We start from the raw sequence: 72,089 nt of genomic DNA, 5'->3' as shown, positions 1-72,089 counted from the left end.
TGAGAAGATCCTGCTTCCAAGTTGGGCATTTGTTATTGCAATATCACAGATTAATTTAGGACAAATAATATAGAAGTGTTAAACAGAACAACTGTTTTGTGTGACATTACTGAATTAACATGCCCTGAATTAAAAACAATGAAAACTGTTTGCTTTATAGAATTGTGCAACTGTATCAAACAACAGCTTTTTTTTTTTTTATAAAGCAAGCCATAATGTGACTGATTAACTTCACATTTGTTATCTATAAGTGATTGTTTTCTTCTCATCCTCAAAAGCACTCAAACTAACAAACTAGTGTCTTTAAAGCATGACTTTGTTTCCAGGCAGACTGGTTGAAAACACCTGTGTGCCCTTTACTGTTGGAAGTATTGTTATTAATATATATATATATATATATATATATATATATATATATATATATATATATATATATATATATATATATATATATATCATTATTATTATTATTTTGTCCACTTTTTTTTTCTTCACTTTTTTGTGTGATGTGTTTGGAACCTATCTATATTCAGAGCCTTGTAAAATTCAAAGAATCATTGGTTTACATAGACAATATTATAATACTAACACTAACATGCCTGAACATAAATAGCAATAATAGAATCAGTTCATGGAGTCAAGCAAGAAATAATTTGTTTTATAAGCTGTATGTGTTATTTGTATGTGTTACTTTTTGCCATTAAACTGAGGTTAACTTGTATTTGTTTCGTTCTGTCCTAGACCTGGTAGCGTTGAAAGAGGAGAGTGCAGTACTCAATGAAATGAAAGAGGAAGACCATGATTTCATAACTGAAGAAAAATCTTTTAGTTGCTCACAGTCTGAAAATACTTCCTCACAAAATATAACTCAAATGACAAGAACCCTTAATTCCCACACAAGAGAAGCTTCTGGAGAGAAGCCTTTCAAATGCCAGCAGTGCGAAAGGAGTTTCCAATTAAATAAATACCTTAAGAATCACATGAGAACTCACGCCGAGGACAAGCCTTTCACATGCTATCATTGTGGAAAGAGTTTTTGTCATAAAGGTAGTCTCAAAACTCACATGAGAATTCACACTGGAGAGAAGCCTTACTCATGCCCACTGTGCAGAATGAATTTCACATATAAACCAACCTTTAATGCTCATATGAAAAGTCACACTGGAGAGAACCCTTTCACCTGCAAACTGTGTGGGAAGAGCTTCTCACAAAAGGGAAATCTAAAGTATCACATGAGAGTTCACACTGGAGAAAAGCCTTTCAGGTGCCCTAATTGTGGAAAGAGTTTCAGTTATAAAGTAAGCCTCAAGTCTCACATGAGAATACACACTGGAGAGAAGCCTTACTCATGCCCACTGTGCAGAATGAATTTTACGTACAAGGAGTCCTTTGATATCCACTTGAGAGTTCACACTGGAGAAAACCTTTACACCTGCAAACTGTGTGGGAAAAGCTTCTCACAAAAAGGAAATCTTAAGTATCACATGAGAATCCACACTGGTGAGAAGCCGTTCACATGTGATCAGTGTGGTAAGAGTTTCAGATACAAAGTATCCTTAAATAAGCACACCAGGATTCACTCAAGAGAGAACTGTCCTACATGTCATCAGTGTGGAAAGAGTTTCACTGACCAGAAAGACCTTAAGAATCATGTATTAACTCACATCGGGGAGAAGCCTTTCCTGTGCCACCACTGTGGAAAGAGTTTCACACGTAAAGGAAATCTCAAGACTCACATGATAATTCACACTGGAGAAAGGCCTTTCATATGCCATCACTGTGGAAAATGTTTCAGATTTAAAATAAATCTTCAGACTCACTTGAGGCTTCACACCGGAGAGAGGCCTTACACATGTCTTCAGCGTTAGAACCGTTTCACAAATCAAAAAGACCTGAAATGTCATTTGCAAACTCATTCTGGAAAGAAACAGCAGTGTTTAGAGTGTGGCAAGATGTTTGGGAAATGGAGCAGTTTCAAAAGTCATCTGCGCATTCACTCTGGCAAAAGGAGATTTAATTGTGATAAGTGTAATAAAACATTTATTTTCCCATCACACTTACAGATACATATGAAAAGTCATGCAGATGTGAGACTCTATTTGTGTTATTTGTGTGGAAAGCATTTTAAGTGGTTTAGCAAGTTTAAATTGCACCAGAAAGCAAGTATCTGTGTGAAATCAAGGCTACGTTTACGCCAGAGCTGAATGTAGCCTAATGCCAGATATGATTTTGTTCGCATGACCTTTTTAACTGTGGCCCATATCAGAAACCAACTTAACAGATGACACTGCACCATGTGTTTTATTGTGTATCCTTTACTTGTTTAAATTTTGACTGGAGGTTTTTGTTGTGTCGTACATATGAACGCTTGTGGCCCCACCTGATCATTTCCTTTGCTGTAGTTTCAAACATTTAACGGTTGTGTAGACAGCCTCTAATTTTGGTTTTATGAAGTAGTTTCTTTAATATTTGATTCAGAAAAATATTAGAAAAACTGTGTAGAGCTGTGTAGTGCCACAGTTGCTATGTTTACATGCAACCCAGATAATATGTTTATAATCAGATCGATGGCTCAGTCAGACTCTACTGGAAAGCCTTCATTCAGTTCAATTGAGTTTGACTCTGATTATTTATTTATAAAAAAAAAAAAAAAAAAGCAAATTTTGCATGCATGCAGTATAAACAAGCTTTTTTTATTTATTTGAAATCAGATTAGATTAATTTGGACTGATGAAAATTTGTTCAATAAATGTAAATTTATAAATAAATTGACAAACAAAATGAAATAAAAGACATTGCCCTGTGTTATTTGAGTTTAATGAGGAAATGCACAGATTTAATCAATCTACACTGAGATGGTATGCACATGACGTCACAATGAGTAGATGTCACAGCAGCTACAGCCACTAACCTGCAAAAAAGACAGTGGCAGAGTTAAGGTTGTTGCACACTGAGACCGATTTTTTTTTTTACGAAAGTTTTTTTTCGTATTTGTCATTCTAAACATTTTTCACGCAGAAACCTTGCATACTGAGTCCGATGCATATTAATTAATCCATTGTGAAAGAATTCGCAAAACAATACAAAATGGAGTCTTCAAGCGTTGAGGATAATTTTGATGTCCTCTCGCTTCTTAAAAAGAGAAAAAGAAAGGAAATTGGGTCCATACATTCCTGAGATACAGAGATGAAGGAGAGTTCCCCCTCCTTATTAAGGAGCAGTGGGATTATCCCAGGTGATTCAAAGTTTACTTCAGGATGTCAGTGGATCAGTTTGATGCTTTGCTAGCGATACTAGAGCCACATAATAAAAAGAAGACCACCAATTTATGTGAACTCAGTGTGCAAGGATCATCACAGTGCTTTGTGCTGCGAGACGAAGTGGAGCAACTTGACAATCGCTATTCTGGATTTTGGTGTTTGTTTCAACGGTGGCTCTGAATTGCCAAAACACCTCTTAAAATGCTTGCTACAGATGCGAAAAATGCAGAAAACCGAACCTGATCCAAAAATGTTTTGACGGACGAAAGTTTCGGAGACAGTGCTTAAATGTGATTGACACAACATGAGATCATATTTATTTTTCAACATGCGAAAAGTCTGGACAGAAATAAGTGTGCAATGGCCTTTAGTGTTCAGCATGAATGCAGCAAAAACAAATAGGATGTTTCAGATGTTGTTCAACTGACTGTACTAATAGGATCAACAGTATGAGGGTGCTTTCACACCTGCCTCATTTAGTTTGGATGAATCGCACTAGAGTTCGTTGTCCCTCTTGGCGCGGTTCGTTCGCAGATGTGAAAGCAGCAATCCCACTCGGGTGCACACCAAAACGGACCAAACAAGTGTACCAAGACCTCCTTGAAGAGGTGGTCTAAGCCTTATTGCAAACTGACTCTGGAGTGGTTCCCTTATGGCAAGAAAGCAATCCAACCCAACGGACCAAAGAACCAATTGGTATTATAATTCATAACGGGAAATATGGTATATAAAAACCAGCAGTCAGTGTCTGATTCAGTGAGTGAGAATACTTATTGCAGTTGAAAACCAAAAAGCATATATCATAGAGCATCATATTTAAACGTTGTTTAATTAATTGCTCTTCTCTGCGCATTACAAGAATGCTGTCTGGACGAAGCCTTGATTCCCGCCGGCTGCAACTGCAGTACATACATTTATTTTGTCACTAAAAAGATTCAGATCATCAAATGTTCATATTACACAAATATAATGCAAGTAATATAAAATGCAGTTTTTAAATGATGATTTCATGTATTAAGGGAAAAAAGCTGTCAAAACCTATGTGAAAAATGAATTGCCCCCTCCTGTTAAATCATGCAAGAACTGATTAACCACATTATTTTAGAAAGCTGAGTTAAATTTCACTAGCCAAACCCAGGCCTGATTACTGCCAGACCTGTTGAATCAAGAAATCACTTAAATAGAACCTGTCTGACAGAGTGAAGCATGCTTAAAGAGCAACACATCGTGCTGAGCTAAAGCAATTTAAGAACAGATGAAAAACAAAGTTGTTGACATGTATCCGTCTGGAAAGGGTTATAAAGCCATTTCTAAGGCTTTGGGACTCCACCAAACCACAGTCCGAGCCATTAAGCACAAATGGAGAAAACATGGAACAGGGTGAACCTTCTCAGGAGTGCCTGGCCTACCAAAATTACTCTAAGAGTGCAAGGACGACTCATCCAGGAGGTCATAAAAGAACCCAGAACAACATCTAAAGAACTGCAGGCCTCACTTGCATCAATTAAGGTCAGTGTTCATGATTTAACAATAAGAAAGAGACTGGGCACTTTCCATAGGAAAGTTCCAAGGTAAAAGCCACTGCTGACCAAAAAGAACACAAAGGCTAGTCTCACATTTGTCAAAAAATATCTTGATTATCCCCAAGACTTTTGGGCAAATATTCTGTGGACTGATGCAACAAAAGCTGAACTTTTTGGAAGGTGTGTATCCTGTTACATCTGGCATAAAACGATAAAAAGAACATCATACCAACAGTCAAACATGGTGGTGATAGTGTGATGGTCTGAGGTCAGGACCTGGATGACTTAACATAATTGATGGAACCATGAATTCTGCACTCTTATCAGAAAATCCTGAAGGAGAATGTCCGGCAATCAGTTTGTGACCTCAAGTGCACTTGGGTTATGCAACAGTACAATGATCCCAAACTTTCCAACAAGTTCACCTAGGAATGGCTCAAGAAAAACTGAATTAAGGTTTTGGAGTGGTCAAGTCAAAGTCCGGACTTAAATCTGATTGAGATGCTGTGGCATGACTTTAAACAGTCCATTCATGCTTGTAAACCCTCCAGTGTGGCTGAATGAAAACAATTCTGCAATGAAGAGTGGGCTAAATTTCCTCCACAGTGATGTGAAATAGTCATTGCCAGTTATTGAAAATGCTTGATTGCAGTTGTTGCTGCAAAGGATGGCACAACCAGTTATTAGATTTAGGGGGCAATTATTTATATTTATATTGACATTTAATTTTCACCAGATGTCGGTAACAACCCGAGTAATTCATACAAATAAAACAAAACAAAAAAGTTAAGAAATTAAGTTATGGAATAACGCATGGAAAAAGTATTGAACTACTGAAATTGCACAAAAGCCTTTGTTGGTAATGACAGCTTCAAGATGCCTTCTGTATGGAGAAACTTGTAAAAATATAAAATCTTAAAATATAATTAAATTTAATTCTACATAGATAGACATATTAGAGCGGGAGTGTCAGTCTGATGCATGTAAAAATGCATGCGCTCTTATTTCAGTGTTGTTGTTAATGTAAAGGTTAGTCAGAGGTTACTGAGAGCAGGACAGCTATAAAGCCACAATAAGCCCACGGAGCGAACTTGTCAATCCATCTTGATGAATGACACATAGGAACGTAAACAGGTGAACTCTGACCAATAAGAGGACAGCTTTACTCACATGTGACCTGCATAAACACAGTTTGGTACGCTTTGCAATGTTGCCTTGTGAACACGAACCAAACCAAGAAGAAAATTCAACATTGTAACAAATTAAGTCCCTGATTCGGAACAAAGCAAACGATCTACAGTTCTGAAAACACCCTGAGCCAGCTTTTACAGATTCTAAATGTACAGAAAGTAAAAGCATATGGATTGTCGCAATTTGCAGAAACAACTGGAACCCAGGCACCCAAATGTGGCTTTGTAGTTGCCGTTTTGTCATGCATGTTAAATTTAATCATATCATATTCTAGGTTATATACTTTATTTGCTACTCATCAGTTAAATATTTGCCATCTTATATTCTAAGTAGATGTAAAATCTTTGTCAGAATTTATTTAAAAAAAAAAAATAAATAAATAATCCATTATGAGTGTAAAGGGAGTGGCTAATGTTAGTTTACAGAGACAATAGAAGAGCGGGGTTAAGTTAGTTTTGTTTTCGATATTCCTGACACATTCAGCGATAAACGGCAATAACTCCAAAACGATTTGCCCTAAAAAATCTAAACCGTTTCACCGCCTTCTTTTTCATTATTTTCACTCAATATAATAAACACTGCCCCTCACAAGACATTGCAATTTGCATTAAGCTTGTAGAGCTCGCTCTCAGTGGAGTGGTAAGTAAGGGACCATGGGGACCACCTTAGTTTTTTGCTATAGCTTGGTGGGCTAAGATTTTGTGATAGCTGTTTTGTAAAAGGGCTTATAAACATGAAACCTGTGTCAAACAGTAGAGGGTGACAGTGGGCTTCTTTCACAACTTACTACTACTGGTGGATGTCCAAAATGTACTTTCTTTTTGTAATAGCTTTTCCAATCAGGGACACAGAAACATGAATTTAGCGTTAATCAATAGAGGTGGGCAGTGGACATTTTCCACAACCTCTCTTTTTACTGGTGAAAAACGGAATTGCACATCCAAAATTAACCTTCTTTTTGTAATAACTTTCTTCAGCATGAAGATAAAGATGTGAAACCAGTGTAAATCAATAGAGGAGGATAGTGGACATTTTTCACAACCTCTCTTTTTACTTCTGGTAGAAAAGGGAATTGCATGTCCAAAATTAACCTTCTTTTTTGTAACAAGTTTCTTCAGCATGAAGATAAAGATGTGAAACCAGTGTTAATCAATAGAAAGAAACAGTGGACATTTTACCATTCTTTTTTTTAATAGCTTTTTCAGGGAGACGACAACATAAAAACAGTTATGTAGGGGAGGATAGTGCACAACTTTCACAACCTTTCATTTCACCCCTACTGGTGGAAAAGCCAGCAGCCATATCACCCTTCAGCTCTAGACTGGTTGCCCCCTGAAGCTAAGCATGGTTGAGCCTGATCAGTACCTGGATGGGAAACCTCCTGGGAAAACTAGTGGCGCTTTTCCACTGCATGGTATGGCATGATACGGCTTGGTACAGTACACTTTTGGGGGGGGGGGGGGGCTTTCCACCAGGTACAGTACTTGGTGTATAATACATTTTTAAGTACCACCTCGGTTGAGGTTCCAGGTGAACCGTACAATTACCAAAACCTGACGTGTAAACTCTGCTGATCACTGATTGGCCGGAGAGAATTGTCACTACCTGCGTCACTGAACTTGCGACACAAACACAGCAGAACTGCTAGATTTAAATCAGCACAGCCAGTGAAGGATCGGACACAACTGTTATGAATAAGCGCATATTTTTTAACAACCAAAAAGTGGCTGTTTCACTGCCTGTTGAGGAAGTACAGACATTCCTCTCATTGATAGCAGAGGAGAGGATCCAGTGAGAGCTTGAACAAATTAATTAACAGCAATTTGTGCATATAATTATTTATATATTTAATTATTTAAATGTCAGCATTTATGCAATGATTTTATTTTGATTGATTTTTGAGTATTTCCTCCATAATATTTATATTAATAAGACAAGTAAGATTAAAATTTAGGTAAAACTAAAAACAACAGCAACAAAATATTAAGATTAAAATGTTGAAGATCTGAAGAGATAACTGTAAAAATTTAGCAGTATTTTACTATAGTGAGTAGAAAAGTTTTGATAATAATGTAACTTGTGACACTCATTCTGGATTTAAATTAATTTTGTTCAGTTTATTAATTGGGTGTTTATAAAAGACAGATGCCATTTAAATTTCAGGATGCAGGTATCTCACAAGGGTGATCATATTTGGGGGTCTGTGACTGTATGATAATAATAATAACTAAAAAAAGAATATACAACACCTGAATGTTTTGTCAGCAAGTTCAGAATCTTTCTCTTCTTCGTTCCCTTGGGAATCCACCACAAACACTTTCTGCAAATTCCTGTTGAGATACTACAAAAAGCATATTTCTTTGGTCACTTATCCATTTTCATTATTAATAAACTACAATGTCAACAACTTGACAATGGTTTTACACACCAGATATCTCCAGTGGTTTCCGTGTACATTAATGAATCAAATGAGAGCATCGCAGTATAGAAAGCTGACCTGCAAAATAGCTAAAATGTTACAACTCAACTTGCCTTGTCCTTCTGATATTTATTTTTTTATCTAATAACAATTATAAAGTCTCACCTTTCGTAAACTGTGATTTGACAATGCAGACCTTTCCCCAAATACAACAACATCGGCAGAGTAGTGGTTGAATAGGAATTTTTGCATCCATAGCCTTTTGAATTCAAGAGTGCTTGAAAGTAGCATTCAATTGTCTATATTGTCTAAATCACTCGATTTGCATACAAGTTTGTAAGGAATTACCATATTAAAAGCAGAACTAAAATCAATAAAAAGCATTCTCATATAAAACTGTTCGGCTGCTTTAGATGTGTCAGAGCCATATGAAGTGCTATCGAGACAGCATCATCTGTAGATCTGTACTTACTCTTTGTATCAATTCTTTAGCAATCTTGGCTCTCTTCTGGTAGCTTGCTGGGTGGGACCTTAACTCCCCTTTTAAGTGGGTAATTTTACCAATTCTAGTCATCTGTATTGGAATTCGTTTGTCACCTCTTTTTGGTTTGTGTTTTATCTGGAAAATGAAATGTGCATTGCATGTTTTGTAAGAGCATGATGCATTAATTTTCATGTATGGACACTGATACTTTAGACTGTGACTCACCTTTGAGTGCTGGTATGTGAACACCAATGTGCAGCAGGGATTTTGTTGACGAAATTGTTCATATATTATGTGTGTCCATGATTCCTGTAATTTTCTGCTGCCTGGCAAAGGCCTTATCTTTTTCCATTTTTGTGTGGATATGTAAATTTTAAAACACTACGGTCCTGGCCTTGTGCTCCTGTATGGATAATTTTTATATTGTTGTTGGTCCGCGCACTCTCCGCATGCTCTCCATCTCTCTCCATCAGGCATGCGGGGGAATGACGGTCTGCAGACGCTGATGCAAGGCCGTACTCTCCATTGCTCTCCATCAGGTAATAATAATAATAATAATAATAATAATAATAATGATAATTCCTTACATGTGTATATAGTGCTTTTCTGGGCACTCAAAGTGCTTTACATAGAAAGGGGGTAATCTCCTCAACCACCACCAGTGTGCAGTATCCACCTGGATGATGCGACACTAGCCATATTATGCCAGAACGCCCACCACACACTAGCTACAGATGGAGAGGAGACAGAGTGATGAAGCCAATCAGTAGATATGGGGATGGTTAGGATGCAATGATGGTCAGAGCCCAGTGGGCGAATTTGACCAGGAAGCCGGGGTTACACTCCTACTTTTTTTCGAAGGACATCCTTGGATTTTTAATGACCACAGAGAGTCAGGACCTCGGTTTAACGTCTCATCCAAAAGACGGTGCTTTTTGTCAGTATAGTGTCCCCATCACTACACTGGGGTGTTAGGACCCACACAGACCACAGGGTGAGCACCCCCTGCTGGCCTCACTTACACCTCTTCCAGCAGCAATGGGTGATTGAGGGTCTGCAGACACTGATGCCAGGTCGTGCTCTCCATCGCTCTCCGTCAGGTACACGGTTGAGTGATGGTCTGCAGATGGAGGTGCAGGACATGCTCTTCATCGCTCTCCGTCAGGCATGCGGGGGAGTGACAGTCTGCAGAAGCTGATGCCAGGCCGCTCTCTCCATTGCTTTCTGTCAGGCACATGCGTGAGTGATGGTCTGCAGACAAAGGTGCCAGGGCGTGATCTTCATCGTGGTCCATCAGGCACACGGGTGAGTGACAATTTGCAGATGGAGGTGCCAGGGCTTGATCTCCATCACTCTCCGTCAGGTACACGGGTTAGTGACGGTCTGCAGACCGAGGTGCCAGGACGCACTCTCCATCATTCTCCGTCAGGAAGCGCCGGGCCCAGGAGGTTGATGAGTGCAGAGACAAAAGCCAAAGACCCAAAAAGCCCGGCAGGTTTACTGATGTGAGGCCTTATAAGACCAACTGCAAGAATGAGTGGTTAAAGACACAGATTATTTTAAGCAAAATGGCCAAAAATATCACACATATAATCACTATTAATATGAATTAATTGCTTATTTTTTTTTATCAATAGGAGATGCTGTTAACAAATTATAATGGTGTGGTCAGTATAAGCTGACAGTGATACATAAAAATTTACCAAAGTGTTGCACAGTTGCAGCCTCAGAATCAGCTTGGCAGTTTCATTGATGCGTTATTCAAGAACTGTTTGGTCTATCAAAAAGCTTTTAATAATTTTTATTTTGAATATTTATTGATTGATTGATTACCAGAAAGGACTGAAGATGGTCTGATCCGATTTTTACCATCGGCCTAGGAGGAGCATGATAAAGTAGGTTATCAAATTAATTTAAAATGGCAGAATATAAGTTCGACCAAATTTAGCATAATTGGCAACAATGTTTTCGGGATGGTCTAGGGAATCTACCAGGACTGGTTTCATGAAAATAGATAGAATTAATCAAACTCTATTAGCATTTTTTAAATTTTATTATGAATTTTGACCAGAAGGTGGCACCTTTAGAAAACATTGGGTACCTTCAGAGTATGGTCCCGATGACTTATACTTGGTTTTGTAATTATATGCTAATGTATCTGTATAACAAAACATTTTAAAACAAAATTCAAAATGGCCAATGAGAAAACTTGGCATCATTTAACATTTTAAAACTGACTGCTTTGTGAATTACTGTAAACCATTATTTGAGTGTTGACAAAATCTGCACACATATGCATACATGTAGTGTTCTTTGTAATATGACAAGTGCTTAAAATTAAGCAAGCAAATCCAATTACCATGCTGAAACATACTGTTGCAATCATTGTGGTTGGATTGTATCCACTTCTTCTAACTTAAGGTCAAACATATTTGGCCCTATCAAAGTACTTACCATCTTGAGTATCAAAACAAACAACATGCTGTAAAAAAAGAGCATGGGTATGGTGTGATGCAGTTAGCCAATCACAGAAGGGGCTGTTTATTTCCATGTCTGCAAGAGGTGACACCCCTTGAAGTTGAGTGTTTTCACAGAGAGTAAAAATGAGAATGAAAAAAAAAAAAAAAAAAAAAAAATATATATATATATATATATATATATATATATATATATATATATATATATATATATATATATATATATATATATATATATATATATTATTTTTTTTTTTTTTTTTTTTTTTTTTTTTATTCTCATTTTTACTCTCTGTGAAAACACTCAACTTCAAGGGGTGTCACAAATATTGGACCTTTATTCACGAGTTCACATTTACTTATAATTAAATAAAGGTTATGCATATTTGGCGTGCTGTCCGGGGAGAGAGCTCCGAGCCCAGCAAGACTCCCGAGCCCGGGGCACCCCACTTGAAAGAGAGAGATGACAACTCCTGCTTAAGATGCGATTATTGCGGCAGTAGGGAAGATAGAAAAGGCTCCTGCGGGATATATGGATGGAGGCTCCTGCAGGAGCGGCTCCTGCTGTGGCTAGTGGGGAAAAACAGAAAAAGGCTCCTGCGGGAGCAGAGAAATACAGAAAAGACACTGCTGCGGCAGTGGATAAATACAGAAAAGGCTTCTGCAGAAGCGGGCACTGCTGCGGCATCTGAAAAGAAAACTCCTGCGGGAATGGGAACTGTTACGGCATCTGAAAAGAGAAATTGGCTTCTGCGGAAGCGGGCGCTGCTGCGGCATCTGAAAAGAGAAAATAGCTTCTGCATAAGGGAGCACTGCTGCAGCAGATTAAAATACAGACAAATGCTCCTACTGGAGTGGGAACTGCTGTGGCATCTGAAAAGAAAACTCCTGTGGGAACTGCTATGGCATCTGAAAAGTGAAATTGGCTTCTGCAATGGGGAAAGGGAGAAAAAGGCTTCTGCGGGAGAGGGAACTGCTGTGGCAGTGTACGAATTAGGTAAGGCTCCTGCGGGAGCGGGCACTGCTGCGGCAGTGGTGAAATACAGAAAGGCTCCTATGAGAGCTGACACTGCTGCGGCAGTGGGGAAATATGGAAGAGCTCCTGCGGGAGCAGGAACTGCTGCAATGGGGAAATGGAGAAAACGGCTCCTGCGGGAGCGGGAACTGCTGTGGCAGTGTAGGAATTAGGTAAGGCTCCTTTGGGAGCGGGAACTGTGTGGGAATTAGGAAAGGCTCCTGCCCGAACTGCAGTGGCAGTGGGGAAAATGGAAAAGCTCCTGTGGAAGCAAGGACTAGGGAAAATACGGAAGACCACCTGCTACTGTGGCAGTGTAGGAATTAGGTAAGGCTCCTGCGGGAGCTGGAACTGCTGCGGCAGTGGGAAAAATAGGGAAAAGGTTCCTGCAGGAGCAGAGACTGCTGCTGCAGTGGGGAAATATGGAAAAGTTCCTGCAGGAGCGGGGACTGCTGTGGCAGTGGGGAAAATGGAAAGGCTCCTGTGGGAGAGGGCATTGCTGCGACAGTGTGGGAATTGGGTGGGGCCCCTGCGAATGCGGGGTGCTGCTGGGACAGCTGGAGTGGGGATGGGCCGTTATAGATGGATTAGGTGATGTTGAAGGGGGTTAGCTATGGTTGTTCTGGAGTTTGAGTGAACAGGGATGGACTGGCATTAAAGGGGTCGGCTGATGAGGGTTCGGTGAGCTTCTGATATGGAATCGGTCTGACCACACGTAGATCTTGAAGGCCTCTGCCTTTTGACAAAATCTGTGTCCTGATGTTGCTGGCTACAGGGGGTGGTTCCAAGGCGAGAGTGTTCAGAGGGATGGAGAGAAGGAGGGGCAAGCATGCAGGGGGGAGCAGGAAGGATAGCTGCCGGAGCCGCTTGCGGGGGCATGCTCACGCTTGGGATCGGTGTTAATTTAGTCAACGAAGACGAAAAATATTCATTAATTGACATATTTTCATCCCAAGATAAAGACAGACTAAATAAAAAAATGCCTGTCAAGGTTAGCGCTGCTTGGGATGGCTCCAGAGGCGGAAGAAAGGGAAGGAAAGAGAGTGTGAATGGTGGGCATCGAGGCCTGCGCCATTAATGGAGGTGGCCTCACACTGGGGTTAGACTGTGGGGCTGCAGGCAATGAGTAGGGGAGGGGGTTGTCGGAAAAGGGGTGTGGATGGGTCTGCACCACTATCGGAGGCATGCTTATGCTAGTGTCTGCTACGGGAGCTGGAGGCCACTTTAAAGGAAAAAAAGGGGTAAGTAGCAGCAGGAGGAAGGTCTGAGATGTGACGGTCTGTGTTGCAAGCGGAAGCAGCTTCACACTTGCTTCACATGCTGTAGACCACAGGAAGGGAATCCTGAAGACCCTGTGTGCAGCCTGCACTGCTAGCAGAGGCAGCCTCACGCTAGCGTTTGCTACGGGAGCTGAAGGCCACTGAACAAAAAAATGGTTATTAGTAGCATGAGGGAGCGAAAGAGATGTGGGCATGTATACAAATGGAGGCAGCCTCACATTTGCTTCAGCTGTTGTAGCTGTAGGCCGTGGGAAGGGGTTTGGGTGTGTGCTGTCTTGAAGAACCTGTGTAGCCTGCAATGCTAACAGAGGCAACCTTATGTTAATGTCTGCTACGTAAGCAGGAGGACACTGAAAAGAAAAAAGTGGGTTAGAAGTAACAGGATAGAAATACTGGGATGTGCGGGCCGGTGTTGCAAGTAGAAGTAGCTTCATGCTTGCTTTGGCTGCTGTAGTTGTTGGCTGTGGGAAAGTAGAAGGGTAAGTAGCATTTGACGGGGCGAGCTAAAAATGCCTGGGTAGCCTACTGTGTTGGCGGTTTATCAATTGGTTGCCTGATTTGACAATTCCTCAAGCCTTGTCCACATTTATACTTTCCTGTTGAAAAGCATCTTTTCCTCTCATTTTGGCCTTCCAGCCTTTTTAAACGCTCTCCAGAGCAGATAAATTTGAGAATGCTGTTTTCACGTTGTAGTATGGACTGTGGAAACAGAGGCTTTTGAAAACGATGAAGAATGTTAAGTCTTGTAACACATCAGGGTTTCCCACACATTGATTTATTTGTGGCGGGCCGCCAAATTATCAAAACTGACCGCCACAAATAGATTTTCCAAAAGGCTTTGACTTCATTGAATAAACATGAGTACTGCACATTTCAAAATGAAAAACCGATGCGGGTGTTTTTATATCACTGTATTTCAGAAGGAAACCGACTGTATTTAGAAAATTTTCGATTTCATTTTAATTTTGATAAGGCAGCGTTTGTGAGAGCTGTTTTGCAGCCGTCACCGGAGAATCCTGTATCTCTCCCGCTCTTAAAGCGCATCCTGCTGGCAGAAAATGAATTTGCATATAGATGTATATATGGGGGCGGGGTAGTGCCGCCACAAATAGAGTGTAAGGCTGTGGGAAACACTGCACATTGTACCAATAGACATGTTTATAGCAGTTAATTTGCAGTTATGTGCTATTCACTTTCATGCTGTTTCTAAAGATATTTACTTTTTACTCTTTTCATATTGCAGTCCTAAAAAGACAACAGAAAATGTACTCACAATTGCTGTCCTGCGGAAAACACAAGAGCGTTTTAGATCAATTCTGAGTGAGCGCGTCAGTAAATGGTGAAATATTTCCATAAATAAATTGATCCTGCCAGAAAAATTGTATGAAACTTATGTCTGTATCATCTCGGGTGAGGTTTATACATGCACATTAAGGCAAATGTAATGCGTTCAGACTTTCCAGTGTGGATGACAACTCTAAAAATTTATTAAATTGCAACACACGCTCTGCGCCGCTAGTGGAGGCAGCCTCAAATTGCGCCGTGGCCGGAAAAAGCCGCGGTGAAAGGCTGAGCCGTGGCAGGAAGCGAGTGAGGCTTTGCTGCAGTGAGATCTGGGGTGTGGCCCAGGCTCGTTGAATGCCTGCTGCCGCGATCCAGTGCTCGAGGAGAGCCGGGTCTTTGAGCGGGACAATGGTGGTGTCGAGCGAGGTGAGCTCGGGGCTTTGCACGGTCTATTGGCCACAGCGTGTGGCTGGTCAAGAAGAGCAGCTGTCGTGATAACGCCTGGTGCTCGGCGGCCGTGTTTGGTGGGGTAGGAGTTATCATGGGGCCGGCAAATACGGCAAATCTGAAAAAATCCCCGGTATAGATCTTTTCGTTGGACGGAAAATTGGGTCTGTGATAAGAAGGCAAGAGAGTGAACCGAATTCTGAAAGTCGACAGATAACGAAGGTAGGACGTACTTGATTATTTATAGGTGTTTTCTCTTGAGCTGATTGGTAAACAGTGTAATCACTAATGATGAACTGGCTGTGTTAATTATCCGTTCATGCTCCTCCCGAAATTTGTTAATGAAACATCACTTAGTGCAAAAAAAACAAACAAACAAAAAAAAACAATAGAAGTTCATAAACTAACCTCCAGAAACATATGAAACTGTATTTTATGACTCATTTAAAGGGGTCACGACATGAAAAATCTAATTTGCTCTTTTGGCATATAAGAGGTCTTTGCACCATTAAAACACCCTGCAAGTTTCATAGCTTAAAACACCCTCCTCGTTATAAACAAAGCATTTATTTAGTCAAGCTCCAAAAAATGGCGACATCACCTGGGCACAATCATTTGCATAAACACTGCCTCCAGAGGAGTCATCTTCTCACCATAGGCCCCACCCATTGGCGTTTACTCGCTTAATGGCTGACACTTGACGCTGAATGTGAGTGTTGCATCATGTAAAAAAGCAAATAGAAATTACAATTACTGCCACTATCTTTTCTACACTGGATACAGTATACAGATGCATGTTCACTTTCTGACACAGTCCATGTGCTCAAGACTTTTTTTTTATCATGTTGTCAAAACACTCACATCAAACAGCGAGGGATGTTAATACTGTTTCCTATGAAGTGATGTTAGCCAATCATAACAGTGGCCGATTAGTGTTGAAAATATTTTTTTCTTTGTGTGTGTGTGCGCGCAAATCATAAAAAAAATAATAATAATAAAAAAAAGTAATGGCCCCTTTAAGATTTTGTGAACCTTTTTTACACAATGAAACTTATACCACACTGATGATACATAAAACATCTCTCTTTTAAAGGGGAACTATTATGCAAAAAGTTATACAGTGTTTGAACACAGTTGTGTGGCCGCAGTATATGACCCCAAACATTCATTGAATGACTGTTTTCTATAGTTGTTGTTGTTGTTTACTTCTTGTCTATATGGTTATGCTGTGTTTTGGGAGATATGAAGTACTTTCTTCCCGAGTCCTTAGCCATCTTCAAGAATCGGCTAAAAACACATCTCTTCCATCTTTATTTGACTCTCTAACTCTAGCAACTCTCTATACTGATTCTATTCTTAATAAAATAAAATAAAATAAAATAAATAAAATAAAAAACTAACTAGCTTTTCTAATCTTTTTCTATCTATATGTTTTTTTTATTTAATATATAACTTAAAATAAACCCTTGCTACGTGTACTACGTTAAGCTGAGACTTGTTATATCATTACTTGCATATCATTGCTCTTTTTATTGATTTTGATTGCACCCATTGTCCTCATTTGTAAGTTGCTTTGGATAAAAGTGTCTGCTAAATGACTAAATGTAAATGTACTTTTTTACCAATTTACCCCAAAGTTCCCCAACTTTACCGTTAGCTTGTGCATAAAATATTACATTAAAAAAAAAAAAAACTTTATTATTGATCTAAATTAAATATGAGTTGTTTCTGGATATTGATCTAGGTGTTAGAGATGGTGTTCTTGCATCTGGTGGTTAGAGAGTAAACTATAGGAATTACAGTTTTAGAAAGAATGTGTTTTGACCAAATATATCCAGCAAAGGGCCATAGTGGGGACATTTTTTGGTCCCCATGAAGAAAAAAAAGTTTATAAATCATACAGAATTAAGTTTTTTTTTTTTTAAATCTAAAAATGCAGGAAAAAAAAAATCTGTAAGGGAAAGGTTAAGGTGAAGGGTTGGTGTAGGGCGATTGAAAATACAGTTTATACAGTATAGAAACCATTACGCCAATGAAATGAACCCTTAAAACTTGGAAACCCAATGTGTGTGTGTGAGTGAGCATGTCTGTTTTACATAGCATTTGTGCTCTAGTGCCAGGCCTTCATGTCTTCATGGAAATTTTCAGATTTGTACCGGATTTATTGATTTGACAAATCAATTTTTTTTTTTTATTGCATTTCCCATTCATTTTCAATGTGGGGTCATTTTGACCTCAAACGCGACGAGTTGTACTTTGTATTATCTTCTCTGCCGTGTCTGGTGTGTGTTTGTGCTCCCCCTACAGGTGCGCTGCGGAGCTGTGAGGTAATCAGTAGGATTGGGTGCACCGGTGCACAGGTGTGCCTATTGATAAGAGCTTCCTGTTGGGCTTCCTCAGGAGCGTTCCTTTCAGTCACATCGATCCCTGGCCAGGACCGTGATGTTGATTGGCGTTGCGGCGTATTGCGAGAGTTTGAGAGATAGTCTTTGTTATGGAGACTGTGAAAATAAAGAGAGTATTGTAACCGCCGAAACCGCTTTTTCCTCCTTCGTTGTTGCTCCCTAATAAGGGCGTAACACAAGCCCAGATTTTTTGTGGGTGTATAGATAAGATAGTGTAAAAAATAGTCACAAAATGCCACTGTGATGAAGGGAACCATGGTTTTTGACTAAAGAAATGTCTCTTGGGGTCACCCTGACCCGAAACGGTACATGAGGGTTAAAAGGAAAAACACAAAAAATGGCACGTTTTGGCTCATACCCTAAAAGTAATAACCTTAACCATAAACAAAAAATATTCTTTAGTTCCTCAGAGAAAGAGCGCCTTAAAGTTCTCAACAGGTTTCTGAAGAACCCCAGTGGTGCCTTAAGTATCTTTTTCACCTTTAACCCCTCTAAGCTCTCCAGCTGTTGGGCCCAAAGGACCAAATGTGATTGTAACAAAATTAAACAAGATTGAAAATAATAATAATTTTACTGAGTTCATTAACATTTTTACTATACAATTGTGCAGTTTCTGGAGGATTTATGTTTTTTATTTATTAAATTTTTTTATTTATATAAATGTAAAATAATAATAATAATAATAAATAGGTTTTTATAGAAAAAAAACCCTACTTTTTATGGAAAATTCATTTTAAAGAAGACCCACATTTCTAATTTTCATTCATGGAGATAACATGGCCAATGTGTCATTGTTTAATGGGAAATTGTTTCCATCTACTTGAAAACAAACACTTATAAAAAAAAAATTAAAAAATAAAAATAAAATCACCTACAGCCACCAGATGGCTCTAGAGCGTTACTCAATGGTTCATTTGTCATTTCCACATAGTCACATAGATCTTTTCACAAGTTTTTTATTTAGATTTATGTTAAGACAACATAAAATAATTATTATAATAATAACAAATGACAGGTTTAAGCAATTTTTTTTGCACTGAAGTATCAGTTTTTGCAATTACATGCAAAAATTACAGCCAAACCTGAATATGGTGTGTGTGTGTGTATGTGTGTGTGTGTGTGTGTGGGTCATCGTGTGTGTGTGTGTATGTGTGTGTGTGTGTGTGTGGTTGTTTGTGTTCATCATGGATGTGCTGTGGTGTCACTCCATCATTTCTGTGTGTGTTCTGCATTGTAGCTGATGGGATACTCCGATCAGGATTTTTGAGGTTGATCACCAATAACTGAAAGCAGTATCTGCCGATACGATCACCAATACCCATCTTTTTAAAGCCTTCTTTTTATCATGTAGAATTATTTATAGTGATGATCCAATTATTTAGACATTTATTCAGGGCCTGAATTTCATTTTTGAAAATGAATTCCCCTCTTAGGTGACTCTTGTAAGAGGGGATTTTTTAATTTGAGGGGTGGAGGAGGGCATTTTTAAGACATTCTTCAAAAATATATATTTATCTCACTTAAATGTTTGATCATGCACTGCATTTTTGTTTTGACAATCGTGCAATTGTTGCACAATAGTTTACACAGCACAGGCTGTTTATTACAAACACAACTCTACTGCCTTTTCTTTGGCATTTAATTCTATTTTACAAGCAATCCTGCAGTTCAGAACGTTTTACTACCTCGACAAGTGCCATCTATTATTGCTTTATCTAAAAGTGCTCTTTTCCTTTAAACCTAGCCAAGTAATTGCCTACTGTATGTGTTGACTGTGAAACACAGTAGACTTTAATTATATGCATTTATGGTGTAATTACTACATTTTCGTGTCAATCCATGTTCATATTTACCACGAACAATGCGCTTGCAGCGCAGCAAAAACAGAACTTGAAAGGATCTCTGCACTGCTGCAGATGTACTGCTACTGGAACGCACTGCCGGGTGCAGTGTGAACGCTTCAATCCATTAACATGAGCGCGGAAAAAATACGTACCGCATACGCACTGCAAACTGAGTAATGTGAACCTGGCATTATGTGTATGCGTTGTGAGTGTGCATGAGCGCACGGTATTGCACGCATTTTATAAAATTTAGTGACGATTCGACACTGCCTCAGTTGTGCAAGTGATAAATCCTGTGTTAACTGTGCAGCGTGCAGCTCAATTGTAGTGCAGATGTGATTTGAAGCCAAAATGTGATTTGAAGCGGCCTTTTTAGAGACAGGCGATCAAACATCCCAAAGCAATTACCGGCTGATAGTGATCGTTAGCCGATCCTTCGGAGCACCCCTTCAAGTTATGTAAGAGAGAGAAAATTATGTCATGCCACTTTTTATTTCTTATGAGTGATTTTGTTGGTTTGGGGGGCATTGGGTGGGTGTTGTTGTGTATTTTTCCTCTATCATGGGTGTGCTGTGGTGTCACCCCTTCAGTTTTTGTTTTCTGCATTGTAACTGTCATTTTTGACAAATTATGTAACAGAAATCAGTATTTATATAGTCTCCCATTGATGTCAATGGGTGATTTTTAGGGGGTGGGGGTGTTTGTGGTGGTGGTGGAGAGCGTTCCACATTGTGGATGAGTGGAAGGGTTGCCACTTCATTTTTGTGTATTTTGTGTTCTGCATTGTGGCGAATTTAGTGATTTTATTAGACAAATAATAAAGAAAAAGTATTAATTTTATAATTTCCCCATTCATTTCAATGTGGGGTCTCAAGAGACAACCAAACATCCTGAGTGTGACTTTTTTTTTTACACTAACATAAAACATATCAATCGAATTATTTTTTTTTAGTTGTAAAGCTAGCAAGTGTTCACAACTGTACAAAGTCTCATGCCATTTCGACAAAGGAAACATATATATATTAAGGGATGCATTATATCATAAACTCTTCCCACACTGACCAAATATAAATGTTTCTCTCCAGTGTGAATTTTTATGTGGGCTTTAAGATGTCCATATAGAGCTAAACTCATCCTCTCCAGTGTGAATGTTCATGTGCTTGTCAAGGATTTCTTTTCGGCTGAAACTTTTTCCACATTTTTGGCAGGTGAAAGGCTTCTCTCCAGTGTGAATTCTCATGTGGACTTCAAGGTGTCCTTTTTGAGTGAAACTCTTTCCACACTGAGCACATGTGTAAGGCTTCTCTCCAGTGTGAACCCTCACATGGGCTTTAAAGTTTCCATGTCGATCAAAACTCTTTCCACACTGAGTGCATTTGTAAGGCTTCTCTCCAGTGTGAACTCTCATGTGGACTTTAAGGTTCCAATGTTGATCAAAACTCTTTTCACACTGAGGGCATGTGTAAGGCTTTTCTCCAGTGTGAATTCTCATGTGGACCTTAAGGTTTCCATGCTGTTCGAAACTCTCTCCACACTGAGGGCATGTGTAAGGCTTCTCTCCAGTGTGAATTCTCATGTGCCTGGTAAGACTTCCTTTTACAGTGAAACTTATTCCACACTGTTGGCAGGTGAAAGGGCTCTCACCAGTGTGAACTCTCATGTGATAATTAAGGTTTCCTTTTCGGCTGAAACTTTTTCCACACTGTTGACAGGCGAAAGGGCTCTCTCCAGTGTGAACTCTCATGTGGACTTTAAGATTCCCATGTTGATCAAAACTCTTTCCACACTGAGGGCATGTGTAAGGCTTCTCTCCAATGTGAATTCTCATGTGCCTGTTAAGGCTTCCTTTTTGAGTGAATATGTTTCCACACTGTTGGCAGGTAAAAGGGCTCTCTTGAGTGTGAAATCTTGTGTGGACTTTAAGTTTCCCATCTTGTTTTCCACATTGAGGGTATGTGTAAGACTTCTCTCCAGTGTGAAGTTTTAGGTGGACCTGAAGGTTTTCATGTTGACTGAAACTCTTCCCACACTGAAAGCAGGCAAAATAACTTCTTGTTCCTATCTTTTGAGCTATCTTTCGTGAGGAAGTATTTTCAGTCTGTGAGCAACTAAAAGATTCATCTCCAGTTATGAAATCATGATGTTTCTCATATTGATCTTTCTCTTCCATATCAGTCAGCATGTCACTCTCCTCATTCAATGACATCAGTTCTAGAGTGTAAAAGAAACAAAAAAGTTAACCCTAGTTTAATGGCACCAAGCAAAAGGCATCAAAACTAACACACAGCTAGAACCTGTACTCAATAAGCCATGGGTTTTCAACCCTGCTCCTGGAGTTACCCCAGCATTGCACATTTTGCATGTTTCCTTAATCAAACACACCTGACTGAGGTCATCAGCTATTTAGTAGAGACACAAAGACCTGAAATGTGTGTGTTAGAAAAGGTATACCTTGAGGGAAAAAAAAGTAAAAAAATCTCTGGGGTGTCTCAAGAGTTAATGAACAGTCCTCTTTGCTTCTACATTTACACAATTTTTCTGCAAGTAATCTCTGGCTCAAGACTTAGGCCACGTCCACACGAAGCAAGCTTTCCCCTATCCGATCCATCTCCGAAAAACAATACATAAACACTACTCCTACCAATAATACAATCAAAATAATAATCAGTATAAATCAAACAAGAAAATAACCACCCCCTAAACTCATATCAAAACAACAAGCACTTAATGTTAGATAATAAAAAGACATCATTCAGTGTTTGTTCATGTTTTTGTTGCTGTTACACGGCATTGTTTGACTAGGGGCGAAACGTGGGCTGATGACATCTCGTTTCTACACTGCTATCCACGCAGATAGACAGCGTAAGCCACTCTCCGAAAATAGCGGTTTCACCTTCCAAAAATGCATCCGTGTGGACAAAATGCTAGTCCAGCCAGCACGACAAAAACATAGCAGAATGCCAAAAACACAACAACACAAATAAAACCCAAACAACAAAACACCAAACACTGGCAGATGGTCAAGAACATAGCAGCATGCCTGATCTTCAATCAGCCAAAGACAACCCACATCACACTCCTCCTGATATCACCCTACTTGTTCCCAGTTGCGGTCAGAATCATATTTAACATGTCAACACTGGCTTTCAGGATTCCCACTGCAACAGCACCTCCTACCTCAATTCACTTCTTCAAGTGTATACTACCTCCTACCAGCTATGGTCACTAAGTAAATGACACCTTGTTCTTCCTTCATAACAAAGCATAAAGTCACTCTCCAAAAACATCATCCTTCCTGCTTCTCTCTGTTGGAATGAGCTACTAACCTCCCCCCAAACTACTGAGATGATCACAACTTTCACGAAGCAGATGTAGACTGACCTCTTCCACAAGCACTTAACCATTCCACACCCATAAACAAAATGCATTCTCTCACACACTAACATGAAACATTATAAGTCACTTTGGATGAAACTGTCTCCTAAATGCATGATTGTAAATACTAACTAATGATGTAAGATTAAGCCACTGCTACACAGTTACTGGAAAGATTAAATGTGTGTGAATCATCTGGGTCTGCGAGACTTTCAGCAGAGTTAGACAGTAGAGACTTTTAATCAAACTCTAAGTACTTAAACTCTAAATATTTACAAAAAAAAAAATAATAATAAAATACTGATGCTACAGCCTGGCCACAGAGAAATATCATGTACATCTCATCAAACACAAGAATGGAGTGCCACAGGGCTCAGTGTTAGGTCCTCTGCTTTCCCCCTTGTTTACGCTTCTCCCCATTAAGGACATCATGAAATATTTGCAGACACAACCCGTGATTGGTAATTTAGTGTCTAATCTTTAATAAAGGTTAAAAAAAAAATTAAGTCTGAAACCAGGCTTTCAAGAAAGAAAGAAAGAAAAGAAGAAGAAGAAGAAGAAAGCTGCAGGAAAAACACCAGCCAGCTGTGAGTATGTATATATTATATGTATGTATTATATATTATATAAATTATTTTTTAAACCAGCGATTAAACAGTATTTGCAATATTTTTATTAAAACAGGGGTGTCCAATCCTTCTCCTGGAGGGCTACAGTCCAGCCCCAAAAGCAACTATGGTCACTAGTTCCACTTCCATCTTTACCATTGGAGTTCATTGCCACTGTTTAAATGAAGTTTAACGGTTCCTTTTGAATGCATTGGTGTAAAAAATAAATAAATAAATAAATAAATAAAGATGGATCAGATTGGTAACGTTATTTATCACAATATATCATTAATATAATCACAATATATCATTAATGGGGTGTAAAGAGTTGTACATTTTTCTTATTTTGCCTAAATATCATATATATATTTTTCATTTAGCACTGTCCTTCAGAAGCTACAGCAGATACTTACATATTTCCGAGAAGACAGAATAAGTAAAATTTACCTTGATTTTCAAATTCAAAAAGCTTAATCAGGTGCTCTTAATCTAGAGCTGTCAGCAAAACATTTAAACCCCACTGTGCCTCCACTGACTACCATCACAGCTGTCTTTCCTATCCACTCCTCTGGAGTGTGGGCCCAGCCCTTCTCGGAAGCTGTTAGAGACATCGTTTCACCAAAGTCATCATCCCCGCAGCTCTGAACGACATAACCTCCAAAGCACCAGAGGTAGGTCGAAGACTCTCTTCAACAAAGCGCAGGGGGTGAAGTGCGCCGTGCGTGATCGCTCCCATGCAGCGGCCTCACCAGCGGCTCAGAGAAATCACCAAGTGCTATATTCCTCCAGGTCCTAAGTACCCTCACTGAGAACTCCTCGCAGTGCGGGCAGTCGGACCCGGCGAGTGCTGCCTCCGCATGGGCGAAACCCAGGCACAGGATGCAGTACTCGTGGGTGTCCAGAGCCCCGAAAGGTCCCAAACACAGCATGCAATAGCTTGACATGCTGGAACGCCAAGAGGAATATCTGCCTTCTTGCATCTTCTCCACAGCTGTCTTGAAGTAGGATGCTTGAAAGAGAAAGAGTTCATGCCGCCAAGGCAGCTCATTATATAGTGGAGAGGCTCCGCCCCTTCTTCGCCATCTTGGCTGGTACTGGCCAGTATGAAGTGCAACTTCACTGGCATTGTGCAATAAGATTTCAGGTAGGTTAAAAAAGGAAGGGAGTAGAACAGTCTTTGAAAGGGAACAAAAAGAAATCTGTACAAACACTAAGGACAGCCAGGTGGTCCTTAGCCAGCATGAATGCCACTCGAGAGAGTGGATGGAACTATCACTAGGTGTGTTTACATGGAGCATCATATTATGATTACAATCAGTTTAAAAGTTCAATCTCAATGAAAATAATCTATGTAACTCAATCGGAATAAAAAAGTGCTAAAACCTAAATTTCACTTGGTTTGAGAGGAGTGTGATAAACCTTTTCTAATCCATTCAGTGGGACATACAGTACAGACCAAAAGTTTGGAAACATTAATATTTTTAATGTTTTTGAAAGAAGTTTCTTCTGCTCATCAAGCCTGCATTTATTTGATCAAAAATACAGAAAAAACTGTAATATCGTGATATATTATTACAATTTAAAATAATTGTTTTTAAATTTATTATACTTTAAATTATCATTTATTCCTGTGATGCAAAGCTGAATTTTCAGCATCATTACTCCAGCCTTCAGTGTCACATGTAACATCCAGTCTATCACATGATCATTTAGAAATCATTCTAATATTCTGATTTATTATGAGTGTTGGAAACAGTTCTGCTGTCTAATATATTTGATGAATAAAAGGTTAAAAAGAACTGCATTTATTCAAAAAAAAAAAAAAAATTCTAATAATATATATTCTAATAATATATTTTCTTTACTATCACTTTTTTATCAATTTAACACATCCTTGCTGAATAAAAAGTATTAATTTTATTAAAAAAAGAAAGAAAAAAAATTACTGACTTTAAAATTATTGACCAGTAGTGTATATTGTTATTACAAAATATTTATATTTTAAAAACATAGCTTCTTTTTTTTTTACTTTTTACTTTTTATTCATCAAAGTATCCTAAAAAAGTATCACATGTTCTGAAAAAATATTAAGCAGCAGAACTTTGATAATGAATCATCATATTAGAATGATTTCTAAAGGATCATGTGATAATGATCCTAAAAATTCAGCTTTGCATCACAGAAATAAATATGATAATTTAAAGTATAATAAATTTAAAAACAATTCTTTTAAATTGTAATATATCAAAACTGTTTTTTCTGTATTTTTGATCAAATAAATGCAGGCTTGATGAGCAGAAGAGACTTCTTTCAAAAACATTCAAAATAGTAATGTTTCCAAACTTTTGGTCTGTACTGTATAAACACTAGATCAGATTGAAACCAAAACTGGAAAGTTTTGCACGTGCAATGATGTAGAAATGCTGTAATGACATATGGTGCAGTAAAATATTTAAGTGCAAGAAGACTTACATATAAGTCAATTCTGTACTCACTCACTGTGTGAGAAGTTTTGTGTGCGCCTGACAACAGCTTTATATTTTAATATTTAAACTTAATATTAATATTAATTAATATAACTTCATTTATACAGTGAAGAGCATGCAGTGTTACACATTTGTTATACAGTGTAATATATTTGTTTGTGATAGAAGTATTCCCTAGCATTGAGCCCTGTATAGTTTGTCAGACTGCACTTGGGGAAGCAGTCAATCTTTTTCTGCAGCAGCATAATTTAGGCTACTAGATATAATGAAACAAGAACACTAGAATTACTGCATCTGTTAATGACTAGTAAAGAAATATGTAATATTCTACAAGTCAAAAAATGTATTATTTATTAATTTATGTTGTTGATTAATAACTATTTGATAGCAAAAATAACTTCCGAAGGTTGCCATGTTGTCTTATTTATTGTATTTTATTTTTAATCTTGTGCCTCTTATATAATGTTGGCCCAGTGAATGTTACATAGATCCATTCCATGTTCAGTGAAAACAAATTGATGATTTCAAAACAGTAATATATTTTATTGAATAAAATTCAAATAAGTGAGCAAGTGACAAATGTTTGTATCAGAGTTGGTGAATGTTTATTAAAATCAATATTGTATCAGCCACAAAAAAAAAAAAAAAAAAAAAAAACTACTATTAGTTTACTACTAGTTACTATCTGTGGATCCCTAGTCTGAAATAAAAGCTTTTTCATTGAACCACTTTTATGACATTCTTCAAAAATAATTATTTCTGAAAAGGGAAACATCTTTAAAAGGATCACAGTTTATCTTAGAGAATGAGACTAACCTGTTAGTTGCTCAGGATCTTCTTGTTTGACTCTGAATGTTTCTTCAATCTTCATGTCTTCACTCTCCTCTTTAATTAACTCCATCTTTATAACCGGATGTCACGTGTATCTCAGTTGCTTCACCAGGATATTTTTTTTTTTTTTTTCTGTTTGGACACTGCCACTTTACTTAATAGAAAAAAATAAATAAAAATCCAAACTAAATCTCTAGGTGTGTCTCAAAGGGGTCAGTCAGAGTGTTAATGGCTCACACAAACTCCTACTACAATACTAAAAGAGTATTAATTATGCAGACACTTAATATTTAGTTATTTATTTCTATATTACATTTAACAGATTCCACTTTCATGAAGAGATTTGATTTTGTTGTCTGTGAAAGTTCTCGTTTCTGACCAGCGTGTGTCGTCAGCGCGCACGGATTCCAGCGCTTTGAATCAAAAGCTCCGTTTCTCACAGCACTACCTGCCACTGGCTCACTTTATAATAACTCGCTTATAATAAACGGATTCATGATTTAGTGAGCTATATGAGACGCACCTTTCCTGTTACTTACAAGCAGATGAGCTCACACAAAATAACGTTCAAGAATGCCAAATACAGCTTTACAGTATCAATAATAAATAATTAATTATAGATCGTTTGTTAAAACTATAAAATAGAATGAACGATTTGCATCGATTTAAAGATTTTAAACAGTTAAAAACCACAAACCTTTCTTCAGCTGAATCAAAACAAACCTAGCATCGCGGCGCGTCCTAATGACGTCATATAACCAAACCAAAATAAGAGTCCTATTTAAACTTGTGAAATAATAAATAAATAAATAAATAAATTAAAAAAAAAAACAAAACAAAAAAAAACTCAGTCAGATGCATAGCAAAATTAAATTCTAAAGACATTTTACAAGCCATTTTTTTTTTCCTTTATGTTATTTAATATTTTTCCTTTTGGATACATAGACAAACATATCTTTATGAGTGCCACATACACTATAAAAATTGCACATTCAATGGATAACAGGATGGATATCACAAGGTGACAACAGGAAAACAAATGAAATTGTTAGTGCAGTGATAAGTAATCTACTACTACTACTACTAATAATAGCTCTTTTTTTATGTCTTCATGGTATCAAACTCTCAACTGGCTTGAATATGATGCTGCATTCTGATGGACACCGGATGCAACTGATCTGAGAACATATATAGTTATTCGCTTCATATACATGTTAAATGAAACAACGGAATGTCTTCCCACAATAGCTACAGCAGACACCAGCAACACTAACACACTGGCAAAGAAAATTGAGTAACTGGCAAAAGCTGGACTGAACACATCAAAAACCAGCTGCACCTGGTGGTTGTGAGCACTCTGTCAGCAGAGAAAGCATTTACTGATTTTTAGATGTCTGTTGTATCATGTACAGATTATTTTGGATCTTTTTAAAGAAGTGTTTGAGGAAATGCAGATTGGAGGATTTTTAGGACATTATTCACTAATTTATAGGGGAACGTCCACTTGCCAACCCTTATGACAATGGCATGGATGTTGGCTTCCATGAGGACTTGCCTGTGGCAGAGGAGATGGCCAACAGAACTATCCCTGATTATAAATCAGGGTGCTGAAGAGAATATAGAGAACATCTTTGATGAAGCTTCTTTGGCAACCTCAAGTGATACCACTTCATCTGCATGATCACATGGGCCACAGAACAGAAAAAGTATGTATCAATTTTTTTTAATAACAGGATTTGAAATGTACGTTTTCATTTAGAACATATATTTGTCTGAAGCTACTTACAAATGAGAATTTTTATAAGAAGTTTGCAATTAGAGCCAACACTGTTAATAAAACATATTGCCAAGGTACAAACTAGAGTCCAAGTGAAATGGGGAAAAGTTTACTAATAACTAATATACTAATATATATTCTGGCTTCTTAATTCATGTTTAATATCGATAGGAGATTATCATAATTTATTTTCAGTGAAAGTGTATCAATATTTCATATATATTGTTTGCATTAAGGAAAGTTTTGCTCTATTATAATCCACAATGCCTTTGTAGGACCTACATTGAGAATGACTTCCAGATATGAAAAAGCAATACATGTGTGGGCATCTGAGCAGCAGTCATTTTTGGAAAAGGTGCAGGAGGCTCGAAATGTTTGGATGGAACAACAACTGCAAAGAAAAAAAAAAAAAAAACGCAACTTGAAGAGAGGCTCCTCATGAAAGTAGTAGAGGAACATTTAAGATCAAATGAACAGGTTATGGGACAACTGCTATCAGGTCTTAGTGGCATCTTACATCAAACCTGTAGCACAGCACCAAACATGCAGACACATCCCATACCCAAACACAACAACCATACTCTGTGAGCGGTGCCCACTGTTCACAAAACACTCCATCTAACACTGACACTACTAGCATGTAATCCTTTATGAATCTGTTAAAATCTAGGTTCAGTGATTCCTTAGATAAGGAAACAGACATTCATTTTGTAAAATGTTTTTCACAACAGTGTTGTTGTTGTTTTTTTGGTTTTTTTTTTTTTCAAAATATTTTGCTTAACCTGCAATTTTGTGTACATTTCGTCCACTTGAAATTATAGGTTCTATCTGACATTTTTGTCAAAATTGAGTTATTCACGTTTTTATTCTATGTCAACGTATTTACATTATGTGATATTTTTTTTAATGTTGTGTACATTATGGGACTTTTTGTTTGAAAAACAATAAGGTTCTATCTACACAGTCGAATGGAACTCAAAAACTTTGAAGCTCAATATCTCAAAACTACTCAGAATGCAGATAGAACCTTTTAATTCCAAGGGGACGATTAGACGTTTATGGAGTCCAAGTCCCAGGGCCCACCATGGTCCCGAGCATGAACTGCCCCAGGGACAGTGTCTGGTGGGTAGTTTGACTGGGGCAGTACACCTGTCAAACAGTAATGCAGGTGTCCTAAGGCGAACTCAGGGAAGACAGAAACCTCCCGCGGAGCAGAAGGACAAAAGCTCACTTGATCTTGATCTTGATCATCTCTATGCCTTCTCCCTCTGTTTTTCACAGCCCCAAAAATAAGACATCTATATTATTATTTCCCATAGCAACTCAGAATTTGAGTAAATGCAGTAGTCTGTATAGATTAATTTACCTTGGGCAAGTTCTAATTCCTGAAACACTTGCATCGTGAGCGCTGCCACGCATTTTGCTGCTGATGTGCCAGAAAACAGAGATGTATAGGACATTTATCAACAATGACTGCAATCATTAAAGGGGTAGCTCACTCCAAAATAAAAAAAATTATGTTCATTCAGTTGTTCATCAGTTTGCTAGAACTCAACGTTGTTCCAAACCCGTGAGAAATTTGCTCATCTTCAGGACACAACTGAAGATATTTTTATTCAAATCTGAGAGAAGATCGATCATCAAACATAAACAGAAGTTGGCACATCAATGTTAATTTGTGAATAAAAGCCTAAATTAAATCTGTTTAAAATATAAAGTAATAAACACGAAATTGATTTCTAAGATCTGTTTCTCAGATCGTAGAAAAATGAATGTGAATTAAAGAAACATGAAAACAAAATGCCCCCTTCAGTTAATAATCAGATAGGCTGTGGCATTTAAACAATGCTTAACTAGTACTAAGGGGCCCAAGGTGTTGCAAGAAAATATCACCGATACCATTAAAAAACCAGCTAAGGACCATCTTAAACCAGCTCAACCCAGCAGCCATGCTTCAAAACATACCTAACCAGCATATGCTGTTTTTTGTTGTTGTTGTTTTGTTTTGTTTTCAGCAGGGTCATCAGACCAGGCAACCGTTTTCCAATCTTCTATTGTCCAGTTTTGGAGTGATGAAAATGCAGCTTCAGTTTCCTGTTCTTAGCTGACAGAAGTGACACCAGGAGAGGTCTTCTGCTACTGTAGCCCATCTACTTCAAGTTTCAACATGTCGTGCAGAGATGCTGTTCTTCAAACTGTATCAGTGGTGACGAGTGGTTATTTGAGTTGCCTTTCTATCAGCTTGAACCATTACCCTTTGAACTCTTAACATCAACGAGGCATTTTGACCCACAGAACTGCTGCTCAAGGATATACTACAAAAATTAATAAAATGTATTTTTAAATCTTAAGCTATAGTTTATAATAATTATTGTAATTTCAAAACGGAACTGTTACAGAACTTTTCTTATTCTTGATTTCTGTGCATTTGCTGCAGTGCTTTTGTGGTGATGCAGGACCTGCAAGGCATTTGTGAAAAAAAGGGAAAACCTGACACAAAAATACAAAGATAGATCATTTTGTTACTTCTAATACAGATCTCAAATGGCATTGTGCTGTTAAAATCACTGCTTCTGTATTATGTTTGTGTATTTTTGTAGGATCTGAAATGGTATGAGCACTGAGGATGGAGAAGTCCACAGCATCATCTTAGAAGTGGTCTAGTGCCATGGATGAGACGCTCCATCACTCTACCTGCCATTGTTGCGTCATCTGGAATGGATGTTGCTGTGGTCTTTTCATTTTCAGTGAGCCCTGAGCCAACCAAAAGACAGAGAAAGACCAAAAGACATCAAGGATGTGATTTTGGTCAAGTTTGTTCTGCTGTTTTCTGTTCATATTATATCAGTCAAAGCCTGATTTTCAGAAGCTTCAAAAGCATCATCAAATAATGCCATGACGTGTCTGAAAGTCAGGCTCCATTGATTGATATTCAGAAAGCAGCCAGACAATCATGGCCAAATTCACCATTTGTTGTTTAACGAGTTCCACTTCCCGCTTGCGCAGATCAATCGTTGAATGACAACTGTGAGAGCTATATAGAGCAGGTGGCTCCTTATGTTTTCGAATCACTCTCGTGGTACTTTGATGTCATACAATTGTCCAGCGCATACAGCCAAAACCTGGTTATTTTAGGCAATTTAGAAATCCTGGCCAAAATGTGTCACCGGGAAGTGGCATGTCTGTTCACCTTACTTTAAGCCACCCTAACAGAAATTGTATTATGCATTTATTTTATAGTACTACTTTGAAGAAATAAACTTTATTAAATAAGCAGCTTTATTGAACGTATGTGCCTGAGACACAACTGCAAAAAACAAAAACAAAACAAAACAACTATTTGGTGCAAAAAGATATGAAGTGAAAAGTTGGTGAAAATTTCAAGTTATTTTATTACTGCTGAACTTTAGCAACTGTATTAAAGTTCTTCATCAGTGAGTTATTTTTCTCCTTGTGTTTTATTTTATTAATATTAAAGGAATAGTTCACCCAAAAATGAAAATTGTGTCAGCATTTACTCACTCTCAAGTTGCTTTAAACCTGAATGAATTTCTTTCTTCTGTTGAACATAAGTTATTTTGAAGAATGTGCTTTAAGAGCTGCATGCGTCTGTTTTTCTCTTAAATGTTTACTTTTACTTTAGACATAATTAACATTGTTTATATGTAAACCATGTGTGTTTTTGACAGTATTCACGCAATCAGACGATAACTAAGATAACTAAGTAATCAAGTGCTGTTGGACTGGCTTTAAAGCACATGGAAATAATGTACTCTTGTGATTGTGAATAAGTGCAGTGTCTCGTGAGTGTAACTTTACTGAAACAACATTTGATGTGACTGTCTCATGAGTTGCAGTTGGAGCTGGAGCGGGGATACATAATACAGTGCATTGCTTGAGGTAGATGTTGTATTTTGTTAGTAAATGTTTCATTATATTACTAGTGTTGCCTCCTTTGTTCACTTTTACACTACTGCATATATTGCATCTGACACTGGTGTCGCCTAGTTTTGTAATGTAAGCCCACACTTTCGAACGTTTCACTCTTGCCGCGATGACTGATTGCATGCAAAAACACACCGCACATGTGCATGGATATCACACATACGTCAAGCAAATGTTGACAACATCGTTCAGTGAAGAAAAATGACAAGCAGCAGCTTCTAATTCGTCATTAACATTGAAGTATATGGAGTTAAAACAAATCAAGTATTGACAACAGTATAGTTTGTCCTGAAGCTTATCAGTAATCCGGTATTGAACCAATTATGTACTGGTACAAAAAAAAATAATACCGGTTCTCGGTCCTCTCATCAGCAGAAAGAATAAAAAAAGCTAGGCTTACATTTGCTGAGGAGCATGTTGTGTGAAGAGAGGAGAACTGATCCAAATGCTTAAGTGATGAAAGCAAGTTTAATTTGTTTTTGGGTCCAACTGGAAACATTGAGTTCAACATCAAACTGGGGAAAGACTGAAGCCCATGTGTGTAAAGAAGTCAGTGAAAGATAGAGGAGGAAGTGTTATGGTTTGGGCAATGTTCTCTGCAGCAGGAGTTGGGCCTCTTATACAGCTGCATGGCAAAGTGAATGCAAATATTTATCAGAACCTCCTTCAGCAACATACAGTTCCTTCCCTGCATTCATCGCCCAATCTGTTTGAAATGTTCAGGCAGGACAATGCCCTTGTCACACAGCAAAACAGGTAAAGCAGTTCCTTCAAGCTGAAAACATTGAAATAATGAAATTGCCGGACCAGAGTCCTGATTTTAATCTGATTGAAAATTTCTGGAAAATCCTTGGTGACAAAATTATGGGAAGAAACCCACTACAGTCTCCAAACTGTGGAAGAGACTGGAAGAAGAGTGGACGAAGATCACGCGAGAGAAACTAGTGATGTATTACAGTCGCAGATGTCATTCAAAGCAAGGGCCTCTACACTTCCTGCTAATTTCTGACAGCTGTAACTCTCCAAATTTTAACTGTAATTTTCTTTCATGCTACAACGTTCAGTGTTGGGGAGTAGCTAGCTACAAGTAGCGACAAGTAACTACTGATGTCACATGGACTATTTTACTGATGTCCTTACTACGTTTCTGGACCTTGATCTTGGTAGTACCCTTGCTGTCTATAGGAAGGTCAAAGAGCTCACAGAATGCATCAAAAATATCTTAATTTGTGTTCCGAAGATGAATGAAGGCCTTATGGTTTGGAACAACCTGAGGGTGAGTAATTAATGACAGAATTTTCATTTTTGGGTGAACTATCCCTTTAAAAATAGTATACTAGTATACTAATAAAAGTATACTAATAAAATAAACTTGAAGTATACTTATTTTTGGTAAGGGTAAACATGGCCATAATACTGCATGTAATATCATTTTAAATTGCACTTTAAGAATTTATTACAGAACTGAACCATCATTGCCTCTTCCCATCCACGTGTTGATGACCTGAGTATATTCATGAAGTGTTAAAGTTTTAAAAATGTAAATTCACACTGAGCTTTGTTCCTTGTTCCTTGTTCCTTGTTCCACATGTTTTCCTTGTTACCTTATTAGTCTGTGTATAAATAACTCTTGTTTTTCCATTGTCTTTGTCTAGCTTTTCTCACTGAAACCACTGTTGGTAAGTTTGCTCATGTTTAGTTCATGTTCCAAGCAGGGCTCTGAACCAGTTCAAGGAACGAAAACCGGATATAAATAAAATTTTTAGAGGAACAGAACCAGAAACAGAAACAAAATCAAATTTTATAGTTCCGAACAAAATCGAAAATTTTAAATTGCCATTAACCAGTTAATAACGTTATTTTATCGTTCCATTTAATATTTGAAATTTACCGTCAACCAATCACGAATTCCAGTAGTACGGCCTGTAAAAATGTGACGCTGATGCATCCAGCCAGTGAAATGCCCACGAAGTCGCAATGGCAATGCACCTGCGTTAGTTTATCCGAGGACAGTGTAAGATGGATTCAACAGATCACACGCACATGCATCGCTTCGGTGAACAGAGAAAAACAACAGGGATAAAACAACTGTCTTACATAAAAAGGAATATATAGGCATATACACACACTATATTTCACTTATATCATTGACAGATTAACAAAAATAAATAAATAAAAATAAATCTCTGCGTTACAGTTCCAAAGATCTCGCAAAGGAAAACGGGACGAAAGAAAGTAGTTTTCTTCATTTTAAAAGTTCTATTTATTTTAAAGTTTTATTTATGCCATGGTCTGTCTGAATACTTGATTCTGATTGGCTGGCAGGTGTTAAATTTGTTTAACTGTACAAGTAGTTCCAGGTCAGTTTAATCTATATTAATGCACTTCCTGTAAACATTGGTAACCCTAGTAACATCTTACAAGTTGTAACTGATGAAAATAACCATCATTTTTATCATTCCGGTCAAATATTGCAACGCAAATATTATTAACATATTTAATATGTGAATGCTGGCAAATGACCATGGAATAAGCGGGATAATCAATGGCTAGCTGTGCATTAAACGATTTGAATGCACTTCGCGGAGGCAACCACTCTCCGCTGCGTGTTGGGTGGTTCTTCACCTCCACGTCATGCATTCAAATCGTTTAATGCACAGCTAGCCATTGATTATCCCTTACTTATTTTGCAAAAGCTAGACAGTTTTGAATGATGTCTTGCTTCTATCTGTATAACCAACCAGTGTTGGTATGATATTGCACCGGTGCCTCACATGCACACAGACACATATTTTTGCAACATTGCAGCCTGTTCATTAAATACAAAATACAAAATAAAATACAGTTAAAGAAACATATAAAAAGTTACACTGCTCCGTTGTACAATCTGTTGTGTTCAGTCAGAACGCATAGTCTTAACTTTAGAGGATTTGTTGTGGAGAGAAACTAATAACTACTGTATTTATAATGTTTGTAATCATTTGCTTTAGCCTACCGGCATTTTAGCCAACATTAATTCTGAATGTAATAGGGCTAATAAAATTGATGTGAACCTATACACAACTTTTTTTTTTTTTTTTTATTCTTAAAACACAATCTTAAGTAGCATTTTTTTTTACGATGCAGCAAACATTTTAAATATCTTAAAAAATATTGTGTTTATAGATTTTTTATTTTGTTTAGCAGCCTACATTTGGCCAAAATCTAGAAAAGATGATGATGTGGTTATAGCCAAAGAAAACTTTTTTTTTAAAATAACGTTAACTGGTATTCCTTCTACTCTAACCGTTTTTTCGGAACTGTATTAATACAGAGGAATGCAGGAACAGAAACTTTTAAAATATCGATTGCTCGGAGTCAACCGATTGTTTTGTTGTTGTTGTTGTTGTTGTTGTTTATGTTGTTGTTTTAAGCCCTGGTTCTAAGTCAAGTGTAGTCAAGCCAAGCCTTTGTTTGTTGTGTATTTATGTTAGTTCACATTTGTTAATAAAATCAGTGGACTTTCTTACAGTCATCACTGTAGATTGTTTCTACTGGGACTCTTGGTACTTGGGTTGAAGTTCTTATTAGGCACATCTGGCAAGATTTAGTGTTGATTTCTCTTTATTCTGAGGACAAACACAAGAGAGAATTTCAAATGTTGTAATAAAGAGGAGGATATGGGATCATTGTGCTGAAGGTTAACAAGGTTTTCTGGACAAAACCAATAAAGAATCAGCGATCAGTGGAGAGAAACACAAGTATGTTTGAGAGGTTTGTTTCAGAACAGACAGCACGTGTTTGTGATTATTGTGGTTATTTCTTGTTGAAACAATCATTCAGAAAGTGAAAGTAAAGTTTAGATGCTGGAGCTCAAACGGTGAATATGGATTCATCTGTAGAAGAACTTTATTGTCCTGTTTGCTATGAAACCTTCAAGGCTCCTGTTATTTTATCATGTAGTCACAGTTTCTGTAAAGAGTGTCTTCAACAGTTCTGGAAAACCAAGAAAACTCGGGAGTGTCCTGTCTGCAGGAGAAAATCCTCAAGAGATGACCCTCCCTGTAACCTTGTGCTAAAAAACTTGTGTGAGTCGATCCCGAAGGAAAGATATCAGACTAAGAGACATTTATCAGGGACTGAGGAGGTCTGTAGTTTACATGGTGAGAAACTCAAACTCTTCTGTCTGGAGGACAAAGAGCCTGCGTGTGTAGTGTGCTTTACATCACAGAAACACATTAATCACACAGTCAGACCCATTAGTGAAGTTGTTTCATCATATAAGGTAAGAAAATATCATGGGTTTGATTGTCTTTGTGTCTAAACTGGCTCTCAACTTTTCAGTCATTTGAGATACATACACTGTATACACACAAATACAGTATGTACAAAACACACCAAACCTGTTTCAGATAGATTTCTCATGCTTACTCGAGAAACAAACTTGCTATAAAGAAAACATAACATGTTTTTAAACAATATTTGTTCACACTGTCTCTCCCATACAATATAAATGCAATTGTATTTTCACTTTGTTCAATTCTAGGATGAGCTCAGTACAGAACTCAAGTCCTTACAAACGAAGCTGATACACAGAGAGAATGTTAAAGAAGAGTGTGTAAAGACACTTCTCCAAATCAAGGTGAGCAGTTCTGATGAACACCAAACTGAGTTTCACAGAATCTCATTTCAATATTTCAAATCAGCTGTGATCCATCAGCCATGATAAACATGATAATCAATTTCTAAGGCTGTGTACAAAATACTTTGTGTACTTTGTGTTTCTGTATTTTGTGTGAATGTAACTGTATTAAGGATTCAAATACAGAACTGACAACCACGATCTGCTGCTATGTGAACGTGGCCAAAGAGCAGCAGTAACTTTTTTTTAACTTGTCACAACTTGTCTAAATATGTTCACCTAGGTCCATTTATATACATAATAAGAATAAACTTTCAATTAAATTGCACCTTGGTAAGATATAAGTTATCGTGTGCCATTAGATACTAGAGTAAGTTGAAACCCAATACTTGCATTTAAAAGTGTAATACAGCATTTCTCTCTCTCTCTCTCTCTCTCTCTCTCTTTGTCTCTCTCAAAAAAAGAAAAAAGAAAAATCTGGGTGTGGCTATTTGTAATTTTAATGTATCTGGCTTCTTGTGTCGTCTTGTTTGCTGCTTGTCTTTGTCTTTACTGCACTTTGTTATTCGTCCTGTTATTTCCCCATGGCAGCTAATAAATCAGAAGTCTCGCACATTCAAAGAAAACAGCTTTGAATGTCCGTGTTGAAGAAAAGGTGGATAGCCTAGATAGTCTGAGCCACAAATGATCCATTAATACCCTTTGAGGCCGCATTTAAATGAGTCTTCAAAATGGGACAGCATTTACTGCGCCCCTGTTACGCATTCAGCCTTGGATGCAGCAGCAGAATTGGGACACAAATCGTCACCTTGGAATTATAAGGTTCTGTCTGCATTCTGAGGAGTTTTGAGATTGGTCTTCAAAGTTTATGCATTCCATATAGCAAAAATTATATGGGGAACAAGTTTCCTTAAAACATGAAAATGACAGAGACCCTAAATGTATTCTAAATGTACAATATCAAAATCCTCTCAAATTTGTAAATGGGGATTTCCGGAATGGGTCAAATGCAGATAGAACCTTCCAATTCTAAAAAAAAAAAAAACACCTTTTGCTACAAATTAGTGTTGTAACAATGTGTTGGCATGCATGAGAAATTTAAATTGAATGTTTTTTTTATGACATTTATTTCATATTTTAAATGAATATTTTTTTTTCTTGTTCATGTTAAGCATAAAAGGCAGTGATAAATATTTTGCCTAGTGCAGATGTTAAATTTAGACAGGAATATGGTGGTTAATTTAACATGAATCACCAAAACTATTCAACAAATCTTTTTTACCAAAAAAAAATGTTTCACTGACTATATATAATTAAAAATATTTAACATTTAAAATATTTAAATTACCTCAACCATGCAACAACTCAGTTTTTATAAACAATTTAAAATGTAACATTTCATCTCACTTAATGTAGTATACACTTTAATCCAGTGTGCCATAGTGTAGAGCTTTATAGCTACATAGTACATACAGCTCAGTACAAGTACACAGGATGGATCAAGGTTAAAACTAGGGTGACCAAACGTGACATTTTCCCAGGACACATCCTGGCCAGGATTTCTATATTGCCTAAAATATCCAGGTTTTGGCTTTGGTTTCCTGTTTTCATACTTATTGAAGGTAATGATCGTTTGACCAATAACATGCAGACATTGTACGTAATCAACCAGTCGTGGTGCGTGAGAAGGTGGGATCTACAAAGAATGGTCAAAGCAATCCAAATACGTATACATATTAGTGTTTGACTAATATATGAAGCAGCACTGAGCATACCGATATGACATCAAAGTAACGTGAGAGCGATTCAAAAGCACAAGAAGCCGTCTTCTCTCTAGAGCTCTCACGGTACTTTGTCATACAACAATTGGTCTGCGCAGTACAAACAAAGCCAAAACTTGGATATTTTAGGCAATATAGAAATCCTGGACAGGATGTGTCCTGGGAAAATGGCACGTTTGGTCACCCTATTAAAACATAACCTAATACAGTATAAACATAACTTTCCCTCGTATGACAGTGACGTGACTGGAATAAAGCAAGTAGACTACAAAACCTGGACCTATCCTCTGTATAGATGACTAAATGACTCAAGATGGCGGCGCGTCCACACGCAGCGGCTTCTCTCTGTCCCGACAGAACGGTGTTATCGTGTTTTTTGTCTTGTGAGTCGCAGTGTTTTTGTACGTTGTCATCGCGTCTATCGCGCATACAGTCGTGAGTTTCTGCTGGATGTCTGCAGAGCCGCATTTTTAGAGTTAAACTCCGCGCATGCGGAACAGCTGCGAGATCTCGGACTGCTCTGGAGGCCTACATCATCACCCACCCCCACTGCTGCATCTCGCCCACAGTGGAGGCACCACAAGCGGCGTGAGAGGAAGCAGAAGAGGGGTAAGCGCGGAGGTATCCGGGCTAGGCTAACGGCTAACCCACACAAGGCATCTATCCCCACCATCGTACTGGCTAACGTACATTCTTTGGACAATAAACTGGACTACATCCGATTACTACGTTCAACTCAAAGGACTGAAAGAGACTGTTGTGTTTTTGTATTCACAGAAACATGGCTCAGCGACAGCGTCGCCAAACAGCACAAAACAGCACCACTGCACAGAAGACTCCACCTCCTCCCGGCGACCAGGTGATGATGCTGACCCCAGACAGCGTGAGGAGATCCTTCAGCAGGATCAATGCATGCAAAGCTCCGGGTCCTGACAACATTCCTGGGCGTGTACTGAAAGACTGTGCAGCAGAACTCACTGATGTCATCACAGACATTTTCAACATCTCACTTAGTCAGGCTGTTGTCCCCACATGCTTCAAAGCTACCACCATCATTCCAGTCCCGAAGAAGCCATCGCCATCCTGCTTCAATGACTACCGTCCTGTTGCACTTACTCCCATCCTCATGAAGTGCTTCGAACGGCTAGTCATGCACCACATCAAGTCTGCCCTCCCCCCCTCCTGGGACCCTTCCAGTTTGCATATCGGTCCAAACCGGTCGACCGATGACGCCATCTCAACTACCCTCCACTCAGCACTCACACATCTAGAGAAAAAAGACTCATACGTCAGAATGCTGTTCATAGACTTCAGTTCAGCATTCAACACAATCAACCCTCAACAGCTCATTCACAAACTGGTCGAGCTGGGGCTCAACACTTCTCTGTGCAACTGGCTGTTGGACTTTCTGACTGGAAGACCTCAGGCAGTACGTGTCGGCAGCAACACATCCAGCACCATCACACTGAACACTGGGGCCCCCCAAGGATGTGTGCTGAGCCCCCTCCTCTTCACTCTGCTGACCCATGACTGCACACCGTCACACAACCCCAACCTCTTCATTAAGTTTGCGGATGACACGACTGTGGTGGGTCTCATTAGCAACAGAGATGAGACAAACTACAGGAGCGAGGTGAGCCGCCTGGCCGGGTGGTGCAGTGACAAAACAATCTCTCTCTGAACGTGGAGAAGACGAAGGAGATTGTTGTTGACTTCAGGAGAGCGCACACTCAGCATGTTCCTCTGACCATCAACGGTGCGACTGTGGAGAGAGAGTGAGCAGCACCAAGTTCCTGGGTGTGCACATCACAGAGGACCTCTCCTGGACCGACAACACTGCAGCACTGGCCAAGAAATCACAGCAGCGTCTCTACTTCTTCCACAAACTGAGGAGAGCCAGAGCCCCACCCCCCATCATGTACACCTTCTACAGAGGCACCATCGAGAGCATCCTGACTAGCTGCATCACTGTGTGGTATGGCGCCTGCAACGCGTCCTGCCGGAAAACTCTGCAACGCATAGTGAGAGCAGCTGAGAAGATCATTGGTGTCTCTCTCCCCTCCCTCCAGGACATTTATGGAAGCCATCTCACTCGCAAAGCCCTCTGCATTGCAGGTGATCCCACTCACCCGTCATACAGCTTCTTCAGTCTGCTGCCATCAGGGAGGAGACTGCGGAGTCTCCAGGCCAGGACCAGCAGACTGAAGGACAGCTTCATCCATCAGGCTGTCAGGAAGCTGAACTCGCTCCCGAACTTGCCCCCCCGTCCCTCTTCTGCCCCAGGCACCACTGAACTATGAACCCCCCCCAATGATCCCACATCTCCAGGTCCTTCCACCCCCCCTCCCTCTAACATACGATGACATGCACCAGTCACTTTGTGCAGCATTGGTCTGCTCACTACCTCATTCACCATGGAACTGACGTCATTCTACCACCACCTCATCAATCAGTTTAAATAAAATAACTGCTCTTAAGCCCTTTGTCACTTTAATCAGACTGAATAAGCTATTTTTTATGCACTAAAAATCTTTTTATCTGCACTGTTTGTTCACTGGTTTGCACTCTATCTGGCCATGTGCCTTGCGCTGCTTTTATTTAACCTTATTTTATTTTTTTCTATTATGTCTTTTTTACATTCCCTTATTGTATAGTTTTATCTTATATTTTATATTTGATCTAGATTTTTAGGCTATACTGTTAGTGTTATCTGTATGCACCGGGGGTCTGAGAGTAACGCAATTTCGATTCTCTGTATGTATGTACTGTACATGTGGAAGAATTGACAATAAAGCAGACTTGACTTGACTTGACTTGAATAGCACTGCTGGTTAGCGTGGTGTCTAACTGAAAATAACTCAGCAATAGCTACAGCAAAACACACAAAAAGACTGTAATTCCCTGAAATTTGGGCTTCTGTCATTGACAACATCATAAATAAAATAGTCAATCATGAGTATTCTAATAAACATTGATAGTGTGAAATTATTTAGTCTTCTCTTCACTGATTTAGCGTTTATCTGTGCTCTCTTCCGCTATCACAGCACAGTTCGGTGACATAACAAAGAAAGCTGATCCTGATTGGAACTTCTGATTGAATCACAATTACAGAACCTCACACACAGATAGAACCTTATTAAACCAAATAAAAAACCAACTTTATATATAAAAAAAATCCCAAAACTAAAAAAAACACAAAAAAAGTAGACAACTTAAAAAAGAAACATCACATAATGTAAATAATAGGGATGGGACGATACACTTAAACTCACGATACGATGCACCTCGATATGCCAGGGTCACAATACGATACGTCACGATACGATATCAAAAAAGAAAAAAAAAAGAAGAAAATATTACTGTATAACAACTTATTTATTTTTGTTTCAGCTGCACACAGGGAAACACAAGGCCTAACTGGCCAAACACAAACAAGAACACTCCCTTAGTGCTGCTCTAATCCTAGGTTAAGTTATCTCAGGACTGGTTCTTCTTCAAAAAAACTAACATATCAACATGTTCTGGTGTAATCAGTGATCTTTGAGCAGACACAATGTCTCCTGCTGTGGAAAAGACACGCTCACTGGGCACTGACGTAGCAGGAATGCAAAGGTAGGCTTTGGCCAGGGGTCAAGTATGGGGTAAGCATATGCATTAACTTTCCACCACTCAAGTGGACTACTGTTGAGTGGGATAGGAATCCCATTTCTGTAGGAGAGTATCTCCATTTCAATCCCTCTGCTGGACTGCACTGTCTCAACAGCAGTAGTGTAGGAGCTCCCAAGGAGATCTTCTAACGCTGTCTTTTTTGGTGGGGGAGGCTGTGTCACGTCCTGCATCTGCCTTTCTCCCTCCACTGGCTCTTCCTGGCTCTGCTCTGCTCCCTGTGCTGCCTCAACCATGACCCTGGCCTGCTCTGCTGCTGCCCCTGATATTGAAGCACTGGCCCTAGTGGTTCTTTCATCTATGTCACTGGTCTGAAAAAAAATAAAATAAAACTAGCTCATACATTTCTGTCTTTCAATCCTTCACTCCCTCCCTCTCTCACAGACACACGCACACAGAGACTCTCTCTCTCTCTCTCTCTCATCGACTAATAAAAAAAACAATATGAGAAATAAGTTTTCGGGCTCTGGCCTACACATACAGAGTTACACACACGCGCAGGGCACCTCATTTTTTTTTTTCAATAAAAGTTAGCCTACCTGGTTGCGCTGCTCATGAAGTGCTGAAGCTTTTTCACGTATTCGGGCATAGACGGACTCGCGTTGTTCATCATTCAGATGGGACAGGCTTCGGAATCGTGGGTCAAGCGCAGTGCACTCCTGCAGCATGTCATTGCAGTCCCCCGAGTACCGGTCCGAGATGTCGAGTAGAATGGCGCTTTTCATGTTGGCGATGGTCTGTGTGTCATTTTCGTCTGGTGACATGCTTTGCTCGATCATGAACTTCAGTGGGATTATCAGTGAAACAGTGGGCTCTTTTTCATCACAGACAACTGTTGTGGCTGTCTTCAGTGGCTTAAGCAGTTTCACTATGTCCTCGACATCTGATATATCACTGTTATCCAGAGTGTCAATTTCTCTCGCATTCCTTCGGATTCCTGGGCAGCTCAGCGCAGCTGAGACAGCTGCTTGTTGCTCCAGGTAGCGCGCCAGCATGTCGCATGTGCTATTCCACCTGGTTTGGACATCAGTGATAAGTTTATGCCGAGGCAGCTCTAACTGGGTTTGCTTGTTGGTCAGGACGGCGGTGGCCGTGGTGCTCTTGTGAAAAAATGTAGTTATTCTTCGCACACGACCAAGAAGGCGCGCAACGCGGGATACAGCCAAGCCTCGCTTACTGGCCAGATTCACAACATGCGCTAAGCACTTGATGTGGGGGTGGAGACCGCTCTCTCTCACAGCAATGTCCATGTTGCTCGCGTTGTCTGTGACACAAGCAATGGTTGTTTGTGGCCTCGTTAGCTCCCACTCACTCAGTGCATTTCTCAACACGTGAGCTATGTTAACACCAGTATGACTTTCACTTAGCTCACGAGTTTGCAACACAGAGCTTTTTCTCTCCCATTTCTCGTTGATGACTTCTGCCGTGATGGTTATATAACTCTGTGTTGCACGCGAGGTCCAGCTGTCGGTGGTCAGGGCGACACAGTCGGCATTTTTTAGATACTCTTTCACGCTTTGTTTGGTTTCATTGTAAATTTCCGGGATTACCTTCTCTGAAAAATGTCCTCGACATGGCATCTTAAACTTGGGCTCCAGCACATTGAACATTTGGATGAATTTTCTGTTCTCTACCATGTTAAATGGAGCCATATAGTCCGCTATGAATTCGCCAATGAGCCTGGTTATCTGTTTTGCACGCGGACTTGATGGAGGTAGAGTTGGTGTCAGCGCTTGTTTCATGGTCAGCTGTCCCTTCGGTAGGCTCGTTTTCTCCGGGGCCGTCTTCACATTTTTATGGTGACGTTGAAGGTGGTGGTTCATGTTTGATGTGTTGGATGTGGTGTACGGAATGACAGCATGGCATAGCTTACACACAGTCTTAGTCTTGTCAGTTACTCTATTGCCGTCTTTGTCTTTTTTAATGAGAAAGCCAAAACACTGCCAGACATATGACTTGTATCCAGGCGGAGCGTCCTCAATTTTGACCTCATTTGACTCCATGGTCGGCTGTTTGGGGCAAGGCAGTTGGTGCTAATGTTAATAATATTTGTTAGCTCGCTGCAGTGTTGTTATTGCAACATGCGCTGTCTTGACGTTACGACGTACCGCACCGTTCCCCGGATATAATTTTTTTTTTCATTTAGTTTTTTTACCCTGCCACCATAGACTGTATGTCTGCCCCAATATACATACACACAAATATAATACACTAAATTATTTATATACTACGCAAATCATGCAGCAGTGCCATCTATCTTTATTTCGCGATCCATTTTTTTTTCGACCTCGATGCGTTTCGTCACGTTTTGTATCGCGATATTTTGTAAATCTATGCAACAAACCACACATAGTAAATAAGTTGTCACAGAATATGAATATTTGAATAACTCAATATTGACAAAAATGTCAGATAGAACCTTATAATTCCAAGGTGACAAAATATTGTGAAAATAATTCTACTGTAACAGGACTGAGCATGACAGTGGGGATAAGATCCAAATGTGAGTTTTACTGTACAGACTATGGTCAAGACAGGCAGGGTCGAACACCAGCAAACAATTATATCCAGGCCAAGGCAAAAGAGTAATCCAAAACACAGGCAGCAAACAATCATAAAACAAGGAAACAGTCCAAGGTCCAAAAACAAGGCAGGAACAAGGCAAGGCAAAAATGCTCAGTAGTGTCCGTTAACACTTAAAATGTGTGGTATTGCACAATTCTTCAATAAATAATATTCATTTCAGTATGAATTGGCAGTTGACAGCTCTCCCTGCATGGCATCTTTTCAAACCTTCTCACACAATAAAATACACAACTTTATGTTACAGAATTTTTTTTTTTTATTATGCATAGTAATTATGAAAACACTACTACTTTTATCATTTTTTCCAGGGGCGTAGCCATCATTTTTGAAGTGAGAGGGACATAAATGTAAAAATAAATAAATACAAAAATAAAACTTTTTTTTTTCCTGACTTTTGTCTAATTGACTGGCTTTGTTTTTTTATTATCTCTTTTAGTTGGCTAAGAAATCAAATACACTGCTAGAAAATAAGCAATAGTTTTGTAAGGTCCACGCACTTGGTCCAAGGAAGGTATCCAAAGGTGGCTGAATCTTCCTGCATGTTCTGTCTTTTCAGTGTGCAGTTATTTAATTTAAGTTAAATTCTAATGTGACAAATTTAGGTTGAAAGGCAAATGTGGCTGTTTGTCCATTTCTAATTATTATTCTTATGACATTTGATTATTATAGTTAAATCTTTCCTTTATATTTACTTGTTCATTAGAAATCTATGTTGCTCAGAGTGTATCACATCAGCCATTTTATGTGTACTTTACGATCACAACTCTCCAGTCTGATCATTAGAGGTTATGACTAAATATTCAATAGACAGCCTCATGCTTGTCATTCTTTAAATAGTGGCTCTATATTTAGCCCACTACAGTCACCTATGTAACAACTTAGTTAATCTACTTGAGAAAATATTTTCAGAGTAAGTCAGAATTAATACAAATGTAACAATTTATTGTCAGTCAGGTAAATATGAATTATGCCAATTACATAGCCAATTGAGAGTTATCACATCACATCAAATCAAAACAATACAAAACATAAAATTCTCAAAGATAAATCTAAGAATAAAGATGCATACCTGACTCAAGGAAACTACATAGTATGGAGTGAATGGACACACTTGACAGTACGGGCTCCATCTGGCTTACAGAAGGACCCTGATCCTCTTGCAACATTTCTTTAAATACCCAGACCAAGACAAACTTCCCCCGAAATGTAGACAGGAACTAACAATTGACCTATCGATAAGCCCCTCCCCTCGAATGCAGATGAGCCAATGGCAGTCGAGTATCAGTTGCATGGGGACCAGAACTCTAACATCTTCAGGTTTCAGCACCATAGAGAAACACTGGAAGATCCGAAGCTTTCATCGGTTTGATGGTGTTTATACTACAAAAATGGAAATACTATGTGCCTGGGCTACTTGTACCACTGATTCCAGGTATCATGAGAGGATGGGCAATATTATTTATTTCATTACATTTCTTAAACCCAACCAAAAGAGACCAACAATGTCCCTAAGCATTCAACTGTAAATTCAGTTACAGTTTTCATCTGCTCAAACAGGATGTTAATGTCATTTTGTGCTTTAGCATGGTATCTCTGGCTAAAACTAGCTAACGTTAAAGTTAGTGGGTCTATGCTTACATACAGTACAAACATAAATAACAAACTGTTCTCCCGTCATGTACATTGTAGGTCAAAAACACCTAAATGAAGGTCTACATATAAGTGCCTCGCAATATTAAACTGGTTAAATGTAAATTAATTCAATCTAACACTGTGGTACATGAACAGTGTTGATCCTGGATGTTGTCATTGCAATCCTAACGACCATAACATGAGGCTTCTCCCGTTTCACATTGTGATCTGTATTTTTACATATTTATTTTAAAACCTCTTATATATCCCTCCATGGCATATTTAAGTCCCACTTGACCAGTGCTCTATCTGTGTCCAAAATTTATCGAAAACATCTTGGGACAAGGTTTTCACACTGACAGCTGTCATTGTAAGACAGTAGCAACTATGTTTGTTTGGCAGAGTGAGCAACAGTAACTAAGAGGGCAGGGCATACCAAAAGGTCAATTGGAATTTGCATTGATCAAGTAGAGTTTTGGGACAGAAGGTAATTTGCATGATAGACACTGGGAAATGGCACACCCTCTACAGTAAGTAAAATATCTCTAAACTGGTAGGATCTGTATTACCTTTTAGTCTACTTCTTGTTGAGATCAGTCGCAGAGAGACAATTCAAATGATTCTAAACATGGCTGTAAATATCTCTCGTATTCATGTAGAATATTATATTATACTATTGACCATTCTGAGTGATCTAAGTGCAGGGAGGATTGGTAAGGGGAAGGAAGGGGATGAGGAGGAACTCATGCATAGATGAGAGAGAGGTTTCCCACATTTTCTTTCAGTGAGATGTGGAAACAGATGTCATTTCCAGTGATATCTTTTGACTTGATTGCACAGATACTATTTAAACTGAACTGAGCTGGATGATGACATCACTGAATTCAATGATGAACTGCCTTTAACTGAAAAAGGAGTGTTTACTATTGACCTTTTGCATTATTGATACACTATTTTCCTAATTAATGCTGTACAGTTGCTTTAACACAATCTGTATTGTTAAAAGCACTATATAAATAAAGGTGACTTGACTTATGTACTGTAATAAATGTTATGTTAGTTAGCACTGCATCAATCATACTTTATTTATTACCTCACCTGGAAATTACTTGAAATTACCTTTTTTTAACTGCAGCAATAGCGGGACACCTTTGTCCATTTTAGGGATTTCCTATACTTCATAAGTAATTTGGAGTGACTATTTACACTAAGTGAAAATAGCCCACTTTGTTGGCAGAAGCTATTTACACTAACTCCGCCCACCAACATGTGATTGGGCTAGTCAACACTACAAAAGAAGCTTGTCAAACATCAGTTTCAGTGGCAATAGATAGTAAAGCATGTGTTTTTGATGCAATCGACCAGGGTTCAAACTCGCCTTTTGCCAAACTTTTTTTTTTTTCACATCGGAAATTCGATAAAAATGGAGGAAATAATCAAAAAGTTGAAAATAAAGTATAAGGTAGGGTTAGGGTTGGTGTAGGGAGGGCTTTATTGTCCCAATAAGGGGGCATTGATTTATGAATTTGAATTAAAATGATAATTTACACTCAGTAAGTTATAACTGTGTACTGTTTTATAATGTAGCTACTACAATACCGAGGTGCAAATAATTGCCACTATTTGCAGCAAGTAGTATAAATAGCAGAAAATCCTAATATTTTAACATAGTTTGAATAGAATCTATTACTGTTTGCACTAGAGGCCTGCATTTCAGCCTGGAACCCAACTTTTTTTTACGCCTCTCAGGCCAGGCTTCGGGCCAATTTTCGTGTGTTAGTTCAGATGCAGGCCAGGCCTCAGGCCTGTTTTAGGCTTCTCTTGATTTTTGTATTTTAGACATTCATCAATTAGTGATTTAAAAAAAAAAGTAAAAAAAAAAAATGCTGTGCTAGTGGAAACAACACGAGACTGTGCTACCGCGACTGTCAAGAGTGGCTCGACGGTGTTTAGTGTCCCGTAGCAGCAGCAGCATGCGTGCCGTCAGCACAGCTGAACAGTTCTGCATTCAAATACACGCAATAGGCTAAAGCTTGCTGCAAAGCCCCAGCAAAAGTAATTACTATGAATGTGTCAGGGGGAAATAGTACAGAGATATTTGAATTTACTAATAATCTAGTGTTTTCTGAGTCTGTGTTGCTAAGATGAAGATGACGATCCTGACTCGTCATCTCCTCATTAGACGCACCTTTAGAGAGAAGTGCATCTTTATGGATTATGATCATAATGAAAGAGTTTTTGTTTTTGATTTGTTTTATTTTGTTAAGTGGTAATTTAAAGCTTTCTATAGATTTATTTATCATGACTGTGAGGCATGTATTCGTTGAGTTTCGATTCATTTTTGTGAAATGATCCTGCTCAAGACCGAGATGGCAGAAAGCGCATTATGTTTGTTTTCTTTATTTTATAAAAGCACAACTTTTTGTTGATATTATGAGTGCACACAAATACAACTAGACCCTTTAGAGTTCCGCATGTTGTATTACTCCTACCTTTTTGAGCAAAAATGACAGCGTAGGCTATTTTAAGTTGTTTCCACTGAAAAAAAAAAAAAAAAAAAAAAAAAAATAATGCAAGTGATTGCACTGGCGCCCCCATGTCCTGCAAATCGCACTTTAGGTTCCACTCTCCACACAAACTTGGATGTAGCGCAGATTTATTATAGTGCAGGTTTAACATTTAAACATTTATTATATGCTTGAACTGTTTTAGTATATCAAAATTTTATTTTAGGCAAGTTGTGATGATTTAAGAAGGTTAAATTGATCAAACATAGGCTATGATCAGCTCACTGTCTGCTGCAGGATGCTTGGTCGTTACTTTAAAAAAGAAAAACTTATATTTAACGAACGAAAAATGCTCCAAACATTTTTCTAAATTAACTTAATATAAAAAAAATAAATAAATAACAAAACGAAATAAAGTATAATCATTTTGCCATTACATACAAAACGGAACTATTTTAATAGCTGAAACATATAAGCCATTTTGGGAGAAGGGGGGAAAAAGACGGGCTCGGGCCGGTAATTCTGATAAGCTGTCAGACAAGGGCCAGGCTAGGGCCTGAGCATCTCGGGTCAGGGCCGGGCTAAAGCCTAAATTTGAGGCCCGTGCAGGGCATCATTGAATCATTCATGTCCCCCACGTCCCCCGAGTATTCTACACCCATGATTACTTCAATGTTTAAACCGTAACTTTGAGCAGAGAGCTTATACAACTGCATATGACAAAGCTATAAAGTCATTGATGATTGTTTTGAATGAAGCATCTCTAATGTTTTGTTATAAAGATTCACAACCAAAAACGATGAACAGAACTTATTTAAGCATTTAATTGCAACACATTTACTGTAGGCTTTTAGACTGAAAAAAAAAGAACATTCTCCATGCAAAGATAACTGAAGTGAATGTGATTTGATTTCAGACTCAAGCTAAGCACACAGAGCGACAGATTAAACAGCAGTTTGAGAAGCTTCATCAGTTTCTCAGAGATGAAGAAGAAACTACAATCACTGCACTGAGAGAGGAAGAGGAGCAGAAGAAGCAGTTGATGAAGGAGAAGCTGGAGGAGATGAACAGATGCATCTCCGCTCTTTCAAACACAATCAAAGACACGGAGGAGATGATGAAAGCCAGTGATGTCTGCTTTCTGAAGGTCCGATTCAGATCATTGATTGATTGATTGATTCATGGATGATTGATCGAGTTCTTGATGATCATTGGTGTGTTTTTTCTGCAGGACTTTCCAGTCTCAATGCAAAGGTGAGTGATCTGCTGGTGTCTCTGGTCTCTTTGCTTCTGATCCAAAGCCACTGCATTTCTGACTCCTGAGTGTTCTTCCAGAGTCCAACTCTCACAGCCGGATCCACAGATGCCTTCTGGAGCTTTGATTCATGTGCCATGTTACTTGGGCAACCTGCTATTCAGAGTCTGGAAGAAGATGCAGGGCATTGTTCAAAACAGTGAGTCTGCAGAAAATCTTGCGGTTAAATTTGTTAAAATAAAAATGACGGATGGAGGAATATTTACATATTTTAGCAGTGCATGCGAATAATCACATGACCCACTACACCTGCTTAAATAAGTAGTGTACAACAGAGTTTACAGTTATTCTCAAGCATTTCTGTCATCTCAAACAGTAGAGCATAGCGGTAGCAGGACCAGGGTCATGGGTCCCAGGGAATGCATAAACTGATAAAATGTAAACCTTTAATGTAATATGTTGTTTTGAATAAAAACTAATACCAAATTTATACATTTAAATGAAATAATATATCCTTTATTTTCCAGGAAATAAACTTTCTGGGATGAAATGATTTTTTTTCTTTTCTTTCATATGTGTTGTTACACCTGGCTCAGAGATGTAACATTAAGGGAGACAACACGGTGGAATAAGTTCAAACATAATATTTATTATAACAGAATTAACCAAAATAACAATCAAAATGTCCATATCAGTAGTGTTAGTCAGTAGGAAATGCAAGTGAAAGGATGCAAAGTGTTTCAGTGTTAGTGGGTGGATGCGAAACAAAACATGTCACACAATTGGAGTGTAGCTCTGGCAAACTGCCCATAGCAACAGCTGAGCAGCGGCCCCAATAAACTCTAAGACCATGTTTAAATAAGAGCTATGACGAGCATCAGGTGCATTCATGTCATGCCCCAATCACAAAACCTGCAACCAAAATGAAACCAAAACACCCAAACCAACACAACTCAATCCTAACAGCGTCCTGTCCAAGATAAGTAGCCATGGTAGTTTTCAAAATGTTACAATAACAAAACAACAACATCATAAAAATACATACTTGAATACATTTAAAATTTTAATCATCCTTTAGCAGCACAAATTAAAGATTTAAAAGTACACATTGACACCAAACTTTGCATCTTCAGTTCATTTTGTAAAGTATTCCAATCACTCCGTGCGGCATACTGAAAAGCTTGTTTCCCTAATTTAGTTCATACAAATTAAACCAAAGAGTATACAAGTTCTGTGAAATTAATTTATAAATGAATGTCCCAATGCTTAAGTGAAGCTTAAGTATTGATAATGAGAACCAATGTCCTTTATTATACAACTCATAATGATGAGTTCTGAAATAGTGTGTAATACTTCATCCCAATAGTAAATACAGTAAGCATTATACAGTGTATACTGTACAGTACAGTATTCATTAAGTAGTCAATTAAGTTCCACTGTGAACACAGTCATATACGCACAATAAAGCAGCATTTGAAAGAATTAACAAAATAGACATAACCATTGTTTTTGGCACAATAAGAGTTATTGTTATTATAAATGTATTTTAATACATTTTATTAAATATGACAAGAGTTATAATATATATACATATATATGGTTGTGTTTTTATTTTATTTATTTATTTTATAAAAAACAGTGATATTTAATATCACTTTAATACATGTAATTTGGAAATACTTTATATTCTGCTCTCAAAATATTAGTTTTACCACAAGGACAGCATGATGCAGAGCAGGAATCATATGAACACTGGTCATCTCAGACACACACTTTTCTGAGATGACTTTAAAGATTGATAAACACATTTGAGGTCCTCAAGTTTAAATGTATTTATACACAAAAATCTTTAGTGATACAATAATTAAAAATAATATGTGTACAGTTTATTATTGATCGATATTTAAAGGTCAGTTTCTTGCTGTTTTCTTTCATCAGCTCCTGTGATTCTGGATCCAAACACTGCTCATCCATGGCACATCCTGTCTGCTGATCTGACCAGTGTAAGAGGCAGCTGGAACTGTCAACCGCTTCCTGATAATCCAGAGAGATTTGACATCTATCCATGTGTTCTTGGTTCAGAAGGCTTTAACTCAGGAACACACTGCTGGGACATTGAGGTTAATGAGTGTCCATACTGGTGTCTTGGAATAACTACTGCATCAAACCAAAGGAAGGGATTTGTTTTCTTTAGGACTGGTGTCTGGAGTGTGCAGCATGGGCTCTTTGAAGCAGCTGGTTTTCCTGTTGAGCAAAGGCTTGAGTGTGTTAGAGTTGATCTAGACTATGACAGAGGAACTGTGTCATTCTCTGATACTGTAACTAACACACATATACATACATTCACAACCACCTTCACTGACACTGTCTTTCCATTCTTCTGTTGTTATGGAACTTTTCCTCTGAGGATCTTACCATACGATAGTTTGTAAATGTTACACCTGTAAGTCTGTATCTTCCTGTGTTCACTGGAAGTGCAGTCAAAAACTCAAGGGGGTGAGGAATGGGTCAATGTTTACAGTCAGAAATAAGAAATGAAGTAAAAACTAAGAACTGTAATAAACTTGCCCTGCAATATAAATAACTGTACCAGCTCCAACTTCATGTTCAACTAGCAGCTGCAACCTGCCATTTCTATTAGAAATATTACTTTTGGACATTCATTTGATACTTGCGGTGGATGTGCTTCATTGCCAAGTCTGCTTCTGCTCAAGGTTTTTCTCTCCTCATGCTGTAATAATAATAATTATTATTTTTTACCTTGTCACTGGGGACTCACATTTAATTTTTTTAAATATGTGACATTAAAACATATATCCCTGTAAAGCTGATTATTTGCTATAAAAAAAGTGCACTTTTATAAGAGAAAATGTTATAAGAAATAATATTTTATTAGATAATAATGAATAAAAATAAATACAAAATATAGCTGCAAGCAGCAATTATAGGGCCAAGCACAGAAGAGGCAAAATGAGAAGCTAAGCATGGCATGTAGCATCAGACCAGCTGTAACAATGAGTAATTAACTGACCATCATCAGTTTGTAGCAGTGAAGGATGAGGTACCATAATGATCACAAGTGCAGTATGGAATACCACAAGGCTCAGTACTAGGACCGCTGCTTTTTACACTTCACGTTACGTTTTGGAAATATCATCAGGAAACATATGTTTATGCTGAGGGAATCTATCAGCTTTATATTTCTTTGCAGCCCAACAAAGCATACTAATTCACAAAAATAATGGAATGCATAGTTGATATAAAAAAAAAAGTAATTTCCTACTGCTAAATTCTAAATTCTAATAAAAAAAGCAAAGGTGTTAATTATCAAACCAAAAACCTCTGCATGTAATAACCTAGAACACTGTCTAACATTTGATGGCTGCTCAGTAAATTTTTTGTCATCAGTTAGAAACCTAGGTGTACTATTTTATAGCATATTTCTTTTGAGAGCCACATTTCTAGCATTTTTAAAACCGCATTTTTTTCCATCTTAAAAATATATATATATAAATTAATACCTATTAATTCATTATTAATAATGCAGAAATGTTAATCCATGACCTCAAGGTTAGATTACTGTAAATGCTTTAAAGGGATAGTTCGCCCAAAAATGAAAACTCTGTCATTAATTAGCAAGGAGATCAGTAAAATAATCCATGTGACATCAGGGGTTCAACCGTAATTTTACAAAGCTATGTGAATACTTTTTGTATGCAAAGAAAACAAAAATAATGACTTTATTCAACAATTTGTCTCCTCTGCATCACCCTGGTGCCTTTTTGGAGAATATCCACTGAATGTAAACAGTGTATGCTAGTCTGTGACAGCTGCGTCATGCGGATACGTTGTCACATGGATTATTTTACTAATCTCCTTGCTACGTTTCTGGACCTTGATCATGGTAATTACATTGCTGTCTATGGGAGGGTCAGAGAGCTCTCAGAATTCATCAAAAATATCTTAATTCTTGTTCCAAAAATGAACAGAGGTCTTACGGGTTTAGAATGACATGAGGCCAAGTAATAAATGACAGAATTTTCATTTTTGGGTGAACTATCCCTTAAAGACGCAGTGGATTATTTTTGTTTCTGAAGGGAATGCTCCCCCTGATCTGCCTAAATATGTCTATGTTCGCGCCAATCATTCGTGATCCAGCTTCACCTACAGAAGGAGTGAGTATAAGGTTATTTTATGAATCTTTGCAAATCGCCTTTCCTTATAACGGGCTAGTTAGCTTAAGTAAACAGGGGTGAGTGGAGCTCATTAGCATTTAAAGGAAAATTCACTAAAATGGCTTGATGAAATCAGAGCTGTTTTTGAGCTCTGGCAAAAATGGTGTTGTTTTACACTACCACTGATGAATAAATAAATAACTGACTTTTCATTAAGACCCTAAAGAATCATATCAACTTGTGGAAAATGGGCATCCGGTGACCCCTTTAACAATCAGGACTGGATGGGCAGGTGAAGTCATGAAACATTTGTCAAAACAAAAGGAGAGATAAAGCACCATCATTTAATTTGATTCAGAAGCATTTTTCACACTTAACTGAGAAGTTTATTTTATGTTCAGGAGATTGAAAATTGCAAGCAATGTGGCTGTGTTTGTGTGGGACCTCATAGTAGTGAAGTGACCTTTCAACCAAATACACACATTTATCAAAGAAAGTATTCAAAGATTTACATTCCTATCAGTTAAGCCCCTGTAAATTTGAGGAAATAATAACATTGAATTTAAGTTTTTTTTTTCGGTAATGCTTTAGATTGCAGCCCACAATTTACAGTGCAAGTAAACAGAACTTACAGCATAACTTTTTTGTCATTATAGATTTATAGAATAAACTGTGCATTTATAGCAATTTGACAGGATTTTACCATCTTTGATTTACGGTTTTGATCCATAGTCCTCAAGCACCATTTCAGCTGTTCAGTTCTGGGCTTTACCGCTCATCAGTTGTCACTCAACGTTGTGAGAAAAACACACTCCAGTCCATTTAAAAAATATCTCTCTCCTTTTCGCTTTGGTTAGTTTTCTTCTATTTTCCACACATATTCCTGTCATGAGCGCCACAAACATGATAGACTCGTCTCAAACGAGTCCTCCACATTCCTAACCCAGTACCGTTGGGTTACTTATTACTGTTATCAACCCAAATTGTGTCAGATCAAGCCAGCTTCCTTATCCAACAGTCTCAACCAAGCTTTTGGATTGAAACTATAACCCAGTGTTTTTTTTATAGGTGTACTATTAAAACTTACACAGTGTATGCTCTTGCTAAATCACTTGCTAATATAAAACTGCTGTTTATCATAGTAGGTCATACATACCACGTAATATTAGAATAGGTAGCCCCTTCAAAATACTTACAGTTTCAAAATACTTACAGTATAAATAATTGGTAATTTTACAGGTTGTTACCACTTTATTCCCCAAACTTCACATTTTATTCCATTATTATTTTATTCACATTTATTAATGTATTGTATAGGTAAACTATAGTTTCAAACAAGAGTTACTCTGTAAATTATGTTTACTTGCACTGTAAATTGTGGGCTCTAATCTAAAGCATTAACTTGTTTTTTTTTTACTTGTTTTTTTTTCAAAGCATAAGTTTTATTGTCAACTAGTGCTGTGCAGTTTATTAACACACAGAACAAATATTATAAAAAACCATTGCATATACAAGTCCTGATTACACAACCCTAACCCTGACCCTAACATGATGAACAGTTGTTTGCCTAGAAAATTTCACTTAATCTGTCCACACTTTGAGATGGTGATAGTTTTTGTGGGTTTCCCATCTTTAGTGCCCAGCTCTCCGATTCTCCTCACCACATTCATGCCCTCTTTGATAAAGCCGAAGGCCACATGCTTGAAGTCCATGTGCTCTGCTTTCTTGAGGGTGATGAAGAACTGTGAGTTGTTGGTATCTCTGCCATGGTTGGCCATGGACAGCAGCCCTGACCCTGTGTGCCTCACCTCGAAGTTCTCATCTTCAAACTTATTTCCGTAGATGGAGTTTCCACCCGTCCCATCATGGTTGGTGATATCACCACCCTGAGTGACAGCAGGACAAAACACAAACACTTATTTAAATAGCCATAAAAAAACAAAGCTAGAAGCAGAAACACTCTAGATATTTCAGACCATCGCCATGAACGTCTCTGTTTATACCTACTGTTTGATATGTTTAGTTCATAATGTTCCATATTGACCCATCTTGCTCCAGATGTTCAGAAGACCTATTTTCTTTGATTACTTTTTGTTAATATTTAGAATAAAAGTTTTTATATTTTCTGTCTTAACATTTTTAGACATTTTGTTGTGTTTTTGTCATTTTTATTTTTACATCATTTATATTCATGTTTATTTATAACCTTTAGTCTGTTTTATTTTAGTTATTTTCAGTTCATGTTTATTTTATTTCATACAACAGTTACTTCTGGTGCTGAAATCTGATTAGCTGAGAGGTATTTCCAGCTATGCGTTAAGACCCGCTCACACAGAGAACGATAACTGTAACAATAAAGTTCTAAAAATTGTTCTAAATATAAGAGTAGTGGAGTTTACTCCACAACTATAACTATACAGAGGGATAAAATCATTTGGACCACTTTCAGAATTATTTTTCCACCTGATAAACAATATAAAACATTGACAGTTAATCAGAACTCATTATTAATTTGTATCTAAAATCTCAAAAAAATCAAAATAATCTAAAATCTCAGCACCTTGGATAAGGCAGCCTATGTAAAAATCTCAGCACCTTGGATAAGGCAGCCTATGTAAAACTGTTTATGGAGCAGGTAAATGCCTACAATTAATGTTTTTGATGTTTTAAAGAAAAAAAAATATTTAAAGAGTAGAATGTGGGGTTAATCATTTCATAAAACTTTTTATTTATTTTTTATTTTTTATGTAGTACATATTAGTAGATAACATGTTATGTTGTAGGCCTAAGTCACCCAACCAAGATTGTTTGTTTTAAACCTGGCCATCATTTTAATTAATATTTTAATGTTTATGCAAACAAAAAGTTCACAGTGCTGCTAATTTTATTTGTTGGTTGTTGGTTTTCGATATAAAACTCATAATTTCATTGTATGAGTACTTTTTGAACATTTCCAACACATTTTAACATTACTGTGATAATATAGATAACCATGATTATGGTCATTTTTTTTCATTCTGTGATTCTGAAGTAAAAAAAAAAAAAAAAAAAAAAGACTAAATTTGATTTCTTGCTGATTTGATATTTTATAATAATGATTTTTATAGTTTCAAAATATAAAGCAAAAAATAGATATGGAAGAGTAGCCCTAGAGTGCACTCTGGAACGACGGGGCGTAGCGACATATTTAGGCGGAGCAACACATATCACCAAGCCCAAATTAAATTTCCCCCGCCTTTGTCATTTTTACTCCAAATCTGTAGGGGTAGTTTATGATTAAGTAGTAGAACTACCACGACTACAGCCATGTTGACTGAGGTAAGCAAATCTGGCTATGAAAGGTAATCACAGTCGCTCAGTCCATCTCTATCTCATTATACTCTACTACACATAATACAGTGAGCTTTTAACACAATGATAAACAAGCTTTCAATGAAGCAACTCAACGTTCCTTCGTTACTAGTTCTAAAGTGATGTTTTCGAATTAGAGTCTTCGTCTCAAACTGTCAAACTGAGATTTGAATCTGTGATGGAAGGAAATAGATCTTCACACAAAAGGTGGTTGTTTCTTATTTATTTACACACTTGTTGCATCACACTGTTGTGTAAAATCAATATCACACAAGTAGCCATGCAATATTGTGATTTTGGATTAAAATGGCAGAGAGGAAGTCTGCCACGTCACGATTTCCTGCAACACTTTATGTCATGTTTTACCTTTAATTGTTTTCACTGTGGATTATCAGTGCTATTATCAATGCTGATATTATTAAATGTATGATCAGTTTGTCTGCATCTGTCAATGCAGTGTGATTGGCCTCTACTGGCAGTGATTTGTTGTTTTGCACCACATCCAGTGTAGTTGGGTTCTGTTGTCTTTAGCTTCGTTGTGCTGCTCACATCATGTTGCATAAAAATCCCAGGTGATCTACCTGAGACTTGAACCCATAACCTTGGGCTACAAGTCTGACTCTCTAACCATTAGGCCACAACTGCCAAAGTCATTTCCCTAACAACAAAAACCACAAGAAAAAATGGAGGAGAAGATAGCCGGTGGAGAGATCGTACTAGTTTCGGATCACAAGGAGTTGTATGATATGAGCACAAAACTCTATCTAGTCTAAAATATCCAACTTTTTCTTCAACGCAGAAGTAAGCCTATGGGCAAGAATTCTGTGTCATTAGCCGCTACTTTGAAAAATAAATTGTTTCTGAAAGCAATTTTCAGATACAACGAAAAAAAAAAAAAAAAGGGATAAAAACAAAACTTGTAGATAAAATAATCTGATATATAGCCTATATACAATTTAATAACATAGCCTAGTTTGATATGTGCACTGGGTGTTCGTCAACGATTGCATGCAGTCGGAGAATCTCGTGTTTACAGCTCCATAAAATAACCTACTGGAAGCTCTGTAGGTTTGCTGTATAGGCCTATAGCTAAAAATATTAAAACTACAGACACACAGTAACATTTTAAAATACTTCCATTTCTGAACAAAAAAGAATGTAGGCCTAGTAATTGATGTCATAAATACACAATCCTGAATTTTGTTTTAATTATCCATCATACAAAAAAAAAAAAGAAAAAAAAAAAGTCTTGTATAAGTTGCATTTTCAGAAATAATAACGGCAGGCCTAATAATGTTTTAATGTACCAACATTGAACACTATAGGATATTTTAGTTCCCCTCACTTTACAACAAATCCTTTAAATTTAACCGTATCAGAACAGAACAAGAATTTAAAAATATATAATTCTATCGATCAGCACGGTGAACAGCTGCGCTGTTTCCAGTGAATGCAGAAGCATAGTGTGCGTGTGAGGCGCCGGCGTGATCAAACAGCTAAAACATAAAATAGACTAGGCCTACTCCATCATTTTTGGTCATACAGTGAAGGCATAGGCTAATTAGAAAATTTAAAAATAATAGCAAAGTTAATAAGAATTCTTTCTAAATGCAGTACTGTTCCTATTTCGCTCTGCATAACCTGAATGAAATAATAATAATAATAATAATAATATTTTGCTAAGAATGAACTGAAATGAATACCTTTAGCTTTTAATCTGTGTATTTAACAGCCTGGGAGACCTTTCCAGGGCAGTACCCTGCCTCACAGACTAAAATCAGGGTGCCCAATAAGGAGACAGCACCAGAGGTGAGGGGGCACAGTGACCGAGGTGCCTGGGCCGGGCACCCTCAGGCCCCCCCGTGCCGCCGACGCTGTGTACAGCAAAAAAAATTGGATGGAAGCTAGACCCATACAATTTACAGGTATTTACAGCAAGAAAAATGTGGATACTGCAAACGGTGTATCATCCAACCAGAGCTCCAAAAGCTAGTGCAAGAGCCAATTTCTCTACATTTCACTACGGCTACTGTTGCAGCTGTTTTTAAAGCCCTCGGCTGCTATTTGTAACCAAAACACTGCCAGCTTTTTATTTTAGTAAAAAAAGCTCTCGTCAACTTTTTCTTGTCGAAAAAGACACTAAGTGTGAAAATGCCCTAACTTGCCAAATACTGACAGATGTGCATTTTTTTGTTGATTTTATAGATAACAATTGCAATAATGATTGTTTGACACTGAGCATCTAATTCAAATTCTGAGGCATGCTGTGTTTTCATATTAACATATTAACAGTGGGTTTTCACCTGACACATGAAGCCAGGGATGATCCTATGGAAGACAGACTGGTGGTAACCGAAGCCCTTCTCTTTCGTACACAGAGCCCGGAAGTTCTCCGCCGTTTTGGGGACAATGTGAGCGAAGAGCTCCATGACGATCCTCCCAGCATCCTCACCATCTATGGTGATGTTGAAGAACACCACAGGGTTGGACTTTTGTGAAAGCGCCTCGGTGGCAGATGTCTGAGCAGCGTCAGTCTGCGTCATGTGGGTCTGGCAGTCTGTGAACGCTCGTCTGAAGGACTCGGCCAGCTCTGGAGTCTTGAACTTGGCCGCCAGCTGCTCAACTTTCCCGACTCCCTCTGTGTGTGAACAAACATGCAGATGTGAAGACAACGGCAGGAGAGATATGTGTATGAGGAGATGAGTGAGACCTGTACCGGAGTAGTCGGTGGCAGTCCACACCAGTGCGTTAGCCGAGATGTTCATGGGCTTGAGCTCGATGCTCGGGCTGATGGTGTGGTTGGCGCAGACATTTAGCACCTGCTCACGTCTCATTACCACACGGTAGCGCTTTTTCACAGGGTGGCAGAGGATCTTGATGTCTCCCACGCCACGCTCCTTCCACTGATTGAGCTCACGATCCCAACGGTACAGTTTGGCTCTTTCTTTGAACAGGATCTCTTCGTCCTCCTCACCAGACTTCACCTCCACCTGCAGGAGAAACGTCAGCACATGTCACACTTCTCTAGAGACGTGAAGATCAGAGCTAACAGCATTACAGCAAACGTTCACCTCAGGCAGAGACACGATCGGCTCAAAGTGGATCTCATCACTATCATCATCACGGCCCTCCTCTTTTTCTTCATTTTGTGTCCCTGCACTTCCAAAAACTCAAAAAACTGACATTAACAATATAAAATAAAAAAATATAAAAAAAAAAGTAAAATATATATCACAGAATAGCTTATAAAACAAGATGTTTTGAAAAGTTTGAGCTTGTTCACAGGCTTTAGACAACAGGTAACATGACATCAGAAAACATAGCCTGTCAGGAAAATACATTACTATAAAATGCAAGAAATGTACATCATTCAGGTGAAATAAATTGAATGATGAAATGTGTAGGTTTTTAAAAACAACCGAAAAGACCTAATGATCTGCTTAAGGACATCATTTTCCAGAGTCAAACAAAATTATATTAGATTAGAATACAAATAACATTGATCTGTGTGTTTAAGGCAGCATTAACTCCATTTACTGTATGCAATAAAAACACTATTTATTGTCAGAAGACAATTATTAGGCACTGACCTTTTTTGGCAAATGCAAATTCCTCTGTACTCTTGGTCAAGTCTGCAAATGAAAACAAACTTGCAGATGCAAATCCAGAAGAAAGACCTGCTGGAGCAGAGCAAACCCACATCAAACACTAAACAACATTCAGCAGGCAAATTATTTAAAGCTCGTTTGAATGTCCCTTTACTTTACTCTTAGACCCTGATCCTCACTCATCATGCTTTTTATCTTATCATTGTACATTTTATCCTGTCCTGTCTGAATAGGGCCAACAGAAGAATACACACATGCACACACATACATATATATTACTGCTCTCATAGAACTTTGCCTTGTCATGCGAATAAAAAAATAAAGTTTAGCACAGCAAAAATAGATGTAGCACAACCCTCTTAAGTAATTTGCTTGCAATGTTCTGGTTGCCATGACAACCTAACATGTTTGCGGCTGATCTATGTGATTATAGCAAAGTCACTTCAATATGGAGTAAGGTTTGACCCCTGGAGCTCCAAAGTCAAGCTACTCCTGTGCCTAAATGTTTAACCCCACCGGACCAGTATAGTTCAGTCGACTGTCCCAGCCATGGCCAGACCTCACTGTCAAGCCCCAATACTGGATACTGAACTAGTCTCAGTAATGCATTTCACAAGAGCAACCTACAATGATCAGATGCTCCATCAGCTCCATCCACATACGGCTTTCCCTTCAGATTCCTCAATGCGCTTTCAGAACCTTCAGCTGTGCAACAGAGTGAAAATACACTGGTGTATATCTGAGGTGAATCATTTCACATAATCACACAGACCGTCTGGCTACTAGGCATGGCAATCAAAAGCATATGCAAATTAGCGTGAGCTTTCAGGAGTTTAAGTGTACTGAATGACTGGGGGAATCTTGCATATGATTGACAGTTCACCAGAACATCCAAATATGATTATTTAAACATTGTTATCACTCCCTAGCTTGAATTTATGTATTTGTGTTAATAAGTAAAGACAAGTCCCACCCTATAGTTTTTCACATTCTTAAAGCTATTTCACTCAGAACTATGTCAGAATACAGAAATCAATCAACCGTAACTACTGTAACAGGACACTACTTACAGTATGAATGGTATATTTAAAAAATCAAAATGGCAAGATGTAGTAGAGGTTTGCTTTTGATACATTTGAATTGATGTTGCTTTTTCTAGTTGTTAAGGCTCAAACAAGCCTAAGATATTGACTTAATAACAAAGGGAATGGCAAAACTAAAGGATCCATGCTTACCAGTATTAAAGGGACTATTATTGTGACCGCAAGCATCTACAGACTGATCTGAGGAACTTGGAGCTGCCTCTTTTTCTTCCTCTTTGTGAACTTCAGCAACATTTTTGAGGAGGTCTGATGTAGATCCATTTTGTGACTGTTTGTCTGATGTTTTTGCCTCAGATTTTGCAATACCAGAGTTGAATACATCAACAGACACTGGCATGGAAAATGAAAAATTTGAACTGCTTGATGACTTTTCAGCCTCAGTTGTAGAGGACTCAGTCTTGAAGCCTTCTAAGGATGCTTTATCAGTTCTTGTACTGAACTGAAAAGCATTGGCTGGATTGGCTTTAAATGCTGTCGCAGCAGGTTGGCAGACAGAGCTACCAAAACTGGAGGTAAAAGAGGAACTTGACGGAGCAGCAGAGGTCTTGTTTTTCATATTTGGTTTTGCCGTCTGACCCAAAATGCTGTGGCTAGGTGTAGCCTTATTTTCTCCAAGGAAAGTGTCACAATCCCACTGTCCATCTTTTTTAGCCAGAAATAACCCTCTTTGCGGTGTTGCATTACTTTTTTCAGTGCTGCAAGGGGCAGTGTCACATGGGACCGCTGGAGCTGCTGACACTTTCTTGTGTTGTGGTGCATCAGCCTGAATTGTTTTCTTCTCGGCCTGAGCTCCAGAGCCAGCAGATGTCACCACAACATCCTTCAATCCAAACCCAAAAGAAACTGGTTTTTGAGATCTAGATGTGAAGCCCTTCAAGCTGACATCAGCACTGGCGGTGTTCTCAGCAGAAACTCCAGACAGTCCAAAAGAAAACAGTTTGGCTGGAGGAGCCACTGGAGCAGAGCCTTTGAGTTCCTCTATAGGTTTCACCTTTGCTGTAGAAGGAGTTATGAGATCAGTTTTTTTGGATGAAATCTGAGGATATGCTGGAGACTGGTTGTAGCACGCAGAGGGACCTGTGGTAGTAGCAACTGAGACAAATAAAAGGAATGGTTTTAAGTGAGTCTTAATTATTGTATACAAATGTGGTTCTCTTTTTTGGTAACAGTCATTCTCCATTTTCAGGGTTTCTGCAGGTTTTATGAAGGTAAATATAAAACCTCTTTATGACCTTGCTAAAACCAATTAAAGAGAGAGAGATATGTCAATATGCTCTCAGTATGTTCAAATGTTTAGCAAAAATTACATATTTAGGGCTGTATGAAATACATTTTTTCTCTCTTAATTGAATTCATAAAACAACTTTTGGACGTTTATTAATTCATTTACAATAATAGGGCCATATGAATTTTTTTTGTGATTATTCCTTAAAAATGAAATTGTAATAATAATAATAGTATTACTTGTGATAATAGTAGCATAATTACTTTATGACCTAAGTAGATCTGAGACTTATATTAAATCTTGTAAAAGGGGCATAATACAATACCCTTTAAACGTGGCACAGACCAATAGAACCATAAATAAAATCTCTAATGTATTTGTAAACATGCTATGAGATGATGGAGGACTCATTTCTGAAAGCAGATGAAACTCCAGGACTGTACCTCTGTCTGAGATCTTCTTGAGCTCCTCTTTGCAGAAATCCTCCACTTTGTCTCTCAGCTGACGGACAGATTCTCTCAGGGCATCAAAAGAGACGAGAGAACTGAAGGGATCATCATTTACGTCTGTAGCTTCAGGAGGTGCTGAGAGAGACTGGAAACTCTACAGAAAACAGAAATCAAAACTTATCAGCTCCACACTTCACCCAATAACCTGCAGGAACATCAGATTTGACTTGACTGATCTTTAGTATTTCACCTCAGTCCAGCACTTTCACTACATCAGCTTCATTCTTCTAGTATTCATTAAATTACGTTAGAGCTACAGACTCTAGTATCTGCTGCTTACATTATATATGAACACTCTAGACAATCATTTGGATGATGAAAAATCTACTAAGATTATAAATGTCCATCTAACAGCTCAAGCACATCAATGGCGTCTCATTGAAGAGTTGAATTGATTTGCTCATTAAAAGTAGCTCAAAGGCTCTGAGTGTACAGACCATTATTTAGGGTCTAACTTTGGAGCTGTTAGTGACTGAAAATTCACAAGGACCCTTAAGACACGATCAGGTTTTGTTTGGTTTCAAACCAGAAAGAAATATTAGTTAAAAGGGTGAAATGTTAGTGAAGTTTTGTCACATTCTGCTCTCATGAAATGTTTCTCTGTGAGTCTCCTGTCACAGCAGGATCTGGCTCAAGTCCACTATGATCCTGTTCTTCTAGATCTCTGTTACCTGCAGGAACAGGATGTGATACTGTGTGTGTGAAAGCTGCTCCAGCTCAGTGTCTCTCCTCCTCAGATCATTGATCTCCTGCTCCAGTCGCTCCAGTTGTCCTTCAGCTCGACTCACTGCAGTCTTTTCCTGATCTCTGATCAGTCGTATCAGCTCAGAGCGGCTTCTCTCAATGGAGCGGATGAGCTCAGTAAAGATCCTCTCACTGTCCTCCACTGCTGTCTGTGCAGAGCGCTGTTAGGACACACAATGATTCAGGCTTCAGTGAGTCTGAACTGAGACTGAGACAAACTTCTCTTCTTCTCCAGACTCACCTTATGAGACTCCACAGCTTCTCTCAGCTTTTGAAGATCTTTCTCTCTCTGCTGGATTCTCTGCTGGAAAGTCTTTTGCATCTCCTTCAGCTGGTGCTGGAGAAACGGATTATCGTAAATGTCAAAGAAACTACTATGAACAAATTAATTCAGTAAAAGTAGGGTGATGTAGTTTATCTGAACTGATAACCAGTGGCTGTAGGTTCAAACTCCAGTAGGGATGATCGGTTATAATCATCATATGTGAATTAACATGGAGCATAAGGACTGTTTCACACTGCAAGCATAAGTATTATAAGAGTGAAACTGACACTGACAGTGTACCTGCTGTTTAACAGACCTGCAGCTCTACACAGAATGGTCCCACTTCATTAGGTGGCCTTAACTACTTTGTACTTACATTCAAATTAATCATTTGATACAATGCACTTACTGCGTACATACATTTTTTTTACATTGTACTTATATTTTTAAAATACATCTGTAATTAGTTTCTGTACTAACACTCATAGTTACACTGTTGACCCATCCCTTACACCTTAACCTAACCTCAAACCTACTCATAACACCAAACCTGTCCCTAACTTCCCACCTCAGCAGATGTTTTGCAATACAGCATAAACACAATAAGTACATTGTACTTATTTTTTGGATTTAAGTACATAGTAGTTAAGGCTACTTAATATAAAGTGGAACCCATAACATAAACTGACTTGAAGCTATAAATAGATGAATCTGGTTTCAGATATGGAAAGTCACCCATCACTGCATTTAACTTGCATTTTGACTGATAGAAGTATATATGTTGTCAAACAATGGTTGAATATTTCACTTCATAATTTTATGTTGCTTAATCAAGGCCAATTTTATGAAAGATTATATTGACAAAGGTTTCAGACTTGGCAGTAAAACTCTTCTTGCTCCTCTTATTTTTTGCTGACATGTGCAGTGTGAATGCTGTAAACTGTTAATATGCCAATATAAACAAGCCAAAGTGTTAACAATACTTAATCAGTGTCTAGTTCTAAATACCTGTGTCTCTTTCATCTGTGTCGCAGCTGATACAGTGTCATGGTTTTTATGTTCATCCATCGCACACAGCACACATATACATTTCTGGTCAGTGCGACAGAAAACCTCAAGAAGCTTCTCATGTTTCTGGCAGATCATCTCCTGCAGTCGTCCAGTGGCATCAGTCACTTTGTGTTTCTTTCCTTTAAAGAAACTCTCATGTTGTTCGAGGTGATTCTGACAGTAAGAGTTCAGACACACCAGACAGGACTTGACGGCTTTGTATTTTCTTCCAGTACAGACATCACACTGCACATCTCCAGCTCCAGCGTAACAGTCAGCAGTTAGTTTGGTCTTCTTCAGTTTCTCCACCACTTCAGCCAGCACAGTGATTTTAGCTAAAGCAGGTCTTGGACTGAAGGTCTGTCTGCACTGAGGGCAGCTGTAGACTCCTTTCTGATCCTCCTGATCCCAGCAGCCTGTAATACAGCTCTTACAGTAACTATGTCCACAGGGAATGGCCACTGGATCCTGCAGGAGATCCTGACAAGCTGGACACGTGAACTCAGCCTGAGAAATTCTAGCTTCTGCCATTTTACTGCATGAATACAGAGACAGAGAGCTCAACTGGACTTCAGTTTCTCTTTCTCTGAACTCAGGTGATTCTTGTTTCCTGCTTTTGTGTTTGAGTGACGTTTGTAAAACAGGTTTGTCTGCGAGTATGTAAAGCTGATTCCTCATTCCTACTCGACACACCTAGCTGTTATTAAAGTAAATATAGAGACCTTGGCTTGTTGATTCAGGTGTCTTTAATTAAAGATCAAACTAAACTCTGTGGGAATGTGACTCTCCTGGACTAGAATAGGGATTACTGATAATTTTATGTTTACTAAATGTCAGTCTCAGACAAACAATCCAAGATTATAAGTTACAAGGAATCAGGACTACGACATAAAAACACTGCGGTAAAAACTGCATCCTAATTATTAGTCTTTTTTGTAGGACTGAAAACTGTGTCCAGATTTACAGTTTGTTCATTATCACTCTTATGGATCTGTTTTCTAAAGGGTAATGCAATGTCGTAATTAAAGTGGTTTCACTAGTTCACACTGTATATGAAGGGTTTATTTCCAAAAACATAACACTGTTTTTTTTTTCAAAAATTATATTTTTTATTATGTTATCATGTTTTTATTGTGTAAGTTAGCTCTATTTTTTATTTATTTTTTTATCTAATCAAAATAACCCAACTGCAGTTTGACTGAGATTAATGCACAATGAAAAAAATAAGATTTTCGATACCGATTACCAGTCATTACCGGACTGGATCAAGGTGACTGCAGTGACCATCTGATCTGGCTGGCTACAGTGACCTAGGAATAAGAAAGAAACAGATCATTCTTCTTACGATGTAGCGAGCATAGACATATAAATACCTAGACGCCTCATTGGCCGCTTTGAGCCGTTGCTGCGATACGTTAACGCGTCCGCCATGTTTGTGAGGGCAAGACTGCCTTAAACATAAATACAAAAAAAAGACAAATCAACCCGTTTTTTTCTGGATAAAATCCATAGACAGTAAAAGAAATGGACACAGCGACCCCATTGGAACTCAATTGAGACAAGTGAAGCCCATTTTTAGCGATTTTTAGCACTTCCGTTTCTGACGCGCAGACTCAAACTAAGCTTGATGACGTCAGCAAACTGTCTGACAGATGTAAATCTTCCAGTAGCTGTGCGTGCAAACTGCCATCGTTAATCTTGCAGAGACGGCGAGCTTGAGCGGGGAGTTCTTTGGCGTGAGTGAGCAGGAGTAAGTATTCTGATTAATTATTTTGTATAGTATTTTAAAATGTAACGCCAGTACGCCATATCTCTTGACGCCTCCCCGATTGCCTGCGAGCTTCTCCTCCTGTCTGTAGGGTAATTTCTCTACTGTGCGACAGAGAGTCGAGTGGTTATGACGCAATCGTTAGCCTATTTTTACAAAAAACTGTTTTCTACGGGGCCATAATGTAACATAGAAGGTAATGGAGCCCTTTATACATTGTCGTGTATCTTTAGAAATAAATAATGGACAAATGGAGTCTTTAAACGCCTCAGATGTAAAGTTATTCGCTGTCAAAGTGACGCCAAAATGAATAGGAGTCAATGGGATGCTAACGCAAGTGAAGTTCTGCTACAAGATGGCGGCACGCGGCCGACTTCAACTTCCGGTCGACTTCCTTGCCGCCTGATAAAATCACGATAACGTTCACATTTATCAACCGATTTCAGAGGTTTGTGATCTACATGCAGTTAAAAATCACTTTGCCTCCAGTTATTTAGTTTGGTTTGGAAAATTATTAATTTTCGTAAGAAACTGTGAACGCTCACACTTCTCACTTGTTGATTTCGTTGATTTTTTCGGTTTACAATTCTAATGTTAATGTAGTATAACTGTGACATGTACATGTAATCTGAATGTATATTAAATGGAATAAGTTGTTTTATTGCTTTCTCTGTGTTCAACCCCAACATTTTAGCTTTTCTTGTGCTTCAGGTCAGTTTTTATACAGTCTGTGGTCAGAACACAGCTCATTCACTTTTAAATACTGGGGGAAAAAAATCGAAATAATACATCTTTAAACACTTATAATTTACCATCATTGAGAAAATTGAATATAACCAGCGAATACAAATCAAAAAGTAATACACTGGTAGTTTGCTTTTTATTTTGATAGCACTCTATACAGATAAACTCCACAACAAACAATAACAAATGCAACTGATAAGCCTTTATGGATCCAGTGAAACTTAGTTACAGTGGTAAAATATTATTCACCACTAGCGCACAGTAAAAATATAGTAAAAGTGATATGTAATATAAAAATATATATGTTGTGCAACTTGTAGTAAAGTGAATAATATAAAAAGCGAGTACAACAGTACAATAACATAAGTGATATAATAGATTTATAATAGCACAAAGTATATGTAAAATACCATAATAAATAAATTAATGTAATATCAAGGGTGGAATAATACAGAATAGACAAAAATGAATAAATAAATAGTAAATTATAAAGTAAAATAAACAATCGTGAAATGTAGTTGTATAATAGTATTTGTGTAATAATTATTAAACAAATTAAGACACAACACAAAAAAAATGTGGACGTGAATTCCAAATTGTGTTTAATTAATGATCTCCTTAAGTATAATATATACATGTACACACACACACACACACACACATATATATATATATATATATATATAAAATACAAAATGGTGGTTTAGTTGTGATGACAAAACCTGACTAATAAAGACTAATTCTACACTGCTTCCCTCAAGATTTTCCTATATTTTATTCAATTAATGAGTAAAATCACGTAAACAACTTGACGATGCTTGACATTTTGTTCTACAATGCAAATTACACACACCCATGCAGAAAACACATATTTTTTAAACAGTTGTTTATTTTTCCATATATGTTAATACATGTATGTTTGGGGTGTGAGTGTGTGCAGTTTACGTTGTACAACAAAATATCAAAGTATAGTTATATTTAACACAGACCAGAAAATTAATAATCATTATTACAACATCAAGGGCAATAATAAAACAATGATTTTGTCATGATATTGCAGCTTGACTCACTGTGAGTTCCTGTGTTTTTCACTTCTAGGCCATTTACATGATGTAGTGTTTGTGTAAATACACATACAGTACATGATCAGCATTAAACAGCCTGTGTAAATAATTTTAAATGCAGTCTATAGTATTGTGATTGACTGAAGAAACTGGTTATATTTAAATAATAATAATTAATAGTTCCATACATTAATATAGTGCTTTTCTGGGCACTCAAAGCGCTTTACATAGAAGGGGGAATCTCGTCGTCCACCACCAGTGTGCAACATCCATCTCTAAATATTTGAAAAAAACAACAGAAACATTTAATAAGGTAATTATATTGTTATAAAAAATACCCTTAAAAAAAAAAAAAAAAAAAAAAAAAAAAAAAAAAATGCTCCCGGAAGTCTGTTCCGGGGAGAGAGAGATAGTGGTTTGAATATGACCAGGGTCATTCTGGCCATCCATTCAGGGCTATTCTGGGTTTTAACTTGTACAAATACAACATTAGGCTGTGGAAGTATAGCCTTGTCTCTTGGAAATGCAGAGAACAGCTTTCTTCAGCTTTCCTTAAGGCTTTCCTTGTCCTGTTTGCAATTGACTAAAAAGGATATATATATATATATATATATATATATATATATATATATATATATATATATATATATATATATATATATAAAATCAGTTCACAGTTTTATGATAAGCTATGAAATCATTATTATCAAATGATGATAAATAAGTAACGTTAGTGTAATTAAAGAGACATGCTTTAGCTCCTTCACTAATCCTGGCAGTCTGAGATTTGTCAAAGTGCTCACTGTACATCTTGTGCTTATAACACAATTGAGTTTATGATATAAACTACAATATAAGTTAAAACTTAATAAGAGTTAATTTAAACTTTGATTTCTTATAAAGTCTCAGCTTTCACAGCTAACCAGCGATATCGCTGGATATTAATAGTCTGACACTGGTGGCTAATTAAGCTGTCAACTTAAAGCTAAAAATGACCAAAACACATCCAGAAACAACTGTTGAGTCTTACCTGTGAAAGATAATACCCCGAAATCTGTTTTTATTATTGTGCAATGATTTGTAGATGCCCAAGCTGCCGACGAGTCCGGTATGTTTTCCTCTGTCCCGATATGAGAGTAATGGAGAGTTGCCCGCTCCAATATGGCGGCGACGTTGACGTGCGGTCGAGCGGCCAATGAGGCGTCTAGCTATTTATATGTCTATGGTAGCGAGTACATAAAATGTTGTTGGAAGTGATCCTGGTTCTGGTTGACCTAATTAAAATACTTTGTAAAAGTGAACACACTTATTTGTTTGTGGTGTACTTTCTTGCTTATGCCACCACTCACTCCAAGCCATTTACTTCCTGTGTCAAAACAGCCCCAATCCCCATATCACTTGTATCCATATCCAAGATGAAAGGGCATTGGGGGTCTGGATAAAGTAATATTGGAGCTGTAATAAGATCAAATTTCAACTTCTCAGAAGCAACCGGTCAACAATCATTCCACTGAAATGCTCCCTTTTTCTATCAGTCTATGCAACGGTCTATCTGATTCTGCAAAGCCCTTTACAAATCACCTATAATACAATGCTAAGCCCATAAAGTTTCATACCCTTGTCAGATTTTTAGGGGTTGGCCATGCTTGTACAGCCTCCACTTTACTGGGGTCAGTCATAACCCCATAAGCCAAAATTACATGATCAAAGTAATGCAGTTTCATGATATACAGATTACATTAAGATGGCTTTATTTTCAGATTGGCAGCGTGTAACTTGGACAA

The 72,089-nt window shown here is 38.0% G+C and overlaps 5 protein-coding genes across 7 annotated transcripts in view; 2 read left to right on the top strand and 3 right to left on the bottom strand.

The window, feature by feature from the left end:
* LOC122139376 (gastrula zinc finger protein XlCGF52.1-like) overlaps window positions 1-4,189 on the top strand; it is an 11,391-nt gene extending 7,202 nt beyond the window's left edge. The window contains exon 2 of one of the 2 annotated variants that reach the window (XM_042736262.1): window positions 742-4,189. In XM_042736262.1, the coding sequence (XP_042592196.1) occupies window positions 742-1,868 (1,127 nt within the window). In that variant the 3' untranslated portion in view covers window positions 1,869-4,189. The remainder of the gene's footprint in view (window positions 1-741) is intronic. The other variant, XM_042736263.1, reaches the window with a different exon arrangement.
* A 15,143-nt stretch (window positions 4,190-19,332) lies between these two features.
* LOC122139377 (zinc finger protein 239-like) lies at window positions 19,333-27,673 on the bottom strand. Its single transcript, XM_042736264.1, has 3 exons — window positions 27,627-27,673; window positions 26,915-27,083; window positions 19,333-21,840 (listed from the first exon to the last, which is right to left on the bottom strand). Exons 2-3 carry the CDS (start codon window positions 26,997-26,999, stop codon window positions 20,735-20,737), a joined length of 1,191 nt encoding a protein of 396 aa, XP_042592198.1. The 5' UTR covers window positions 27,000-27,083; window positions 27,627-27,673; the 3' UTR covers window positions 19,333-20,734.
* Window positions 27,674-35,919: 8,246 nt separating this feature from the next.
* LOC122139374 (nuclear factor 7, brain-like) lies at window positions 35,920-53,477 on the top strand. The gene is made up of 6 exons (XM_042736257.1): window positions 35,920-36,915; window positions 37,177-37,272; window positions 50,361-50,591; window positions 50,676-50,698; window positions 50,780-50,898; window positions 52,638-53,477. The coding sequence occupies exons 1-6, from the start codon at window positions 36,517-36,519 to the stop codon at window positions 53,129-53,131; spliced, it is 1,362 nt and encodes a 453-aa protein (XP_042592191.1). The 5' UTR covers window positions 35,920-36,516; the 3' UTR covers window positions 53,132-53,477.
* A 1,760-nt stretch (window positions 53,478-55,237) lies between these two features.
* On the bottom strand, window positions 55,238-61,536 carry LOC122139486 (E3 SUMO-protein ligase RanBP2-like). The gene is made up of 5 exons (XM_042737607.1): window positions 61,509-61,536; window positions 61,297-61,394; window positions 60,942-61,215; window positions 60,529-60,863; window positions 55,238-56,760 (listed from the first exon to the last, which is right to left on the bottom strand). Exons 1-5 carry the CDS (start codon window positions 61,534-61,536, stop codon window positions 56,452-56,454), a joined length of 1,044 nt encoding a protein of 347 aa, XP_042593541.1. The 3' UTR covers window positions 55,238-56,451.
* Window positions 61,537-61,774: 238 nt separating this feature from the next.
* Window positions 61,775-68,187, bottom strand: LOC109078720 (E3 ubiquitin/ISG15 ligase TRIM25-like). 2 transcript variants are annotated; one of them, XM_042736255.1, is made up of 7 exons: window positions 66,688-68,187; window positions 65,656-65,751; window positions 65,342-65,575; window positions 64,605-64,764; window positions 63,069-64,028; window positions 62,461-62,538; window positions 61,775-61,905 (listed from the first exon to the last, which is right to left on the bottom strand). In XM_042736255.1, the coding sequence occupies exons 1-7, from the start codon at window positions 67,405-67,407 to the stop codon at window positions 61,790-61,792; spliced, it is 2,364 nt and encodes a 787-aa protein (XP_042592189.1). In that variant the 5' UTR covers window positions 67,408-68,187; the 3' UTR covers window positions 61,775-61,789. The 2 variants fall into 2 exon arrangements, with proteins under 2 accessions (XP_042592189.1, XP_042592190.1); XM_042736256.1 differs by having other exon boundaries at window positions 61,775-61,902.
* Between the last annotated feature and the right edge of the window lie 3,902 nt (window positions 68,188-72,089).

The sequence above is a fragment of the Cyprinus carpio genome, chromosome B13, assembly GCF_018340385.1.
Source record: "Cyprinus carpio isolate SPL01 chromosome B13, ASM1834038v1, whole genome shotgun sequence".
Lineage (NCBI taxonomy): Eukaryota > Metazoa > Chordata > Actinopteri > Cypriniformes > Cyprinidae > Cyprinus > Cyprinus carpio.
This window is presented reverse-complemented; position numbering and strand designations above follow the sequence as displayed.

Bases quoted from the DNA above. Each gene is read 5' to 3' on its own strand.
- LOC122139486 (XM_042737607.1), bottom strand. From the start codon at position 61,536: ATGTCATGTTACCTGTTGTCTAAAGCCT. The intron at 61,395-61,508 runs GTGAACAAGCTC...CAGTTTTTTGAG, and splicing joins TTACCTGTTGTCTAAAGCCT to TTTTTGGAAGTGCAGGGACA. The intron at 56,761-60,528 runs GTGAAAACCCAC...GCTGTCACTCAG, and splicing joins TCCCTGGCTTCATGTGTCAG to GGTGGTGATATCACCAACCA.
- LOC109078720 (XM_042736255.1), bottom strand. From the start codon at position 67,407: ATGAGGAATCAGCTTTACATACTCGCAGACAAACCTGTTTTACAAACG. The intron at 65,752-66,687 runs GTATTTAGAACT...CCGTTTCTCCAG, and splicing joins CACAGATGAAAGAGACACAG to CACCAGCTGAAGGAGATGCA. The intron at 62,539-63,068 runs GTAAGCATGGAT...TCTGTTGCACAG, and splicing joins TAATAGTCCCTTTAATACTG to CTGAAGGTTCTGAAAGCGCA.
- LOC122139374 (XM_042736257.1), top strand. From the start codon at position 36,517: ATGGATTCATCTGTAGAAGAACTTTATTGTCCTGTTTGCTATGAAACC. The intron at 36,916-37,176 runs GTAAGAAAATAT...GTTCAATTCTAG, and splicing joins AAGTTGTTTCATCATATAAG to GATGAGCTCAGTACAGAACT. The intron at 50,592-50,675 runs GTCCGATTCAGA...TTTTTTCTGCAG, and splicing joins GTGATGTCTGCTTTCTGAAG to GACTTTCCAGTCTCAATGCA.
- LOC122139377 (XM_042736264.1), bottom strand. From the start codon at position 26,999: ATGGAGTTAATTAAAGAGGAGAGTGAAGACATGAAGATTGAAGAAACA. The intron at 21,841-26,914 runs GTTAGTCTCATT...TTTACACTCTAG, and splicing joins AGATCCTGAGCAACTAACAG to AACTGATGTCATTGAATGAG.